This window comes from Taudactylus pleione, unplaced genomic scaffold (genome assembly GCF_031769625.1).
Source record: "Taudactylus pleione unplaced genomic scaffold, aTauple2 ptg000238l, whole genome shotgun sequence".
In the NCBI taxonomy this organism is placed as follows: Eukaryota; Metazoa; Chordata; class Amphibia; order Anura; family Myobatrachidae; genus Taudactylus; species Taudactylus pleione.
In genome coordinates this window covers 5,999,883-6,071,971 of record NW_028284640.1, presented here as the reverse complement: position 1 = coordinate 6,071,971, position 72,089 = coordinate 5,999,883, and positions in this window count along the sequence as shown.

Here is a 72,089-nt window from a genome sequence, read left to right as displayed (position 1 = left end):
TCAGTACGTGGGGCAGCAGTGCAGGGGTTCTGGCAGTGTCCTCAGTGCAGGGTACCGGCAGTGTCGGCAGAGCGGGGGTGCCAGTGGTGTCCTCAGTGTGAGGCTCTTGATGGTGTCAGCAGTGTATAGGTGCCGGTGGTGCCCTGAATGCAGGGTGCCAGCAGTGTCGGCAGCATGGGTGTTGGCAGTGGGGGATGCTGCCAGTGGGGGTCGGCAGCAGGGGTGCCAGCGGTGTCAGGCAGCGTGGGATGGACGGGCAGCATCTTCCTTACTTCCTCCTGTGCCCATATTCAATGGGCTAAAAGCTGATTGGCTGAGAGCCGTGACAGATGGCTCTCAGTGCAAAACCTCGCGATCCGACAGCGGGATGATCCCGTGGCTCGGATCGCCCTGGATCCCCGAAATTCGGGTTAGTCCGGTTCTCTGAGAACCGGACCCACTCATCTCTAAATAAAATGTGGGGAACAAGGAACTAGTCAATAGTAAAAAAAAAAACAAAACAAAAAAAACTTTGAAGGATACAGTAGGAATAACCGAATATTAAAAACATATGTGGCAGCGCAAGATAAGGGGGTTCCACAATTATTAATTGTAGACCCTGACAATATTGGCTGGATAGTAGCTCAATGGGATGTCAGGGCCGTAACTAGGGTGGCGCGACCAGTGCCATGGCACGGGGTACCGCAGGGCAGGGGGCGCTGTTTGGGTCTATCACTTTTCCTTTTTATTATCATTCTCACTTGTAGCTTCCTCTTCTCTCATCCCCAACATCTCCTGGCTGCCCTAGGAGTACCCCTATCTCTTCCCTGGCCCTTCCCCATGAGGTCATGGTCATATTTCAGGGGCACTATCTTATGTCCCTATTTAAAAAATGGGGGGAGTAGGCGCCAATGCTCTCTCTGGCACAGGGTAACAAAAAGTCTAGTTACGGCTCTGTGGGATGTAGTTAACTTTCCGGTATCCAGAATGCTGGCCGCAAGAATCCCGACGCTGAAAGCCCGATTTGGGATTAAAGATGGGCGTATAAAACCTGACGCCTATCTTTAGCCCGATGCTGAGATCCCGACAGCCGCCAGGTTAGGGTTAGGCACCGCCCGGAGAGGGTTAGGTTTAGGGTGTAGGAAGGAGGAGTTAGGGTTAGGCACCACCGGGAGGAGGTTAGGGTTAGGCACTAATAAGGTAGGGTTAGGGGGGGACAGGGGACGGTTAGGGTACTTACCAGCCTCAGTCGGGATGTAGAGCATTTGGGTTTCTGGCGTCAGTAGTTCATCCAGTGGCTAATCAGCTGCTGGCATTACATACCAATTCCAGCTCAACACCTACAGTATTTTATTCCCTACTACCATAAGTGGATTGACAACAGAGACGTTTTAAGACTGAAATGTGTAATGTCTGTTGGCCTCCTCCCAACTGAAAGAAAGATTCCGCTGGTATATGTGTGGTATAGTATACCACAAATACACTGGCACTGTGTCAGAATCTTCTAATATGCGCAATAATCCGCCATTTTCTTCACTGCCATATTTTTGATAATAAAAAAATATGGTAGCGGCGCCACATTTTGGAAGATATCAACGGAATAGCGACACAGGACGGTCAGGATTTTGAATGTGGTATCATATATTTTTGCAATGGTACTCATTTATCGGAATCGGTATGTTATACCACCGGACCCAAGCCATGCGGAGGAAATACTGACGCCGGAAGGCCGGCAGGTGAAGATCCCAACAAGGTATGTATTAAACCTATTCCTACCCCTCTCCCCCCCTAGCACTAGCCCTTCTTAGTGGTGCCTAACCCTAACCTCCCCTCCTAGTGCCTAAGCCTAACCTCCCCCGGGTGTGCCTCACGCTAACCCCACCTTCCCCTAGCCTAACCCTCCAGGTGGGTGCCTAACCCTAAGTCCCCCCGGAAGTCCCTAAACTGAACCCTCCCCCCCGCGGCTAACAGCTCCCGAAGCCTGGCTTACCTACGTTTGGTATGCCGGGCGTCGAGATTTCGGCGTGGGGCTAACGATAAGCGTCTGTATTTAGACGCCTATCATTAGTCCCATGCCGGGCTGTCACTGTCAGGAAGCCAGCGGTCGGCATTTCGACCACCGGCTTCCTGACTATATCCCATTTATCAAGCCAATTTTCCTGTAATTGTACCTGACACAGGTTCTCTTATATCAAGGCCACCATTCCTTTAACTTGAAAGGTTACTTCAAATCCAGATCAGAAAAGCCATAAAATATGTAGATAGTTAGATACACTTCATGTCTAGATTAGTGGTCACTTGGCAGAGCTGTTATCAGATGAAAGCTGCCCGGTCTCTGCAGACCTTGTGCTAGACATGTGGGAGTAAAGGTTGTTTATTGCAGAGAGATCACAGCTTATTATCCTCCACAGACTGGTACAGAGGAATCTCATGTGATTCAAGTAAAGGTCTGGGCTGAATCTGCTCAATTAATTATAGAATGTTCCTTTAAAATAAAAAGCAAAAAAACACACAAGTCAAATATGAAAGCATCCATCTAACTGTGTTCATTTAGCTTTATCTATTCCTGTAACCCTGATAGGAATGAGCGGTTACATTTACTTTGGTGAAAGCACTCTGGGGGGTAGAGGGTGAGTGTATGCTTTTTTAATTATTTACTTACAGTATACATTTTTTTTTAACCATTGGAAAGGCCACTGCTGTCATTGACAGGGTTGCAGGTTTTAGCACCCACCAGAGGTATACCTGCTGACAGGCGTATCTGGGTCAGTGTTCATCTCTAAATACTGTATATCATATTTATGTTAACAGGCCCTAACCTGCTGCGTTCCACCTTTCCAGACATAAGGGGATACAAAATAGGCAAAGGCAAAAGCCTTGAGACACTTTAAGTATAAAAAGTAGTGGAGAAGCCCTTGCTTAAAAGTATTTACTATACTATAGGGGTGGTTCCCATGTCAGGAAACAACGTCTTTTCTGCTGAATTATCAGACCTTGTTTGCTTCAATACAGAGACGTCAATATTGTAAATACTGAAATATTTGTAGAATTAGGGCAGTACCCTTTTTGAGTCCTGCTACATTAAGGTAACTGCACCTGCTACATTTATTCTGTGGTTCTGGGGTGCCCTCTTGTTTAAAAGGCTTTACTGTCGCAAGACTCAAAGGTAAATATCATTGCCTGTACTATACTACCTCACCCACCAAAGTGTCTGCCTTATAATACAGAGACCATTGGTGACCGTTATATAATACAGAGAGCATCAGTGACAGCCATATAATACAGAGGGCATCCGTGTCTGCCATAATACATAGCTCATGCCTGAATTAAGTGCTGTTCAAACAATGGCACACGTGCAGGAGAAACAAATTGACTAAATAATTGTTGTAGCCAGTAGGTCCCATATTAATCAACACTATCATGGCCCACTTCTATTCTAAGGTCAGAGTATTTCAGCTGACTCACAAGAAGTGAAGTCACTGACCGTGGGTTCCTGTAAGTGGAGGTGTCTGGGTGCAGGTGTAGTCTAGCACTTACCTCATTCTGCATTGAAATGATCAGACAGAGATGAAACACAGGCTGAATGACTTATCTTGCTGGGAAGAGAGACAGATTTTGGGACCAGGCAACTACAGGATGTTAAGACATTGACAACAAGGAGACAACAAAAAAGGAGGGCACCTCAGTTGCTGGATTGGGTAAGGTTATTACTGGCACAATGGCCTCAGACCTTGGTGTTCACCCATGCATACTTGCACACTAAGGTGTCACTATCCATGCATGCCTACCCCCTGCACCCCCGGTAGAGTAGGCACTTCTCCCGCATTCCTGCCCACTTCCTATTGAAATGGGCACAATGGGGAGAATTCTAAAGGAGATCGGGGGTCCCCATGTAGGGAGCAGGGCTTAATGACACGATTCTATAAGAATTGTGTCATTTGCCTCCATCCCCTATGTAAATATGCGCTATTAGTGGTAATTTACCATGAGGGTCGGGGCTTAATGACGTGAAATGTCAGGCTCTGCCCCCATTTCCGCCCACCTGCTTCTCTTCCCCAGGAGGAAAAATGAAAGGTAAGTATGCACTATGCCAGTACCTCCATCCTGGCAAGTATATGCCAGTACTGTGGACGCTCACTCATAGTCTGTCGTAGCACCCACTGGCATCCGACAAACTTCGCATATAGGGAGTAGACAAACTTGCCACCTGGCTTGCAGCATTGTCTTTCTCACACAGCCACAGTGGGGCAAACACAGCATCCCTCTCCACACTACTACCTGGCCCTGTGATAACATGGCAGTGTAACCACGCACAATAGCCTAGCTAAACAATCCAAGGCCCTAATAACTACAACAGCCTGGACCTACAGTACATGCATCTCTCTGCCAGACTATGTAAATTACACTATCCCTATACTGTCCCTACTTACCCACAACAATGTAACAAAGGGTAAGGAGACGGGACACAGAGAGAACAGATAACAAATCAATGCAAGCAAATCTGCAAACAAATGGCAAAGGAACACCACAGCCTACGTTTGATGGGGACCTGACTATCGAAATCCTGTTTACTGGGTCACAGGTTTACATGGACCCTAAGGGATGCTGCCTCATGCACAGTATACAGACACATGGTCACCTCCTATCAAGGCTGCAGAACATGGACACACCACTCCTGCAGGGCTGAGTGTAAACTCCAATGCCACACGGCAACGTCACTGATTACTCTTCATTCTAGGAACCTTCTACATGAACCATTTTTGCTGGGAAAGCAGGCATATACAAATACAGTATAATCCTGAGTGGATTGACACTTTTTTTTTTAAAGAAATTCACTGCATCATTACAAATAGAATAAAAATGAATATTAATAATTGTGTCATTTACGGTGTCCGGGAGTGGTAACCCTTGCCTCTCTGCTGTGGTGTGGGAAAAGGAAGGAAGTAACAGTGTGGCCAAGTGTGGAGTTCCAGAGAGAGTGAGAAGATCGTCACACAACCCACACTTTAACCAGGTAACACCAGAACTGTAAAAATTCTAAAAGAGACACACATTACCTTACTCTCAGTAATACATTAAAACATTTAATTTAATCAAGAAAAAAATATGCTTAAGCTGGCACAGACTGCATGATAGTTCATCCAACCAGCGGAGTTATGGGCTGACAATAGGAGCACCTCCACACACTGCACGGTGCATGGAAGCGATCCCCGATCACAGCCTGAAGTTGGCTGAATGATGGTCAGGTAGATTGGACAGGTTTAAAAAGCAAACGAACCAGAACTTTTTTCAGCTGTTTTCAGGCTGTGAACAATTATCATTCAGTACCATACACTGAACAAATCTTTCAAACCAGTTATGGTCAGCTAGGGTATGGGCAGCTTAAGCAAGATATCAGCAGCATTATAATGTAAAAGAAACAAGCGTTACAAGCTATACTAAACAAATCTAACGATAATGCAGGAAGGTTCTGGGGGGGGCAGGTGAAGTCTTGGAGAGATACATGCGGCCATAGAGTCACTTGTTGCCCATCACTGACTTAGATCATCATACAATCAAAATTTAGGCTACTGCAAAAGTCTGTTTGATTCAAATGTGTATTTTTCTAAATCTACGAATCCAACATTATTCATTAACAAACTTTATAACACAGGAAGTAAAATGCTTGTAAAAAAACTCATTGTTGTGTCAAGAAGAACTGCTTGCCTCTAGATGCTTCCCATGCACAATTAATTATTCTCCTGAGTCACTGATAGTAAAAAACATGAATGACTCATAACTCTCTACAGTACTTTGCCTGTTCCTCAATAGGCTTTGAAATGTACAGTACAGGCAGTGACCACCGGGGGGCACCAAATATCCATACCAAATATCCACATAAAATAAATTGCTGTGATGTGTTTTACATACAGTATGCAGCATATATTGTTTTCTATGTTATCAGAGCGGCAGCATTGCCCTTCCTCATCTCTATTTCCCCGATAATTACATTTCTCAGGTGTTTAGCATTTTCTCAAGCTTTTGTACAGTTTCCTTCGCCAGGCTGTTTTGTTTACTCTTCACGGACTAGATTGTAAATGTAGTCATGGCCTAAAACTGCTTATGTAACATTAAACTATACTGTTAAAAATGATAAAGTGGGTCACTACTCACTAGCTTTTGCAGTAAATTGTAAAAATTATAAAATATTAAAAGGAAGAATGTGATGTTCTTGCAATGCAGTTTTGAACTACTGTATACAACAGTATGGTGCACATCCACTTCACGATTAAAATGAACGATTGAACAATAACGACATTGTTATAGTTCAATCGTTCATTAATCGCACTGTAATTATGCCAGCAACAACCAGCGATGCGCGCTCTTGCTGGTCGTTGTCTGCATCTGTCATGGTCTGAACATGCAGGCCAGTCTGACGAGATCGCCAGGTTGTGCATGTTCGGGGATGAGGGAGGGTAGGCAAGCCTGGCCCGTACTTAATGACATATTGTTCAGTGTGGGCACATTATCCACTACACAGTATGATGAACGATTGAACGATGATGATGTTGTAATCGTACACTCGTTCTACACTCGTGTACTGGATATGCACCTTATGGGGCATATCCAATTGGGTACGAGAATATCAAAAATCCCACACCTGCAAGGTTTTTCCTGTAGGTGCAGGATTTTTGCTATTCAATTAAGTGCACCTCCAGAGCAAGTGTGATTTTTCCTAAAATCGTTAATTTTAGGTAAAATCAGTGGGACCTGCTCTGGGACCCCGGCGGTACCCCCCGTTTGGACTAATTAAGCAATTGGAAGTTTCCAATTAGCTTAATTAGTCCATAATTACTTACCTCCTGCAGCGCTGTCTTCTGCATCCAGCGTCGGGAGCCGGCTCTTCTGCAGCAGGGTGAGTATGTCAGTGTGTGTGGTGTTTGTAAGTGTATGAGTGAGTGTGTGTGACCCCTGATGTATGTCACCCCCCAGTGTTAGTGTGGCCCCCTGGAATGGGCGCTGGGAGAACTACATCTCCCAGCAGCCCTTGCCCCTCCCACCAGCCCCTGGAGCCTACCAGCAGCCCCCGGGACTTCCAGAAGCCCCCTCTCCAGTGAGAAGATAGAGGGGAGACCACCAGGAGCCGCGGAGACCCCTGGCCAGGTAAGTGAAGAATACTTTTTTTTTGCACGGCACAGGGTTTTCAGAGCTGAAAATCCTGCCACCACTATTTTGTTAATTGGATACTGTGGGTATCGGGAATGCACATACCTGCGGTAATACAAATTTGGGTGCAAGGGACGCAAGGTTTTTTCCTTGCTAAACCTCGTGCCCAATTGTAATGTATGCACATATCGTACTGGAAAGTCAGTTATAAAGTTGTGCTGCCTGTAAATCACTGCCTGCTAAAATATTTTAAGTGATTACTATATTAGCTATTACTGATGTCTGACGCTGCTGTGATAGTAGCTCAATAGACTACTATTAGCTCTCTTATTAATACGCAGGAATATTTTAAACTTCTGGGAAGAAGTCTAACCTGATGCTTCTAACAAGTTAAGACATAAATTTAAGCCAAGCTGCACAACTGCAACATATGGTCAAAGTTGGGGTAGACTAAGTCACAGGGGTACAGGGGAATCCCCTGTGCATTTGAACTATACATTATTCATATGTTACATTATACTGCACTGGACTATGGTGTAGTTTCTACAATGCATTGCTGTTATTAATCTGGTACATTATCATGCATGCACCAGCAGTATTTACTTTATACATTTTTAAGGGGCCAAGTCCATACACTCTATATGTATGTCGAGGCTGGCCACGCCCCTATCACTGCACTCCCCAAGTGAGCCCTTCATGCCCCAGTCTGACACTGGTCAGAGTAACATTTCTGTTCAAACATCCTTGTAATGTGCAGTTCTGTGCAGGGTCGAACTGGCCCACAGGGTTACAGGGGAAATGCTTGGTGGGCCCAACCCCCTCCCCTATTGTCAGGATCCAGACCGTGCACTTGATTTATACATTTATACAGTACTCTAGTAGAGGGTTAGTTACCTGGTAGAGCAGGAACATAAGATGAACATGGGTGATTGGTTTGTTTCCACAGAAACTACAACAAGATTCTGCCAATTAAATTTAGCAGTTGGGTTAGCAGATCAAGGGGTATATTTATCAAAGTTTGATTTAACATTCGATTTCATGTTCGATTTAGCTCAACTCAAATCGAATCAAATCGATTGTACAAATCCCTGTCAAAATCCCACATTTACAAAAATTTTATTTTTGAAGGCTTTTCTAAATCGAATTCAATTTAGTTCGATTTTGAACAGTGATTTGATGTTCGATATTGCATGCTCATGTGTAAATCGAACATCTACTCCCACTCAAAGTCGAACCTCAAATTCCTAATACACCAGCTTCATGCTTTTGTTTTAGCATGAGCAGGTATGAATGACACAGATGCATGCACAGATCAGTAAGATCCATGCATACATCTTTATGTAAAACGCTTGTAGAGTGTTAAATAAAATAAAATAAAAATTATGTGGGCCCCCCCTCTAAAAGCACAACCATCCCAGGACTTTTCATATCCAGTCCTGGTTGTGAAAGTACAAGGGACAAAAGACTCAGGGGTCCCCTGTATTTAGCACAACCAGCACTGGGCTAAGTGAGCCAGTCCTGGTTTTAGAAAAATAGGGGGCAAAATGAGTAGGGGTCCCCTGTATTTGCCTTTCCAGTAGAGTGGGGGGGTAATGCCACAGCAAGGGGAACCCTTTCACTGGGTCCCAGGCCAGGGATCCCTGGGGAGTTGGGGACCCCACCAATAAAGAGGTCCCCCTCTCAAGGGCACCCCAGGCCTGGGCTATCCTCGGCACCCCATGGCGATGAGAGCCGGGTTGATTGTGTAAAGTGTGTGTAAAAATAGAAGAGAAAACATTGTCTTCAACTGTAAAACTACAGGTCACAACAAGCCTCCCTTGTATGCTGGTACTTGGAGAACCATAAGTACCAGCATGTGGGGCATTAAGGGCCCGCTGGTACCTGTAGTTCACCTGTAAAATAAATGTTGAAATAAAGACAAGACACTCACACCGTGACAGTATAAGTTTATTACACACACACAACTCACCTACAATACTTGTACTGGTCCTCTTCTCCATGTAGGCATCCAGTGTCTTCTGAAAACAACAAAATGAAAAGTCCTGACCCACGATCTTACAGGTCAGCCATGGCATTTCCCTTAGAAGTACCGGGGTTGAGCGTTCATTGTCTGAGAGAGGTAACCCTCCGTCTCCCTCAGCCAATGAATGGCTCCCACCATTGATTTCAATGATAAGAACCGCTAGCTAACCTTTAGTAACCCAGCAGGTTTGTTCCTGTGGTCAGGCTGTAGGAGCTGAAGCTCCAGCCTGACTTGGAGCTGGTCTCTTAAGAGGCCAGGAATCTGCATCTGCTGACCAGGCACACCTGCAGCATGTCAATCATGCTGCGGCTTGGGGGAGTCTGAGAGTGTAATCGCAGGACCCATTCTGCACATGCACAGAATGGGCCCTGTGCAGGGGCAGAGCCGGAAACATCGGAGATGTACCTTTATTATCGGATGAACCTACATCACTGAATCAGGCCCTAGGGTCTGAGGTATCTGTTAGGGACAGGATTTAGAGAATCAGTTGGGGAAAGGAGTGGATGCTGTGAGCAGGCTCTCACTGCACATGTCAGAGACAGACATCTTACAGGATTATAGAAAAGATAGGGACAGTTCCAGGAGAAAAATAAATCAATGACAGCTCTTCAGAACCTGGGACTGTCTCTGGGATTTAGTGGCTGTTGGTAACTGTACAATATGCCTTGTCCCAAAATTCAGGGCCTGATTCGGAGGCGCTCGCTGTATGCGAGCGCCTGCTCTGAATCAGGGCGTTTTTTTTCTTTGTTTCGGCCTCCAGGCCGCTCGCAAAGCTGTGGGTGCCCGCCCACAGCTAGTGCGAGCGATCTGGCGATGGTCGCGATTATCGAGACCATCGTGCTTGCGTCGATACCCTGCGGGAGGGTCTCGGCTCCCACAAGCCCGAGTGGACTTCCTGCTCTAATAGAGCAGGAAGTCCACTACTGACATCACGAGTGATGTCAGTAGGGCCGCCCACAAACGGCAGGCGTTCCTAAGGGAATGCCTGCATTTGTGCAGCCACCCCCCCTCCTCGCCTACAAAACTAGGGGCCTGATTCAGAGCCGCTCGTAAGCGGCCGCTCGTTCGTTCCGAGCGATGTTAGCCCAACTGCGCATGCGTACGGATCGTTATACGCATGTGCAAGCCAGTCAGTGCGGCCGAAATTCATGTGCTCGCAAAATAGCGAATGCCTGCTATTTAGAGTGACAGAAAGAGGCGTATGTGGGTGGTAACAGGGGAAGGTGCTTGAAAATGGGGAGTGGAAGTCAGAACGCAGGCGTGCTTAAAGGTCAAAACGGGCATTTTATGGGTGTGCATATTTAAAACAGCAGCGTCATTGACCACGTCACTGGGTTATTTTATAGTCAGAACTGCTCGCAAAATTGTGGTAGCAAACACCAACCCCAAGAATAGCGAGCAGTTCATACCCTTGTCGATGTACTCGATTAATCTAATAAATAGCGGACATGACGTAGGATGCGAGCGGCCAGGGGGCGTATTTTTCCAAAAAGCAAACGCAAGTTTTGTTCGCTCGTTCAGACATAGAGGCGTGAACAGACCGCAAACAGCGAACGGTTCATTTGAATAGCCACCCCTTGTTTTAGAACGAACGACCGCAAATAGCGAGTGGCTCTGAATCAGGCCCTAGGTGAGTTGTCAATCAACATCGACAGCCGCCCCGTCTTGTAGTGAAACCCGGAGCAACGGAGCTGCCGTCGCTCGCAGGGGCTCGCGCATGTGCACGCCGGAGGCGGCGCATGCGCAGTGGGGGAGCATCGACCCGCTTGCGAGCACTGTGCACTTGCGAGCGGGTCTGAATTAGGCCCTCAGTCTTTAGTTCAATCATTTTTTTAATTTACTCTTCCTATATTTTTTTTCCACTTTTTCCTTTTCCTTTGGTACCTGATTCTTCGTTCTGTCAATGACATGCTATGCTAATGAAAGAGAGGCAAATTCAGGAAGCTATCTGATAGTTTAAAAAGTAACCTTGTTAATTTCACAACAGCTCTTGGAAGGGAAAGTTAATTACAAGTTGATTTTTAATTTTATCACTCAAAAAAAATCTTCATTAGATATTTTAGATAAGTGGATCTTATTTATTTGTTTGTGGTTATACCAATGAGACTACACACTAGCAAATAAACAAAAGACAAACTGATATATGACAGTGACATAAACATTTCTTCAATTATAATGTAATAGTAGAAAATGAAAGTTTCCATTTGTAGTACAAAATATGTACAATTACTACGCAATTTATATTGCAGGGCATTTTCCATTCTTGTGTAGCCACAGGGAGCCTAGACTTTCTGATTTGTAATGAATATTCAATACAGTCACACTTAGACTGCCAGGAAGTGTATTTGTGATACCCAGGACTAGGTGGCCTTTCCTTCCGACACAAATTCTTTTATTTTCCAGCTGAATAGTAAGAGGTCTACTTTAACTCAGAAAGTCACAATTGGACTTTACCATTGAGAACTCAACTTTATTGTCACAACACTACTTTGCAGGATATTTAAAGTTGTTTTGAAAGTCTCACAAAACACTTTCAGTTACAATAGCATAAAATTGCAAGGAAAAGCACCTTAGGTAATAAACTGTAAATGTAACACTTTAACAATGTTTATTCATTACCAGGTTCATACATATATACATTAAATCACATATATTGGCTAACACGGGTCCCCATAAAGATATACTGTATAACTCAGTTCAGCTGAATTGGCCACGATGGTGCACGTTATAAAGCTGAGAGCTTTTTGGGGTTAAATATCTGAATTATCAATCCAGAGTCATCAAAGTTTAAGAACTGGATAACTTTCACCGTTGCAGTAGTTAATGTTTTGCTCTCCTGAAAGGAAAGAATTGCAGCTCTGCCACACAAGTCTTTTATATCCCATAAGATGCTGAGGCTATGCTGTACTATATTGTGCTACAGGGTACTGGCAGAGACTGAGGAGAGCTGCTGTCAATGTCTAGCCGGCTGACTGAGGCTATACTGGGGGTGTGCCTACTCCTCGTCATTATCAATTATTAACTTCACTGTCTATGCTGGTAGTAAGATGGCTGGCTGCCTTATAATACTGTTTAAAAGAGTTCACTTCTGTATGCTGGTATACTAGTCCTCAAATCCTGCAATAAGAAGTCTGTAGCACAGTCTGTTGCTAATCGCTGGGGCTCTCACTGTTTGGTGATGCAGGAAGGTGTAGTCAGTTAACTTGGGCTTACTAACCTCCATCTAGGCGTTTGCGTTACAACCTGAGCTGGCAGGATCTGCCCAATGATCTGATGTTCCTCCCTCTGGTAGCCGATTATGTAGGAAGAAGTGCCCCTGCAATACTGTATATTGCTCACCAGCAGTTGTCCTGAAGAAGAGAGCACCTCCATGCCTGCCTCCACTGGGAGGGAAGAAGCTGCTTACTTGGCCAGAAGATGTCACTGGGACCAGCTTCACTCAGGACCCGCTGCTACTAATTGCCACTGCTGTCCAAGAGCCGCTCTGATGATCTCTGGTCACCGGGAACACCTCTATGAGGGGTATTCAATATGAAATGTTAACTTCCCTGGTGAAGTTAACGTTTCATATCGGAGTTTTTTTCTACGTTAAGGTATGGTGCGCGTTCCCGCTTATCCCCGTATTCAAAATAAAATTAACGAAAACGGGAAACTCCGAAGTTGGATTTGCGTAAAGTTACGAATTTTTCCTTAAAATAATTGTAAGACCCCCCCTAAAGTTGTAAAAACATGGGGGAACACTATGGGTACCCCCGTTTTAGCCTTTAATTGAAAGTCGGGGATTTAAATAGCCGCAGCAGGTGTTTTTTTTCCGACATTGAAGAAGTGATGCAGAAGAGCACTTAAGTTATTTTTTTTCATTTTTTTAAGTGGTCCCATCAAATTTGGGGTACATGAAAATGGGTACTAGCATATTTTTAAGTCCCTAAAGTCAGTTTTTAAAATTTCTGCATTTGTGCACCTGCCGCTATAATTCTATTCTAGAAAACATCTGCCGCATACATGCAGACTAGCCCTGAACCTATTTCCCTATTGTTTAACAATTTTTTCCCATTTTTTTTTTGCACCCCAATTTTTAAATTAATTTTTTGGGGTGTCCCTATTTTTTTTAAAAACTTTTTTTGACACAGTTCTTTTTTAAATGTCAATCTCAGGGGTGCAGGCTATTTTTTTTAAGCCTGCACCCCTAAACCCCAATTCTGCACTGTTTTTCGGCACCTATTGAATGGTGAAAAGTTATCACCGTTTTTTATCAAAGACTTTTCAAAACTGCGATAAGTCTTTGAAATTGAATACGGTGTAAAACTAAAACCAGTGATATCAACGCAAAAAAGTTAAAAAGTGCGATATTAACGCAAAAAACGATGTTATCGCACCCATATTGAATGCCCCTATATGTTTCAGGAACGTGTGCTGCATCTCCCCACTCTCCTCACGCCTCAGTCAGCACTACAGTCAGGGAGTCTGTGGCAGTATAAATGTCCTCTCTGCTGCACATGCCGGCTCCTGCCCACCTGACCTATGCGCAGAATGCCAGGCATCCTGAAATTTCTGGCACTGCAAACCGCATCCTATAAAGAGTCTTTAGGTGCTGGCCACTGAAGTGGGGTGGCAATACATTGTCCATTACCCCCAAATAGTTAGCATTAGTGCAGAGTCCAATATTTCACCTTAAATGCAAACAGCCCCCTTTCATACAATAAATTAATGCTTATTATATAGTATGGGCAGCCTAAGTCTACCCAACAGAATAGTGGGGTACCACATATTTATTATAAACTTTGTCCTATGCAATCTATTAAAAATTGAATCTTAAGTCTAAACACTGTTTGCCATTCTTACAGTCATTTTGAAAGATTGACTCATTTAATTGTTAGATTTACATCTGCTGTGTGATTCATTTAAAAAGGGAAAACATAATGTAGCCATATGAATTTATGGCTAAAACAAATACATGAATATAGGCCAGTGGTACAGGACACACACAAGTGTTAATATATAAATTATCTGAATGTTTAATAGGTTTATACTATAATCATTATAGAGAAATGAATGTAAATAATATAAATGTATGTAATTACATTTCCGTATTGTGAACATATAGGTCTGGGGTATTAGCCAGTTTAGAAAGTGCCAGAAATGGCATGAGCTCTGACCAGTGGCAGTTAGGTGGCCAGTGGCAGTTAGGTGCGGTAGGGATGCTCGTGCTGCGGGGGATATAGGGATGCTGGCGCAGCACAGAGTCCAGTCTGCAGTTCCCCCAAAAGTGCACATGCTGGGAGTCTCTCTGGCGCTACTTTAAGAGTGAGCGCTAGTATCGGCAGCGGCCGGGAGCTCCAGCACTGAAGCCAGAGTGAGCATTACCTTTGTGTTTGCCGGAGACAGAGCTGTGTGTTGTGGCTTTGGCTCCGCCGGTAAGCGGCAACAGGAAGCCACATCATCGGAAGGGGCATCCCCTGATCTGAGGTCACGCAGGAGGCGGAGAGAAGGAGAGGCAGAGCCTGATGTGTGAGCAGGAGCTGGAGATACGCTGACAGCCTGAGAGCTACAGAGTGTAGCCAGCGCTTCAGCCGTTGATACAGTGTAACCCTTTCAGTCCCTGACAGCTATCCAGAGTGGTTGTGAGTACTATAAAGCCCCACACCACACTTACAAGCATCATTAGTAAAGCAGACTGGCATAATTTATAAGTATACAGCAGGGGATATATCAGAGAGAATCCCTTTCTTGTCAGCAAGGCACTATGAATTAAGAGATATAATACTGCTATATGCACCTGTATAGCCAAAGCAGGAGAAAAGTATCAAATAGAAGAAGGATACAATTGTAGCAACACTTTACACGTCTATAGTACAGTGTGAATTCTCATCTCAAGTTTGGAATTCAGAGTAGGAGTATTGCAGTAGATAAAGCACTGGCTACTACACTCTAGAGACTTATATGTATATCTTTATGTAAGTTACAGAGTCAGAGGATTTTCGTACATATATATAAGCCCTAAAAGGATGCATAAACTTGGATAAATCTGGGGCTCATCCTATTAACTTATTCTTTTGCCTAGGATAATCCTGGATTCTACTCTTTAGGACTAAGACATTTTAGTTGAAGAGACAGGACTCTTGATATAGACATCTTCATTTATTCTCTTCACAGAATTGACTATTATATATTTTAACTGTGAATGTTATTTACAGAAATCCATCAGTATAGTTTCATTACAGTATAGCAGATTTATTGCATGGGGAGGGAATGTTCATGGGAATTGTATTGTGATATTACCTGTATATTTATGCGTATACTTTGTGAGGCCTGATATATGATGACAATAATATGTATAAAAACAATAACCGTGTATAGAACTACTTACCTTAAGGTATCTGATGGAAGCTGTGAAGGAAGAAAGGAGACAGGTGTTGATTTAAGTGCAATGTATAAATGTCGATTTATAAGTACTGTGTAAATATTTGAATCCAAACAAAACATTTCATTATACAAATTATATGTTAGGGCAATCCTAGGATAGCCCTTATAAAATATCCTAGGTGGAGGCACACAATATAAGGACAAAATATATACATATATAGCTACCATCCTTAGAATTGGTGGGGCTACAATAACAATAAAGCCTAATAGAATAACTCTTTCATTGCTGTGGACCAGTGGGTGGGTCTTATGCTGCCAAAAAATTAATGGTCACATATTGGACTTTTAGGGATCTGTTTATAGAGATTGGGTGAAATGGCATATCGGAAAAGCAATTTGCCATATATAAGCAGTTTTAGTCCCGGTAGAGACCAAGTGGAATCAGTCAATCCCAGTGAAATGAAAGGAGACATCTTTCCGGCAGCACCAGGTTCCCCAGCTTTCCACCTCTGCCAGTTCTCCACCTCCCTACAGCCTAAATATATACAGTGCCCGAAGTGATGCTGGCAAATAACGGTATGGAATACCGGCACATCAAGCAAGGAGCCTCCCGGTGCTCAGCCGGGCTAGACAGGAGGTGCCGCTGCCTTCACCATATGCCGGACGCCCGCTGAGATTTTGTTACCAGTGGGTGCCCGGCAGCTCACTAACTGCAGCCGGAGGATAGAGCTCACTCCTGTGCTCCCCCTTCTGGCTCTAGTAGTGGGTGTTGGAAGAGATGTCATGACGTCTCTCCCACAATACTGAGCGTGAGGAGCGGTTGGGCAGCGGTGGCAGGCACAGGAGCGGGGCTTCAGGTAAGTATGTTTCTGTGTCTGACTGTGTGTGTGTCTTATGTGTAAGGAGCACTACTACATGGGGCACTGCTACTGTGGGCAATGTATAGGGCACTACTTCAAGGGGCACTGCTACTGTGGGCAATGAATAGGGGCACTACTTCAAGGGGCACTGCTACTGTGGGCAATGTATAGGGGCACTACTACAAGGGGTAATGCTACTGTGGGCAATGCATAAGGGCACTACTACAAGGGGCACTGTTACTGTGGGGAATGTATAGGGACATTACTACATGGGGCACTACTACTGTGGGCATTGTATAGGGGGCATTACTACAAGGGGCACCTGATGATTTTTTCAATGCACTAAGGAGTGTACTGTATTTACCGATAAATTAGGAAACCTCTCCTTCCTTTTGCTTAAACCCATCGTTACTCCTCACAATCTAACTGTGTCCTTAAAAGAGAGTAATGAGATGATATCGCCTTTCATTTAGGAACAGGTTGCAACAGAATCTTATCCAAATTGTTGTTAACCCATACCTTCTCACTAAATACCTGTACCACCCTACTTGTATAATATTGAAAATAAAAATATTGTGGTCGCTCACATATATAAAAGGGAAAAAAGATGATAGCTATTAGGTAGCATTAAATATTTTCGCATGAGAGTTTGGGCGTGGGGCCCCCTGAGTTGCTCTGGCTGGGCCTTTTTCAGGGCATCACCACTTAATTCACATAGATACTTTTTCATCACCTTTTCATTTGTTTATTATTTGTCATTTTAATTATCTTTTCTTATATTAACACTAATTGATTATCTTTATACATCTATACTTTACACTTCACTATCACCTTTTTTCCCTTTTTCGTGTGATGCCCTGGGGATGGTCCTTGGCTGGATTGTTTTGGGGTGCCCTGCATCTCAGATGTGAACCCCTGAATGTTAGGGACGTCGGTATAGTGGAGCCTTGACGCTGGCCCAGAGCTTAATCATATATTTGCAAATGTATGTAACGAATACCTCTGAATTTCTATTATCATGTAGGATTCAAGTATTTTTTCTGATATTATTGCAGTGTGCTGGAGGGAATATCCTTTTTTTCTATGGTTCAGAGTAAACCCCGCCCTTTACAAGCACCTGTGCAATATCATTAAGCTGATGTGAGCGACCACTGTACTTTTTATTTGCAGTCTGAGAGGCATGAAGGGAGCCAGCATTGGGAGGATGTGCTGGTCCGTATGGTGCCATTTGGAAGTTTTTGGGGTACCTCCTAGGTGAGTCAGCTCTCGGCTTATATATAAGTGCTGTTATTATGCAGTACATTCATTTGTAATTATATGGCCCAGAGTGGGTGCTACTATTAGGTAGCATTAATTATTTTGGGGTGAGCGTTTGGGCGTGGGGCCACTTAATTCACATAGATACTTTTCATCACCTTTTTATTTGTTTGTTTATGTCATTTTAATTCTCTCTTATTATATTAACACTAATTGATTATCTTTACACATCTATACTTTACACTTCACTATCACCTTTTTTCCCTTTTTTGTGTGATACCCTGGGGATGGTCCTTGGTTGGATTCTTTTGGGGTGCCCTGCACCTCAGACGTGAACCCCTGAATGTTAGGGACACCAGTATAGAAGAGTCTTGACGCTGGCCTGGCACTTAATCATATATTCGGGCAGCACAGACGGTGTAATGGTTAGCATTACTGCCTCCAGGCCCACTGGGAGCCCTGGCAGGCCCGAGTAATAGGGGGTGTGGCCTAATTGCTGGAGGCATGGCCACGCCCCCTTCCCAAAAAAAAAAAGATTTGCAGCACCGCAAAGTGGCTCTGTGCGCTGGGGAGGGGGGCACTCTGGGCCCCCTCAGCCCTGCTCAAAGCCAGGGGGGGCGTGATCAGTGTGATCACTCCCCCCCACAGGCATAGGAGACTGTTGTGGCTGCTGCTCAGCAGCCACGAGCAGTCTCCACTGCAGCTCAGCACACGCTGTGTGCTGGGCTGCTGTGAGGGAGGGGGAGCAACGCTGGACCCGGGCCCCCGCCGGGCCCCTCAGGAAACCTGGGCCCCAGTAACCTGTACCCGCTCCCCCCCCCTCTCGGCGCCCCTGACTGCCTCACAGCACTGAGGTCATGGGTTTGATTCCCACTAGGGCCCTACCTGTGCGGAGTTTGCATATTCTCAGTGTGCTTGCGTGGGTTTCCTCCGGGTACTCCGGTTTCCCCCTACACTCCAAAAATATACTGGTAGGTTAATTGGCTCCCAACACAAATTAACCCTTGTGCGCATGTGATAGGGAATATAGATTGTAAGCTCCACTGGGGCAGGGACTAATGTGAATGGCCAAATATTCTCTGTAAAGCGCTGTGGAATATGTGTGCGCTATATAAATAACTGGAAATAAATAAAAATAAAATAAATATTTGCAAATGTATGTAACCAATACCTCTGAATATCTATTATCATGTCGGATTCAAGTATTTTTTCTTCTATTATTTCAGTGTGCTGGAGGGAATATCCTTTTTTTTGTATAGTATTGAACCTAAATGAACGCTAAATCATACGTGTTTATACCTTCAAATTTCTCTCTTTCCTGCATCATGGTCATAGGTATTCTTGTCTGAAAATTAATCGATTGCCCCACCTTTGTCAAACCCAACCTTTTCCATGATATAAAGGGATATGATGCTTCCCCATCTTGAAAATTAGATCGATACATAAATTAAGGACTTCAAATCTACAATGTTAAATATGCCATGCTCTCCTTTGGACATTAATCATGGATTCCTTGCTGTTGCTGGTACCATATCAGCATCCAGCGAATTAAGGAATACTAACAAACCCATTTTTTTAAGAAATGTACGTTCCAGAGATGTGTGGGCATAGTTATCTGTCTCTTGTATCCAGTCTCTAATATAACGCAAAAGTGCCGATAAATTATATAATTCTAGATCAGGTAAATTTACACCTCCATTCTATCTAGATTGCTGTATTATTGCTAGGCTAATCCCAGCCTTTTTCCATTCCCATATGATATTACAAAATATTCTATTTATCTCCCACGCATCACCAGGGGTGCCGAGAGGGGAGGGGAGCGGGCACAAATTACCTGGGCCCGAGCTTCCTGAGGGGCTCGGCGGGGGCCCGGGTCCGACGCTGCCCCCCTCCCTCACAGCAGCCCAGCATACAGCGTGTGCTGAGCTGCAGTGGGAGACTGCTCGTGGCTGCTGAGCAGCAGTCTCCTATGCCTGTGGGGGGGAGACATTACACTGATCGTGCCCCCCTGGCTTTGTGCCAGGCTGAGGGGGCTCAGAGCGCCCCCCTCGCCAATGTGCAGCACTGAAAATCGTTTTTTCCCCCAGAAGGAGGCGTGGCCATGCCTCCCACGATTAGGCCATGCCCCCTGTTACCCGGGCCCGCTGTGGCTCTTGGCAGGGCCTGCGCATCACTATGAGTTATAACTATCGGAAGTGATTGCAACGGATAAAGTAATCTAGGGAAGCATATCATTTTTATCAGGTTAATTCTCCCCAACAGCGAGATAAGTAGATGCTTCCATCCCAGCAGTTCTCCTTCACATTTTTTTTAAGGCAATAGTCTTTTTAGGAGTTTTACCCTAGATATGTTGTAACCCCCCTTTACTCTCTAACAGGAACACCAGGTTACTAACTTCTCCACTAAATATTGAAAATCCTTTAGTTATATCAGTGCCTCCACCCAAGTATTGGTTGTATGGATGGTCCTGCTTGGGAAAACCCATAGCTATGTTATTCAGGCTTGCTTGGGTAAGCCAATCAATGCAATTAGGTAACCTGATGGAATTATATATGCAGTATAATAATTACACTTTTAAAAAATAAAATACCTTTCTTCTCTCCTCGTTTACGTCCAGGTCCTTTCAATAATTGTTTACCGAGTGGAACATTCACAAGTAATTGTTCATTTATTCCAATTAAGAAACATAACAATTATTTGGACAATACAATATGCCCCACAACCTAGAATATATCAATATACCTTCTATACATATACTTCTGCATGCCATACAACAAAATAAGTATAATATGGAGAAACAACTAACCCTGTAACACCTAGGTATTATTGGTCCCTTGTACACACTGCAGTACATTGATGCACGCTGGGGCCCTTATAGCTGATCAATTGTAAAAGTCTATGAATTGGCTAGTTGACTAAGGCTCCTGTATCCTTTGTTAAAAAAGGTGGTTATCAGTACTTCTATAGTGCCATCTGTAGAGTCTATTGCTGATAGATTAGAACATCCTTAGCTTAGTTTTCTTAATCCTGCTGCACTAGAGAGATGATTTGTATCCTTTAGATATATTTCTTTTCTCCTTTCCGCTACAAATATTGGATAAGATGCAATATGCTCAGATACTGTCCTTTCTTTAGTGATACTGTATCCACTAGAGCTCAGACACTTAAGGGGCCTAGCCATTAGAAGAGACCAGAGACCAAAGACTTTTCCTGCCAACAAAAATTCTTTCATGCAAATAGTCTTTTTACAAACATTATAGATTTTGTGAACAATATCTTTATAGACCAAGGACCAAGGATTGTCGCTGAAGAGACAAGGGAGTGACATTTTTTAATGAGTGCGGTGAATATTCATTAAAGAAGTCATTTGCAGTTCACCGTTGGCCGTTCACTGCATATCCACTGAACGACTTTCTAAAGTTGTTCAGCAATATGCAGAAATTGACCATTGAATTGTTAGAACGACAAATGTCTTCAAAAGACATCCACGGGAGTGCGCATTGCTGGACGTTTGCAGCCTATTCGTTACACGACTTTATGAACAATGCGACCAAAACCTCCTGGTTTTGGTCGGATTGTTCACAACGTCGTGTAATGGATAAGCCCCTTAACAGTATCTCTCTCAGCAGCAGTACTGCAGTACTTTGTAGGACTGGCATAAAGTTAGAGGGTTTCAATGGTAGCATTATAGTCTCTGGGCAGCTTAGTGTGAAAGTTTAAATAATGTCTGTATAAATGCCACTGCTAATCCCAATATAGTAATGCTTGTCCTAATCAACTGATCAATTTCCTCCTTTCAGCCCTCTTATAAATAAGTGATGCTGTTCTAGATATAGGAGGGGTTCTGCCTCTGTGACTCCTTATTTCATATAGACATATGTGAAGCCGTATGCTGCATAATAAGGTCTTTATACTGGGATAGACATATGTGTTGTACAGCTAGATAATTGTGAGAAGGCTCGTCACACATTCATATCCTGCCTTCTAGTGCTGGCCGATCAATGTATGCTGATGCTTACTGCCAGCTGCCCGCTGCTGCTTACTCACCCAAGAGAAAGCTTCTACAAACTGATGCCACTAACTTCTTGCCTGGGAGATGCTGACCGCTTGTCAGCCACAGTTGCTGTCACACAGCTCCCGCTGTGACAGGCTTCCTCTTTGGTTCTAACCCCCTGTGCCTGGCCAGGGCCGTAGAGAGCGCCGCCGGGCCCAGGTAAAGAGGGGGCATGACCTAATTGCAGGAGGCGTGGTCATGCCCCCTTGAGAAAAAACAAAACATTTTTACAGCTGCGTGCTGGGGAGGGGGTGCTGTGAGCCCCTCAGCCCGGCGCAAAGCCAGGGGGGTGGGGGCGCTATCAGTGTGATCGCCTATCCCCCTCAGGCATAAGAGATTGCTGTGGCTGCTGCTTAGCAGCCGCGAGCAATCTCCCACTGCATCCCAGCACACGCTGTGCCTGGCAGACACAGGGGGGTTAAGCACCCAAGGAAGGGAACACCAGACTAACTGCCAGCTGCTGCTAACAGCTGTTATATACCCCTCTCCAACTGGCCCCTCTTTTCCTGACAGGAACCAAATCACTCCCAGCCATATCACTCTGCCCCTTCTTCTACAGTGCATGTGTATCCCATACACTGGGACACACTTTTACCTCAGAGAAAAGAGTACTACATAAACTATCATATAAATACATGAAACATATATGCTTTTTTTTCATAAATTGTATATACATATCCTTTACTAAAGGCTATTTCTTAAAGAATGAATAAATTAGGCATGTTTTACCTCAATATACACCTATACATATATGTCATATATAAAATTTGTCAACCCATTTACACATATTACCGAAGAATATGTGTTTATTAATACTGTATCTCTTTTAAACCTTAACCAGGGTTACATATGTTATAAAATTCTTCACCCATCTAAATCCCATGCCCATGCTAGTTTCCTATAGCCTATTTTAAGATACATCACCACTGATTTATCAAGATTCATTGAAAACCCAGACAATTTTCCAAAATCTATTAATTTTTGCATTAGTGGTATTAGTGAGGACCTCGGGTTTGTTACGTACAGTAACAAATCAACAGCAAAGGCTATTATCTTTAGCTCCCGGGATTCCTCTCCAATACCTCTCATTACTGACCAACTTTGCAAATATCATAACATTGGGTTCGGCACCAGATTAAACAAGAGAGGAGAGAGATAGGGCACCTGCCTGGTATCTCTGCTCATCTTCACCTTTTTGCTAATATTGCCATTAATAAATAACGACGTATAAGGCAACTCATGTAAAAACTGTATAAACTTAATAAAATTTTCCCTGAAATCCCTCTCGGATAATACTGCATATAAAAATTACCATGATATAGTGTCAAAGGTTTTTTATCGTATAGACCAGGCATGTCAAACTCAAAATACCAACCGGGCCGAATATTCAAGGTCTAAGAGTGTGTGGGCCACAAGAAAAAAAAAAGTCTTATATTCAATTTTGAAAGGGTTATTATTAATAAAAAGCAATGTGTGCCCCCTGTAGTAGAGCACCTTATGCAATGCCACTGTAATTGTCCCCATTGTGCAATGCCCCACGTATAAGAGCCCCTTGTGCAATGCCCCCTTTATAAGAGCCCCTTATGCAATGCCCCCTGTTTTAGAGCCCCTTACACAGTGCCCCCAGTATTATCCATTATGCAGTGCCCCCAGTAGTGCCCCTTATGCAGTGCCCCCAGTAATGCCTTATGCAGTGCCCCCAGTAATGCCTTATGCAGTGCCCCCAGTAGCGCCCCTTATGCAATGCCCCCTGTATTAGAGCCACTTATGCCGTGCCCCCAGTAGTGTCTATTATGCAGTGCCCCCAGTAGTGCCCCTTATGCAGTGCCCCAGTAATGCCCCTTATGCAGTGCCCCAGTAATGCCCCTTATGCAGTACCACCATTAGTGCCCCTTATGCAATGCTCCCTGTATTAGAGCCCCTTACACAGTGCCCCCAGTAGCGCCCATTATGCAGTGACCCCTATGCAGTGCCCACAGTAATACCCCTCATGCACTGCCCCTTATGCAGTGCCCCAAGTAATTCCCCTTATGCTGTGCCCCCTCCCATTAGAGAACAGGTCCCACTTCCCTGTGCAGTACTTACCTCTCTCTTACTTACCTCTCTTCATGCTGGCCGCCGGGCACCGCTCCCACGTAGACTCTGACTGGATCTAACTAGATCCAGCAGGGCAGGCTCCTCTCATCGCAGGTGAGTCAGGCGATGTTATGACATCACCCGCGAACTGCATCACTGGGAAAGCTGACCTCTGAAGTGATCAGAGGTCTCTGATCGCTTCAGAGACCAGCGTTCCAAGTTTTAAATAGAGTAAACACAAATATTATGCCGCCCAGTCACTCCTGCTGCGATCGGAGCTGACTGGGCCGTGCCAGGGGTGACTGGGCCACATAATATATGTATTTGGGCCCACACTGTTGGGCCGCATAAAATGTCTATCTGGGCCGCGAGTTTGACATGCCTGGTCTAAACTAAGTAGTAAACTAGGAGTGCCTGATGACTGATACGATTGTGCAATGGCCGCTATGGACGTTCTTATCCCTTTGACAGATTAATGGCCTGATACAAACCCCAATTGATGGTCTGTCAGTATTTCTTCATATATTAATTGTAGTCTATTAACCATAATCTTGGACAGCAGTTTACAGTCCAGATTCAATAGTGTTATAAGCCTGCAAGAGAACTCCAATCAGGGATCCTTTCCGGCCTTAAATAATAATATTGTAGAAGCCGAATTCAGGACTACTTTTATGTATATGTTGGAATAAATCAAACTATATAGGGATAATCTCTTGCTGAAGTATTTTATAATAATTTGGCAATAACCCATCCGGGCCAGGGGCCTTTCTTTGCTTCAACGTGGATAATGCCTCTTGTATCTCCTCTATCGATATGTCAGAATTAAAGCAAATCTTTATGTCCTTGAGATAATTTAGGGAGGTGCGAATTTGATATTCATAAAGGAATCCTTCTGAGGACTAGCTGTATACAGTTTAGAGTATAATTTATGAAATAAATCCATTATTTCTTCATTTTTAATTGCAGACCTCTTAATCTCTGAGTCACATATCTCCTTCGTGTACAGTAATTTCCACGTGGGAACTGTCAGTTGCCAGAGCCAATCAGCGGCCGCTCTACAGTTAGCGGCCGCTGATTGGCTGGCGGCTCCTGACTGTTCTCACTGTTCAGTCGGTAGCCGGTTAGCGCTGTATGTGGTAAGTAGATGGTGCGGGTGACTTCCCTTCATGCTGCGGAGACCAGCGCCAGATGAATGTGAGTATAGAAACTTAAATTCCTTATGGATTCTACATGGGACAAGTGGACAGATCACCTGGCAGCAGGTAAGTATGTGCAGAGGAGTAGCGTGGAACCATGATGCTTGTAGAAAGTGCACGTCATAGCACCCCCCTCCCCATCCCTGTACTGAACTGTCCCAGTGGGGTAAGGCAAGCCTGCGGGGGAGTACTGAAGTGAAGAGAAAAACAGCAAACAGTGGCAGTACCATGCTGGGTATGGAGGTCCCGTTGGGGGAATGGAATGCCTCTGACATTCAGGGGTAGCTTCTTTGGCACTGCTTTATTTATGTACAGCACCTAGGATCTGACTATTATCTCCTTTGAATCATTGTTATTAGTCATTAGAGGAGATTGCATTATATATTCTGATCATTTAGCTTAAATTGACAGAGTACATGTGCAAGAGTGAGATTCCACAGGGTGCACAGCTTATTACTGCAGTTACTGCCCCAAGCAGCTATCACTGGAGTGGGAACACCTATAGGAAGCTCCCTTCTCAGCTATGCTCCTACTTCACAAATATACATTGCACCTATATTAATGTGAGTACTACTAATCATGTCATTTTCTGTCTACCACCATTATTATTATTTCAGGTCACCTAATATTTTTTAAAAGTGATTTCAAATAACACATGCCTGGGAGCACCTCCATTATTTTAAATAGCAAATCAGTGACTTTTTTTAAACTCATACCTTATAATTGCAGTTTAGGATTTTACCTCAGATGTGTCACTTTTAAGTCCATTGAAGTCCATGAATGCATGATGAGAGATGCAGGGAGAGGATCAAAGAGGAGAGGGGAGAGGAAAGTGCCGATCAGAGAGGGGAGGTGACAGAAGCCAATAAGAAAGGACGGAAGAGCAAAACTAATCAGAGATGGCCAGTGACCTAAGCTAATAAGAAAATGAGAGAAGAGGGGTGGTGACAGAAGCCAATAAGAAGGGAGAGGAGAAGGCCAAAGCCAATCAGAGAGGGGCAGTGACAGAAGCTAATAAGAAAAGAAGAGGAAAGGGGTGGTGACAGAAACCAATAAAAAAGGAGACGGGAGGGGCAAAGAGTCGATCAGAGAGGGGTGGTGACAGAAGCCAGAAAGAAAGGAGTGGACAGGGGCAAGGAGCCGATCACAGGGTAGAGAGGGGAGGGAATTAAAGAGGTAAGAAGTGAATGTAATCAATCTGGCAGGAAAGGGGAGGTGACAGAAGATGATCACAGAGGAGGGAGGGCCGGAGGGGAGGCAATCTGAGCAGCTTGAGCGAGCATGGAATGTAGAAACGGATCTCAGATCTGTAACTTATTTAGGATATAGAGAAAACAAACTAATTGCTAATCCCCTGAGTATGAGTGAATGTGTAGGTGTATGGAATGAAGTTTTACTAGGCACAGTGTGTGTGTGTGTGTGGTGTCTTTATTTAACTATTTATTTTACAGTGGGGGTACAGGTGCCGGCCTTCTGCTGGCACTTGTAGTTCCACAAGTACCAAAGGGCAGGCATGCTGGCACCTGTAGTTCCACTGTACAATAACAAAAGTTTTCTTAATATTCTTCACTTTATTACCCCAATACCCACAGCTCAGGGGTGCAGGGAAGAGCCTCGGGCCCACTTTTTGGGGTGTCTCCACTTCCCCTGAGATCCCTGGCATTACACCCCGGTCGTTTTGGGTCCAGTGCTGGTTTTAATTATATGGGGACCCCTATGCATTTTTCCCCCTTATAATTAAAACCAGGACTGGCCCTGCAGCTTGGTGCTGATACCTAAATTACAGTGGAATCCTACTCATTTTGCTCCCTGTAATTTTATGAACCAGGACTGGCTGGCAAGTCCGAGGCTGGTTAGGCTTTTGGGGGGGGGGGACCCTATGTAATTTTATTTTAATAATAATAACAACACTTTATATTAGGTATACATGCAGAAACATACACAAATCACACTGATCTGTGTATGTTTCTGCCAAACTCGCAGCTCAGGAGGTGAGTGTTTGAAACTTCAATTTCACAGTGAGTTTGCTACACGAGATTGGAAACTCGATTCTTAGTAAATTTGTGAGTTGTATCTTTTTCATGTAAAGTACTTCCTAATTTGGCCGATGGTGAGTTTTTCTAGTTTGCAATCTCACATGAGTTTTAATAGTGAAAAGAGAGAACTCACTTCCAAACTCACTGGAGTTTGTCTTTAATAAATTTGTGAGATGAAAAACATGCCTAAACTCACGTAAGTTTGCAAACTCACACAAACTCACCCAAACTCGATTCTTAGTAAAATTACCCCTAAGACTCTGGGCCTGATTCAGAGCCGCTCGTAAGCGGCTACTCGTTCGCTCTGAGCGATGTTTGCCCAACTGCGCATGCGTACGGATCGTAATACGCATGCGCGAACCAGTCAGTCCGGCCGAAAATCGTTTGTTCGCTAAATAGCGAATGCCTGCTGACAGAATGAGGCGTATGTGGGTGGTAACAGGGGAAGGTGCTTGAAAACGGGGAGTGGAGATCCGAACGCAGGCGTGCTTAAAGGTCAAAACGGCCGTTTTAAGGTTGTGCATAATTAATACAGCAGGGTCATTGCCCACGTCACTGGGTTATTTTATAGCCAGTACTGCTCGCAAGATTGTGGTAGCAAAAACCAACCACAAGAATAGCGAGCAGTTCATACGTTGGTCGATGTACTCGATTAATCTAATAAATAGCGGACATGACGTAGGATGCGAGCGGCCAGGGGGCGTATTTTTTCAAAAAACGACCGCAAGTTTTGTTTACTCGTTCAAACATAGAGGCGTGAACAGACCGCAAAGAGAGAACGGTTCATTTGAATAGCCACCCCTATTTTCTGGACGAACGACCGCAAATAGCGTCCGGCTCTGAATCAGGCCCTCTGTCCCAAATATAACTAGGGTCTGAAGGAGGTGACTTGATACCAAAGGGCAAATTTACTTGCAATAGTCACTTTTTCTTGGTGTGTTTAACCTGGAAATGGAAAACAGCGGTTTTTGCTTTTCTTATCATTGCTTTTTCACATTTCAACTGCAGGCTGCTGCTTAGTAAATGTTGCTTTAGGTATGAGTGAGTAGGCTGGTTGACTGCATTAATGAAAGGGTAGAGAAGTGAGATTAGTGTGTTAATTATGTTGTCAAGTAGATGATTAAGGTAACTATGTGAAAGTGCTGGAGTGTGAAGTTAGATTGCACAGTGCTGTAACTAAAGTCCTTCTACATTTATTTTCAACACGTCACTGAACCCCACATTTTCTACTCTGCATTACATGAATTTGTTGTTATTAAAACTGCACGTGCCAGACTTAGGAGACAGTGACTGAGATAGAACCTGGTTTAATAGTGTTCTAGAGGTACAGTCATTGGAACAATGCACCTGCAGCAAGGAAGGATCTACAAATGATTGTGATGAAAAGACACACTTTTGAAATAGAAAACTAGAATTCCACTATGGAATAAACAATCCTCAGTTCTGGAATATCTACTCTTTCCTCTACCTCCTCTTTCTTCCACTTCATCTTTCCACCACCTCCTCTTTCCTCCATATTCTCTTTCCTCCATCTCCTCTTTCCTCCACCTCTTCTTTCCTCCATCTGCTCTTTCCTCCACTTCCTCTTTCCACCACTTCCTCTTTCTTCCATATTCTCTATGGGCAACATCACTTTTAAAACTCACTTTTAAAAACTCTCACTTTAGTAAATTTACCCTACAGTATTAAATATCCTCGATTTGCTGATTCCAACCATTCTTGAGTCGAGATCGGTTAATTGAGATTGTTCAACATGTTGGATATCCCAAATTCTGACCCCAGCAGAACGGGGCAATCAGTCGTAGCAATCAGTCGTAGATGTACTGTATGTGCCTCTTTAAACTATGCTGTAAGTAGATTTACAATCACTTTTGTTTGATTTTGTGGTCTGATGGCTAATTGCAGAGTGTCTAGAATGGAATGAGAGAAGATATAGCAATCTCGGTGTATGATAGCTCTTACACAAGTTGATCAACCAGTTTAGAGGCAAAGTGGATGAAACCAAAAAGACTCACTATCCTACAGCTTATCTACACCTCAGATAAGTCTATAAATAAACCTCAAAACCATTTGTCTTATATGTTGCATACGTAACAAGCTGCATCTCAGCCCTGTCACCCCCTAAGCAGGGGCCTACTGTGTGTCACAGCCAGTGGTTTGTGGTACCTATTCACAGTGTGTCACAGCCAACGGTGTGTCGTAGCTAATCACTGTGTGTCACAGCCAGCAGTGTGTCATAGCTAATCACTGTGTGTCCCAGCCAGTGGTTTGTGGTACCTATTCACAGTGTGTCACAGCCAACGGTGTGTCGTAGCTAATCACTGTGTGTCACAGCCAGCAGTGTGTCATAGCTAATCACTGTGTGTCACAGCCAGTGGTTTATGGTACCTATTCACAGTGTGTCACAGCCAGTGGTGTTGCGTAGCTAATCACTGTGTGTCACAACCAGCGGTATGGTATAGCTAATCGCAGTGTGTCACAGCCAGTGGTTTGTGGTACCTATTCACAGTGTGTTACAGCCAGCGGTGTGTCATAGTTAATCACAGTGTGTCACAGCCAGCAGGGTGTCATAGCTAATCACAGTGTGTCACAGCCAATGGTGTGTCATAGCTAATCACAGTGTGTCACACCCAGCGGTGTGTCATAGCTAATCACAGTGTGTCACACCCAGTAGTGTGTCATAGCTAATCACAGTGTGTCACAGCCAACGGTGTGTCATAGCTAATCACAGTGTGTCACAGCCAGCGGTGTGTCATAGCTAATCACAGTGTGTCACACCCAGCAGTGTGTCATAGCTAATCACAGTATGTCACAGCCAGCGGTGTGTCATAGCTAATCACAGTGTATCACAGCCAACGGTGTGTCATAGCTAATCACAGTGTGTCACACCCAGCGGTGTGTCATAGCTAATCACAATGTGTCACACCCAGTAGTGTGCCATAGCTAATCACACTGTGTCACAGCCAGCGGTGTGTCATAGCTAATCACAGTGTGTCACACCCAGTAGTGTGTCATAGCTAATCACACTGTGTCACAGCCAGCGGTGTGTCATAGCTAATCACAGTGTGTCACACCCAGCAGTGTGTCATAGCTAATCACAGTATGTCACAGCCAGCGGTGTGTCATAGCTGATCACAATGTGTCACACCCAGCGGTGTGTCATAGCTAATCACAGTGTGTCACACCCAGCGGTGTGTCATAGCTAATCACAGTGTGTCACACCCAGCGGTGTGTCATAGCTAATCACAGTGTGTCACACCCAGTAGTGTGTCATAGCTAATCACAGTATGTCACAGCCAACAGTATATCATAGCTAATCACAGTATGTCACAGCCAGCGGTTTGTCATAGCTGATCACAGTGTGTTACAGCCAGGGGCGGATTGGGCTACCCGGACAGTAGGAATGTTCCTGCTGGGCCATACTTACCTACTCTCCAGATTTGGCCGGGAGTCTCCCGAAAATCGGGTGCCGCTCCCAGCCCTCCGGAAAGGTAGGTAAGCTTCCCGGCCGGCAGCCGACCCCCCCAGCAATTTCCCCAAAAACCCCCACAGCAGGGGGGACCGATGACGCGATTTGCACTGAATTGCATCATCATGATCCCGCCCCCTGCTTCACAATGCCGAAAATCTTGACATTGTGTAGCAGGGGCGTGGCCAAAATTACACGATTCAGTGACCACACCCCCTATGACCGCACACGCCCCCTATACAGCACCACTCCCTCCCTGCTTGACCGAACTGGTTGCCTCCCGGAGAGAGCTGCCAGAATGTCGGAAAGTCTGCGCTGGGCCGGTCCCATATTCCCCTCTTCTGGGCCAGCTGGCTCACATAAGCCAGCAGGACCATTTCACATCAGCCGGCTGCCATGCTCTCGGAATTTGATTGCCACTGTAGAACGCAAACTGGAAGTTCTCATTTGCTCTGGCTAGCAGGCACTTCCAAGTGCCGCTAGCAGAGAGCAGCAGCTGCAGGTGATGGACAAATGATCTTCAACTAAATTATTATTATTATTATTATTATTATTATTATCATCATCATCATTCATAAAATGTTAATTATATACTTTTTTAAATCAGTAAAGTCACCACAGAGCAGGGGTGAAGTTAGCATCCAGCCAGCCGGATTTGCTGTTTGTTTTAGTACTCACTGTGGGTGAATCAATTGTTTTTTATGTTGTGGTAATTAAAGCGTGCCCAATGTTGTAATTCAAATGTTGTGGTCGCCCATTAATTATCTCCCTCTTCATGGGTATTTAGACTAGGTTAGGGCACCCAAACTTCTGTTAATCGCACTAACCAGGATTAACTGCACATTTTTCGCTCACCTCCTCAGGAGGGGGCAAGCAGAAATGTAGGTGCTGGCAACAGCAATAGAATCGCCCCCCAAAGAGATGGTGATGAGGGGCTAGGGAAGGTGATGAGGGGCTGCAGGCTGAGGGTGGTGATGAGGGGCTGAGAATGGTGAAGAGGCCTAGGATGGGGCTGAGGAAGGTGATGAGGGGTTGAGAATGGTGAAGAGGCCTAGGATGGGGCTGGGGGCTGAGGAAGGTGATGAGGAGCTGAGAATGGTGATGAGGGGCTCAGGATGGTGCTGAAGGGCAGACGATGGTGATGAGGTGATGAGAGGAATCCTGTGCCGAGGGTTGAGGATGGTGATGAGGTGACGAGGGCCCGGCTGAGTGAGGGAGCGCGACCAACCCACTGGTCTAGTCTGGACTACCTAGTGGGAGACACTCACTGGTCTGGACTTTCTAGAGCGACTGGAGGCACTTACTGGTCTGGAAGCTGGTCTCCTGCATATGGCTCCGCAACTATCTGTGACAGCCCAGCAGATGAGGTCACTCAGTTTTCTGGGGGGGAATCAATGCTTGTTTTATTTATTTATTTTTCCTGTGGAGACAATCATTGAATGTGTGTGCTTTTTGTCTGTTGGGGCTATTGTGCATATTTTTTCCTGTTGGGGCCAATGTTTTTTTTTCCTGTCGGGGGCCAATGTGTTTTATTTTTCCTGTCGGGGACTAAGGGCCAAATGTAATATGGTGAGAGTTTAGTAGGCACACTCGCATGTTTTTCAGACTCAAAAATCTCTCAAGATTTAAACTCTCATCCAGGTACTTCCTGTTCTGAAAACACAACTCATTCAATGTAGTAAAGTGAGAGTTTTACTGCTAAACTCTCACATTTTGTAAACTCTCACCCTATTACATTTGACCCAATGTGTTTTTTTTTTTTCCTGTAGGGGCCAATTTGTTTGTTTCCTGTAGGGGCCAATTTGTTATTTATTTTCTGTGGGGGGGGACACAAAGTTTTATGTTTTCTTGTGTGATGTTTTTCGTGTGTGTAGGCGCCCCGATGGTATTTGTACAGAGTTGCAGTAGAGATTCAGACACACGCACCAAGTAGTGTAGTGTATTATAAATGTGTTGGGTGTTCTTAGGTGGTTGGCTAATCAGACACAAATGTAACTTAGTAGTATGGGTGTAATATTGGAGTGACATGGGTGTAATGCTGAAATTGGTTGTGTACAGAGATGCTGAATCGCTCACCTTGGATGCCATACTAAGACGGATGATCTGCATCTAGCATAGGACTGGAGAAAGTTTCAATGGTCCGACCGATGGAAGCATCTAAAGAAGCACAGAGCATGATTGCCATGTATGTAGACACTGAGAGTGGGCTCTCAGTCTTTGTATATTCGGAAGCACAGATGCACACCAGGGAAGGGCATTGTAGTGGCATTGCGAATACAATAGAGGAGAGCTGCGAAGATGCTGGAGTCCGGTACACAAGAGAATGCGGATGGCATGGGCAACGCTACTACTGTTAACAGGTATGCTGCATATGAGAATTTCAGATTTATCGGCATAGTGTGTCCGACCGCAGCGTTAGGTCAATAGTGCATCCAGCCCACAGCCTGTAAGATGACAGTTAGGAGCTGATTGGTTGGTGCTTTATCTCTCTCCACTTCATCTTTCTCCAAGCTCTTATAATTCTCGCCCGTAGTTCCTTAAAAAATGCTTATTAGGACAAAATTCAGCCAAAATGCTGACTATCATTAGAGATGTCTCCTTGTGAAAGGGGACAGTTAAGTGATTTACACAAAATATGAGAATTAATCACTACATTTAACTATCCATTATTATAATTCAGGGTTAAAGATAAAAATATAACTGATTTCTCTGATCACTTCATAAAAAGGAATAAGCTGCAATTTTATTTCACAGTCATTTTCAATTAGAGAATCAGCCAGTTCTGCTAGATAGAGATAGAAGATATCACGGCTTCTGATACACGGATGCAGCGGCTCATAGTTCAACTATGAATCAAACTCCGCTTGGCATTTTCCTTTGTAGCTGTGACAAAACATCTAGAATTGCTCCTTTAGATGATATTTTAAATAAATATATTTAACTAAAAATGAAACAAGGTATGGCACATCATAGCCTGGACGAAGTGGAGAAATAATTAAGAATTAAACTTTAATAAAAGGATTGTTTGATGTCTTATGTGAACAGATATAAGATATGTACTACTGTGTAATCATGCTAGATGCAAATAATAATTAAATTAAATTAAACCTTGCGCCGGTAAAAGAGGAATTTTACGCATTCCAATAGTGTGATATAATGACTTGGGTTCTGTTGCATTAGAAAAGCATATAGCTTTTCCTCATAGGGTACTTTTTTCTGGCTCATGTAATACAGTAAAATCCCTTTAAACACTGTGGGAGAAGAAAGTAAAGGTCACTTTTCACGTCACATGCTTTGCTAGAGCTAGACAGGTCTATTGTATTAAGGGCCTGATTCATGACGTATCGCAATTGCGATCGCAGCTCCGTACTCAGACGCAGTCTCACTGCAAAAATCTGCTAATGATTGCAATCACAATGCCGTCGTACAGAGGCATTTCTAGAGCGGAGGGGGTCCGTGTGCAGTCTCCGTCACGGGCACCCTCCTCTCCGTCCGGCGGCCGGCAGTGCAGTGAGCGGTGCGAGGCCAGCGCCGCACTTATAGACTATGGGCACTAGGGGTGGTCGGGGAAATGCATTTGCATTACGTTCGCAATGGATTAGCATATTATTAATTCAGTTGAACTGCATGCATACGCAATATTGCGATCCGTAGTGAATCGGGCCCTAAGTCTGCTCACACTGTGCTGCGCTAACAGAGAGAGGGCCTGATTCACAGAGAGAGTGAATCCATATTCATGAAAATCTCAGATTTGAGATGATCTGCGCATGTGCAGGAGCCGCACTGTACAGATCTGCGGATGCGATGTCGCTCGTAGCGCCCCAAAAGCCACAGCACGATACACAGCAGCGGATCACAGAAGCCTTTGTCTGGACCTTTGTCAAGACATCACATCCAATGTACAGAATCTCCAAGTGAACACTTGGAGATTCTGTACATTGGATGTGATGTCTTGACAAAGATCCAGATGGGACTAAGGACCTCATTCAGAGCCGCTTGCAAAAAGCGAGCGCTCGCTCTGAATGAGGGCGGCCACATTTTTTTTTTAGCCGGCCTCCTGGCTGCTTGCTAAGCTGTGGGTGACCACCCACTGCTTATGCCTGCGGCCAGGTGATGGTCGCGACCATCGCGACCATAGGGCTTGCGACGAGACCCTTGTGGTAGGGTCTCGTCTGCCGCAAGCCCCAGTGAGCTTTCGGCTCTAATACAGCCGGAAGCTCACTACTGACATCACTGGTGACATCACTGGTCCAGCCACCCCCCCACCCTGCCTACAAAACGGGGCGAGCTGTCGATCAACATCGACAGCCGCCCTGTTTGTAGCGAGCCCCGGAGCGAGTGAATTTCTCACTCGCACAACCAACGACCCGCTTGCGAGCGCATAGCGCTTGCAAGCGGGTCAGAATCAGGCCGAAAAACAGTGACTTTACCTGTGATGTATTCGTGAGTTACTGTTAAATAATTACCTGCTGAAAGATTTATAGGTGAGTGCCTGTTTTCTGGATTACTATATTTTAGGGCTATTTGCCCTTTATGGAGCACCGCTCTGCAGGAGGATTTAGCTTGGAGTGTGGACATTGCGAACATATATATATATATATATATATATATACAGTACAGATATTATTGTGACTTTGGCTTCAGTGACTGTATATATTTATCCCTAATACATTTGTTGGGACCTCAATAAACCGTGGTGCGAATGTTTTAGAACTTTTGATGGTTTATGTAATTTTGTGCCATTCATAGGACTAGGACTAGGTTACTGTTTTAGGGAATTACTCTGTAAATCATTTTTTTAAAATTAGCTATTTTGGAATTATAATAAGAATACATTTACCCAACCTAGAATTTTCAGTATTATTCATGTCCATTCTGTAGAATGGGAATGCTCTATAATATTTAATTGTATATTGCTTCTTTTTTTAAAATTTAATTTCTGAAAACTTTTAAAGTTATTATCTTCTTTTAACAGCAAATGGTAGCTGTACTATGATTGGTTGGTAGGGGAATGTGTAGCCATAGTAATTGTTAAGGCACAAAAAAAAAATAATAATACAGTAATTCTTGAATTCTATAAGGGCTATAACAAGGGAATGTCAAATTGTGGAGACATATGAAACTCCCTGTAGGGATATCATCGATCAAAATGCAAATGTTCAAAGTCAATAAGACAGATGGGGAAAAGCCAGAAATCTGACAATTATTTGCTAGCCATAACATTATGCTAAAACTTTTTAATAATGTAAAATGTTGAAGGCACATTGGACCACCTAGTCTGCCTTTTTCACTCACCCATGGTTTTATTGTCAGTGTCACTATAGATCTGTATTTATACTGTATCAGCCAGGTTCACATTCCTTACATTTCCAACATTTGCTTGTTATTATAGTTTGACTGCTTGACGTGTGCTCCAAGCATTTGTAACGCTTTCAATAAAATAAAAACTTCAAATATGACTTCTTTTAATTTGAGACTGTACGGAGCATTTCAAAAAGTGCACAAATATTTACCCATGACGGCAGCATCCTTTTCAGTGTAAGTAAGGGCAGCATCCTTCTCAGTGTAAGTAAGGCCATCTTCATTCTCAGTGTAAGTAAGGGCATCATCATTCTCAGTGTAAGTAAGGGCATCATCATTCTCAGTGTAAGTAAGGGCATCATCATTCTCAGTGTAAGTAAGGGCAGCATCATTCTCAGTGTAATTAACGGCAGCATCATTCTCAGTGTAAGTAAGGCCATCTTCATTCTCAGTGTAAGTAAGGGCATCATCATTCTCAGTGTAAGTAAGGGCATCATCATTCTCACTGTAAGTAAGGGCATCATCATTCTCAGTGTAAGTAAGGGCATCATCATTTTCACTGTAAGTAAGGGCATCATCATTCTCACTGTAAGTAAGGGCACCATCATTCTCACTGTAAGTAAGGGCATCATCATTCTCAGTGTAAGTAAGGGCATCATCATTCTCAGTGTAGGTAAGGGCAGCATTATTCTCACTGTAGGTAAGGGCAGCATCCTTCTCAGTGTAGGTAAGGGCATCATCATTCTCAATGTAAGAAAGGGCATCATCATTCTCAGTGTATGTAAGGGCAGCATTCTTCTCAGTGTAAGTAAGAGCAGCATTCTTTTCAGTGTAGGTAAGGCCAGCATTATTCTGAGTGCAGGTAAGGGCAGCATCCTTCTCAGTGTAGGTGAGGGCATCATCATACTCAATGTAAGAAAGGGCATCATCATTCTCAGTGTAGGTAAGGGCAGCATTCTTCTCAGTGTAAGTAAGAGCAGCATTCTTTTCAGTGTAGGTAAGGCCAGCATTATTCTGAGTGTAGGTAAGGCCAGCATCCTTCTCAGTGTAGGTAAGGGCATCATCATTCTCAGTGTAGGTAAGGGCATCATCATCATTCTCAGTGTAGGTAAGGGCAGCATTCTTCTCAGTGTAAGTAAGAGCAGCATTTTTCTCAGTGTAGGTAAGGGAAGCATTATTCTGAGTGTAGGTAAGGGAAGCCTCCTTTTTAGTGTAGGTAAGGGCAGAATTCTTCACAGTGTAGGTAAGAGCAGCCTTCTTTTCAGTGTAGGTAAGGGCAGCATTCTTCTCAGTGTAGGTAAGGGCAGCATTCTTCTCAGTGTAGGTAAGGGCAGCATTCATCTCAGTGTAGGTAAGAATAGCATTCTTCTCAGTGTAGGTAAGGGCAGCATTCTTCTCAGTGTAGGTAAGAGCAGCATCATTCTCAGTGTAGGTAAGGGCAGCATCATTCTCAGTGTAATTAACGGCAGCATCATTCTCAGTGTAAGAAAGGCCATCTTCATTCTCAGTGTAATTAAGGGCATCATCATTCTCAGTGTAAGTAAGGGCATCATCATTCTCACTGTAAGTAAGGGCATCATCATTCTCACTGTAAGTAAGGGCATCATCATTTTCACTGTAAGTAAGGGCATCATCATTCTCACTGTAAGTAAGGGCACCATCATTCTCACTGTAAGTAAGGGCATCATCATTCTCAGTGTAAGTAAGGGCATCATCATTCTCAGTGTAGGTAAGGGCAGCATTATTCTCACTGTAGGTAAGGGCAGCATCCTTCTCAGTGTAGGTAAGGGCATCATCATTCTCAATGTAAGAAAGGGCATCATCATTCTCAGTGTATGTAAGGGCAGCATTCTTCTCAGTGTAAGTAAGAGCAGCATTCTTTTCAGTGTAGGTAAGGCCAGCATTATTCTGAGTGTAGGTAAGGGCAGCATCCTTCTCAGTGTAGGTGAGGGCATCATCATACTCAATGTAAGAAAGGGCATCATCATTCTCAGTGTATGTAAGGGCAGCATTCTTCTCAGTGTAAGTAAGAGCAGCATTCTTTTCAGTGTAGGTAAGGCCAGCATTATTCTGAGTGTAGGTAAGGGCAGCATCCTTCTCAGTGTAGGTAAGGGCATCATCATTCTCAGTGTAGGTAAGGGCATCATCATTCTCAGTGTAGGTAAGGGCAGCATTATTCTCACTGTAAGTAAGAGCAGCATTCTTCTCAGTGTAGGTAAGGGAAGCATTATTCTGAGTGTAGGTAAGGGAAGCCTCCTTTTTAGTGTAGGTAAGGGCAGAATTCTTCACAGTGTAGGTAAGAGCAGCATTCTTTTCAGTGTAGGTAAGGGCAGCATTCTTCTCAGTGTAGGTAAGGGCAGCATTCTTCTCAGTGTAGGTAAGGGCAGCATTCATCTCAGTGTAGGTAAGAATAGCATTCTTCTCAGTGTAGGTAAGGGCAGCATTCTTCTCAGTGTAGGTAAGAGCAGCATCATTCTCAGTGTAGGTAAGGGCAGCATCATTCTCAGTGTAATTAACGGCAGCATCATTCTCAGTGTAAGTAAGGCCATCTTCATTCTCAGTGTAAGTAAGGGCATCATCATTCTCAGTGTAAGTAAGGGCATCATCATTCTCACTGTAAGTAAGGGCATCATCATTCTCAGTGTAAGTAAGGGCATCATCATTTTCACTGTAAGTAAGGGCATCATCATTCTCACTGTAAGTAAGGGCACCATCATTCTCACTGTAAGTAAGGGCATCATCATTCTCAGTGTAAGTAAGGGCATCATCATTCTCAGTGTAGGTAAGGGCAGCATTATTCTCACTGTAGGTAAGGGCAGCATCCTTCTCAGTGTAGGTAAGGGCATCATCATTCTCAATGTAAGAAAGGGCATCATCATTCTCAGTGTATGTAAGGGCAGCATTCTTCTCAGTGTAAGTAAGAGCAGCATTCTTTTCAGTGTAGGTAAGGCCAGCATTATTCTGAGTGTAGGTAAGGGCAGCATCCTTCTCAGTGTAGGTGAGGGCATCATCATACTCAATGTAAGAAAGGGCATCATCATTCTCAGTGTATGTAAGGGCAGCATTCTTCTCAGTGTAAGTAAGAGCAGCATTCTTTTCAGTGTAGGTAAGGCCAGCATTATTCTGAGTGTAGGTAAGGGCAGCATCCTTCTCAGTGTAGGTAAGGGCATCATCATTCTCAGTGTAGGTAAGGGCATCATCATCATTCTCAGTGTAGGTAAGGGCAGCATTCTTCTCAGTGTAAGTAAGAGCAGCATTCTTCTCAGTGTAGGTAAGGGAAGCATTATTCTGAGTGTAGGTAAGGGAAGCCTCCTTTTTAGTGTAGGTAAGGGCAGAATTCTTCACAGTGTAGGTAAGAGCAGCATTCTTTTCAGTGTAGGTAAGGGCAGAATTCTTCACAGTGTAGGTAAGAGCAGCATTCTTTTCAGTGTAGGTAAGGGCAGCATTCTTCTCAGTGTAGGTAAGAGCAGCATTATTCTCAGTGTAGGTAAGGGCAGCCTCCTTCTCAGAGTAGGTAAGGGCAGCCTCCTTCTCAGTGTAGGTAAGGGCAGCCTCCTTCTCAGTGTAAGTAAGGGCAGCATCATTCTCAGTGTAGGTAAGGGCAGCATTCTTTTCAGTGTACGTAAGGGCGTCATTCTTCTCAGTGTAGGTAAGGACAGAATTCTTCTCAGTGTAGGTAAGGGCAGCATTCATCTCAGTGTAGGTAAGAACAGCATTCATCTCAGTGTAGGTAAGAACAGCATTCTTCTCAGTGTAGGTAAGGGCAGCATCTTTCTCAGTGTAGGTAAGGGCAGCATCATTCTCAGTGTAAGTAAGGGCATCATCATTCTCACTGTAAGTAAGGGCATCATCATTCTCAGTGTAAGTAAGGGCATCATCATTCTCACTGTAAGTAAGGGCATCATCATTCTCAGTGTAAGTAAGGGCATCATCATTCTCAGTGTAAGTAAGGGCATCATCATTCTCACTGTAAGTAAGGGCATCATCATTTTCACTGTAAGTAAGGGCATCATCATTCTCACTGTAAGTAAGGGCATCATCATTCTCAGTGTAGGTAAGGGCAGCATTATTCTCACTGTAGGTAAGGGCAGCATCCTTCTCAGTGTAGGTAAGGGCATCATCATTCTCAATGTAAGAAAGGGCATCATCATTCTCAGTGTATGTAAGGGCAGCATTCTTCTCAGTGTAAGTAAGAGCAGCATTCTTTTCAGTGTAGGTAAGGCCAGCATTATTCTGAGTGTAGGTAAGGGCGGCATCCTTCTCAGTGTAGGTGAGGGCATCATCATTCTCAATGTAAGAAAGGGCATCATCATTCTCAGTGTAGGTAAGGGCATCATCATCATTCTCAGTGTAGGTAAGGGCAGCATTCTTCTCAGTGTAAGTAAGAGCAGCATTCTTCTCAGTGTAGGTAAGGGCAGAATTATTCTGAGTGTAGGTAAGGGCAGCCTCATTTTTAGTGTAGGTAAGGGCAGAATTCTTCTCAGTGTAGGTAAGAGCGGCCTTCTTTTCAGTGTAGGTAAGGGCAGCATTCTTCTCAGTGTAGGTAAGGGCAGAATTCTTCTCAGTGTAGGTAAGGGCAGCATTCTTCTCAGTGTAGGTAAGGGCTGCATTCATCTCAGTGTAGGTAAGAATAGCATTCTTCTCAGTGTAGGTAAGGGCAGCATTCTTCTCAGTGCAGGCAAGAGCTGCATTATTCCCAGTGTAGGTAAGGACAGCCTCCTTCTCAGTATAGGTAAGGGCAGCCTCCTTCTCAGTGTAGGTAAGGGCAGCCTCCTTCTCAGTGTAAGTAAGGGCAGCATCATTCTCAGTGTAAGTAAGGGCAGCATTCTTTTCAGTGTAGGTAATGGCGTCATTCTTCTCAGTGTAGGTAAGGACAGCATTCTTCTCAGTGTAGGTAAGGGCAGCATTCATCTCAGTGTAGGTAAGAACAGCATTCTTCTCAGTGTAGGTAAGGGCAGCATTCTTCTCAGTGTAGGTAAGGGCAGCCTCCTTCTCAGTGTAGGTAAGGGCAGCCTCCTTCTCAGTGTAAGTAAGGGCAGCATCATTCTCAGTGTAAGTAAGGGCAGCATTCTTTTCAGTGTAGGTAATGGCGTCATTCTTCTCAGTGTAGGTAAGGACAGCATTCTTCTCAGTGTAGGTAAGGGCAGCATTCATCTCAGTGTAGGTAAGAACAGCATGCTTCTCAGTGTAGGTAAGGGCAGCATTCTTCTCAGTGTAGGTAAGGGCAGCATCTTTCTCAGTGTAGGTAAGGGTAGCATCATTCTCAGTGTAAGTAAGGGCATCATCATTCTCACTGTAAGAAAGGGCATCATCATTCTCAGTGTAAGTAAGGGCATCATCATTCTCAGTGTAGGTAAGGGCAGCATTATTCTCAGTGTAGGAAAGGGCAGCGTCCTTCTCAGTGTAGGTAAGGGCATCGTCATTCTCAATGTAAGAAAGGGCATCATCATTCTCAGTGTATGTAAGGGCAGCATTCTTCTCAGTGTAAGTAAGAGCAGCATTCTTTTCAGTGTAGGTAAGGCCAGCATTATTCTGAGTGTAGGTAAGGCAGCATCCTTCTCAGTGTAGGTGAGGGCATCATCATTCTCAATGTAAGAAAGGGCATAATCATTCTCAGTGTAGGTAAGGGCATCATCATTCTCAGTGTAGGTAAGGGCAGCATTCTTCTCAGTGTAAGTAAGAGCAGCATTCTTCTCAGTGTAGGTAAGGACAGCATTATTCTGAGTGTAGGTAAGGGCAGCCTCCATTTTAGTGTAGGTAAGGGCAGAATTCTTCTCAGTGTAGGTAAGAGCAGCCTTCTTTTCAGTGTAGGTAAGGGCAGCATTCTTCTCAGTGTAGGTAAGGGCAGCATTCATCTCAGTGTAGGTAAGAATAGCATTCTTCTCAGTGTAGGTAAGGGCAGCATTCTTCTCAGTGTAGGTAAGAGCAGCATTATTCTCAGTGTAGGTAAGGGCAGCCTTTTTCTCAGTGTAGGTAAGGGCAGCCTCCTTCTCAGTGTAGGTAAGGGCAGCCTCCTTCTCAGTGTAAGTAAGGGCAGCATCATTCTCAGTTTAGGTAAGGGCAGCATTCTTTTCAGTGTAGGTAAGGGCGTCATTCTTCTCAGTGTAGGTTAGGGCAGCATTCTTCTCAGTGTAGGTAAGGGCAGCATTCATCTCAGTGTAGGTAAGAACAGCATTCTTCTCAGTGTAGGTAAGGGCAGCATTCTTCTCAGTGTAGGTAAGGGCAGCATCTTTCTCAGTGTAGGTAAGGGCAGCATCATTCTCACTGTAAGTAAGGGCATCATCATTCTCAGTGTAAGTAAGGGCATCTTCATTCTCAGTGTAGGTAAGGGCAGCATCATTCTCACTGTAGGTAAGGGCAGCATCCTTCTCAGTGTAGGTAAGGGCATCGTCATTCTCAATGTAAGAAAGGGCATCATCATTCTCAGTGTATGTAAGGGCAGCATTCTTCTCAGTGTAAGTAAGAGCAGCATTCTTTTCAGTGTAGGTAAGGCCAGCATTATTCTGAGTGTAGGTAAGGGCAGCATCCTTCTCAGTGTAGGTGAGGGCGTAATCATTCTCAATGTAAGAAAGGGCATAATCATTCTCAGTGTAGGTAAGGGCATCATCATCATTCTCAATGTATGTAAGGGCAGCATTCTTCTCAGTGTAAGTAAGAGCAGCATTCTTCTCAGTGTAGGTAAGGGCAGCATTATTCTGAGTGTAGGTAAGGGCAGCCTCCATTTTAGTGTAGGTAAGGGCAGAATTATTCTCAGTGTAGGTAAGAGCAGCCTTCTTCTCAGTGTAGGTAAGGTCAGCATTCTTCTCAGTGTAGGTAAGGGTAGCATTCATCTCAGTGTAGGTAAGAATAGCATTCTTCTCAGTGTAGGTAAGGGCAGCATTCTTCTCAGTGTAGTTAAGAGCAGCATTATTCTCAGTGTAAGTAAGGGCAGCCTCCTTCTCAGTGTAGGTAAGGGCAGCCTCCTTCTCAGTGTAGGTAAGGGCAGCCTCCTTCTCAGTGTAAGTAAGGGCAGCATCATTCTCAGTTTAGGTAAGGGCAGCATTCTTCTCAGTGTAAGTAAGGGCAGCCTCCTTCTCAGTGTAGGTAAGGGCAGCCTCCTTCTCAGTGTAGGTAAGGGCAGCCTCCTTCTCAGTCTAAGTAAGGGCAGCATCATTCTCAGTGTAGGTAAGGGCAGCCTCCTTCTCAGTGTAAGTAAGGGCAGCATCATTCTCAGTTTTGGTAAGGGCAGCATTCTTTTCAGTGTAGGTAAGGGAATCATTCTTCTCAGTGTAGGTAAGGGCAGCATTCTTCTCAGTGTAGGTAAGGACAGCATTCATCTCAGTGTAGGTAAGAACAGCATTCTTCTCAGTGTAGGTAAGGGCAGCATTCTTCTCAGTGTAGGTAAGAGCACCATTATTCTCAGTGTAGGTAAGGGCAGCCTCCTTCTCAGTGTAGGTTAGGGCAGCATCTTTCTCAGTGTAGGTAAGGGCAGCCTCCTTCTCAGTGTAAGTAAGGGCAGCATCATTCTCAGTTTAGGTAAGGGCAGCATTCTTTTCAGTGTAGGTAAGGGCATCATTCTTCTCAGTGTAGGTAAGGGCAGCATTATTCTGAGTGTAGGTAAGGGTAGCATCCGCAGTGTAGGTAAGGTCAGCCTCCTTCTCAGTGTAGGGAAGGGCAGCCTCCTTCTCAGTGTAGGTAAGGGCATCATCATTCTCAGTATAAGTAAGGGCAGCATCATTCTCAGTGTAGGTAAGTGCAGCATTCTTCTCAGTTTAGGTAAGGGCATCATCATTCTCAGTGTAAGTAAGGGCAGCCTCCTTCTCAGTGTAGGTAAGGGCAGCCTCCAATTCTGGACATCTTCTAAAGCTGACACTGCATCAGGTCTGTCTGCGGTAAGGTGTACTGTCTCACTACATATAATACAACTAATGATGGATTGGCTAACTGACACTCTGCAGCCACTTACACTTATTGCTAAACAACGTATGGGCACTAGGTCTGTGCACTAGTTGAAGTACTCTAATTGTGGACTATGCAAATTGCCAATCAGTGATCCAGTGTACAATGTGCAGCTTCCAATGAGAGGAATTAGGCTTTAATGGACTAAGGGCTTGATACAGACCCAGTCACTAGATGCATTCGGTTGTTCCCAGCGTATGCAAATTCGGCTAAGTGACGGCATGGCAGGTGAACGCATGGCAAGGCATAAGTACGCCCACTATGTCTGGCCGTGCTATCGCATTGTGTATGCAGATGCCCACCAGCCTGTCTTAAGATGCCCACTAGTGCACATCATCTCCAGGAAGTGTATGCAACCACCGGTACATCGGGTACCATCGGAAGCGAACGTAGCACTTGAGGTAGACTATACCCTACCTCAAGCACTGCGATCACTTCAGTGTGAAATACAACCAGGTGACATGTACTATGCCGTTGCCTCTTAATTATGCATGCCTCTGAAATGGCTTTATTTTAGTCAGGCACGCCTGCGTTCACATCTACACTCCCCCCGTTTCTAGTGGCCTGCCCATGTTACCACCACAAACAGCTTCTCCTGTCATTCACTCTGCTGTGCTGTCTATGCTGGGCGAGCGTACGCTACCCGATCGCTCGGACTAATTCACGCATGCGCATTGCGATGCATACACATGCGCACAATATGAAAATCGGCCAGCTAAGAGCGAATGCTTCTTAGCGTCTGGGTCTGAATCGGGCCTTAAATTCTCAGACTATCAGCTACACTTTTTCTCCATAAAGATTTCAGTAGAGGCATCCTTCTCTCTCCCATTGTTACCAATGTTGATTTGTTATCACAGGACTCTATTTGCACAGGATAATTGTACCACCCCTAGTTCTACATGGATTGCTCTGAGAGGTGACTATGTTGATAGTGACTGTGGGGTCTATGTACTAAGCCTTGGAGAGAGAAAATGGACGGACATAAGTAACAAGCAATCAGCTCCTGTCATTTTTCAAACACAGGCTGTAACATGACAGTTAGGAGCTGATTGGTTGGTACTTTATCTCTGTCCACTTTATCTCTTGCCAAGGCTTAGTACATAACCTCTTTGTCTTTGTCTTTGTCTTTGTCTTTGTCTTTGTCTTTGTCCTAATATTGCTGCCACTTCAACAGATCTATTACCCAAATATTTACAAAAAATTACTGAGAAGAGGGACACCTACTGTAGGCTTGATCCCAATCAATATATTGATTATACAGTATGTGGGTATATTTTATATAGGCTTGGGATCGTTATTTATATTTATGTGCATTTTTATATAATCATTTGTGAAACTCATTATTGGCTCAGGCTCTTTTTGTGTAGTTTATGTGTAATAGCATTTGCCCGCAGCTTTGCTTGCATGGATGTGTTATTGCTCAGCAAAACTAATTGTACAAAGATAGAAGTGGCATCTAATATTGTGATGTATATTTTATATTGTATACATTAATCACAAAACAATATTTGCATTTTTTCCTTCAGGGATTAACAGAAAAATATGCTTGGGGCTACTAATTCGTGAGCAAGCCACATAAAGCTGCCCATTGGTGCACCATCTACTGGATTGACATGTATACTGCAACTCCATGAGTCAAGATAAGCTGCCTGATTAGTGCTTAATATACAGTCAGATTTTCTGGAGAAATATATCTTGAGATATATATATCTATGGATTTCCATATGCATACATATATAACTGTTTGCGTTTGAGCTGTGCAAAATACACTATGTAGATAAAAGTGATTGGACACTGACAGCAAATAGATCAATGAGATTTTATTGACGTCAGTACATTGTAGGTCCACCACATGCAGTGATTACTGCAGACACGCTTCTTGTCAAACCATCCACAAGTTCCGGGACAACAGCAGATGGTATGTTTTGCCATTCCGCCTTAAGTATAGTGACGAACTGTGACACTGAAGAAGTTCGAATCGGCTTAGAACCACCTGTCACTCCAATTCGTCCCAGAGGTTCTCAATGGCGGTAAGATTTGGACTCTCAGCTGGCCAGTCTATCCGGGTTACCTAATTTTCTGTATACCAGTCCAGCGTCGACCTGGAAACATGACAGGTTGCATTGTCGTCCTGATAAAAACATTAATTGTTTCTGTAGAACTGCAAGTACATGGGCCTCCCTACGAAGTGTTCTTTTTGAAACTGCCACATTTGGAAGTCGTGTGCAATGGTATGCATGGTACTGTATGCATTTAGCTTGCGCGGGGGTGTCCAATCACTTTTGTCTACATAGTGTATGTACTGTATATAGAGTATGTATATATTGTGTCATGACCAGTGTTTTGCGGTGTGGAGGTTTGCGGTCCTTACCGGTTAGGGTGCTGTGGCGCGGTCCTTCTGTCGAGGGAGCTGGCATGTGGAGACTGGCATTGGCTGTACACAGAGGTCCTGGCAAGGGTAAGTCTAGCGGCATCTCTGTGTCATCACAGGTGTCTGGGCGCCGCCATGTTGTCTTTGGCCATGTAACATAGCAGGCTAATCGTCTGTAGGTCACCTGTTCTCTCTGGCCTATCACGTTCTGCTACTGGGTACTTAAGGGTGTTTGGAGCTCCCTGTAGTTGTCAGTGCAACATGTTCACAGCGTAGCTGTGAGAGAGACTTCTCTACGCTCCTGAGACCTAGACTTGTGTTCCAGTGCTAACTCCAGCTCCTTGTCGGCCTCTGGCTCCCTGCACAGCCTGCACCACTCTGCCTTGCTTCCTGCTGAGATCAGCCCTGCACCTTCCACCAGACCCTCTCCTGCCTGAACCTGTCTCCACAGTTAACCGACTCCTGCCTGAACCTGTTTCCTCAGTCAACCCATCAAAGCATTTCCGGATTTCCATTTCAGCCTGCATCACCTCAGTACTGGATATCCCCTTCAGCCACTATTCAGCAAACCAGGAATCCCACTTCACTCTCACAGTTTATCTGGATTCATCTCCGTCACTGATCTGGGCATTAGTTACTCCCATTTACTACAGCTCCCTTCAGCCACATATATCAATTTGCTTATTACTGGACTTTAGTTAATCATTATTCATGTCTTCTAACAGTCACATTAAACAACCCACCTTTCAGTTTAAACCTGTGTCTGCTCCTGCTTCCACCCCGGGTCCACAACAAATACAGACTCTGACATATTGTATATATATATATTTATATACATATAGTCATTTTGGACTTGAGGCGCCTGTGCAAATTCCGATAAAAATTGTTTTGTTTCCATAGTTCACAAACAGTTCCCAAAAAATTATATTTATTTACATCTAGTCATTTTTGGCTTGAAGAGCCTGCACACTGCACGTACCGAGTGTCAAGTGTCTGTTTACATACCTCAGTTTCTTTCTAGATGACTAAGCCATTCCATATCCATCCCGTAGTTTTTGTACGATGCTGGAGCGAACAGACAGACAAAAATTCTGAAATTTTTTTTTTGTCTCAGTAGTTCATACACAGTCCCATGGAGTACATTTTCTCAAAAAAATGTACAACTTTATTATAAGTACAGTATAGATATATATGTTTATGCTTGCAAATATTTTAAGATCTTTAGATAAATAATCCCATAATAATTGGTATTCTATTATCCCACTTGCATGTGGCATTTTGTTAACCTGTTTTTGCAGAAATGCAAAAAGGTGTTCCTGATGTATTTTTACCATTTCATCTTGGATGTTGTCATGTCACCTTAAACTCAATCTTTCAAAATCAATATTCCCACCACCCCTCAAGCCCACTGCCTGGTTGCTATAATTTACCTTCAGTTTGTCATTTCTAATTCATTATGATAAATGTTTGGGTTCCTTCTATTTATTTTTATTTATTAACACAGCAAGATGTGAAAATGCCCAAGAGTAGTGAGTACCTTTTATACCCCCTAATGTCAGAAATGATAGGCCCTCTTTAAACAGGTACTATCTAAAAAAATCTATTCGTCTTGGTGCTTATCTAACATACCTGATATTGGCCCTCATTCAGAGCCGTACGCTCTGAGCAGAGCGCACGCTCTGAATGAGGGCCGGGCTCCATTTTCATGGAGCGTCCTCCTGGACGCTCGTATAGCTGTGGGTCACCACCCACAGGCTATACGAGCGTGCATTTTGATGGCCGCGATGGTCGTGACCATCGCGACCATCGAAATTGCGAGCCGGAGCCTGCGGTTGAGGTTTTCAACCGCAAGCTCCGGAGTGATTTTGGCTCTATCAGAGCCAAAATCACTCCCACTGACATCACTAGTGATGTCAGTGGGCCGGCTTCTGACGGGAGGCGTTCCCGTGGGAACGCCCCCGTCAGGGAGGCACGCCCCCGGCATGCCCACCAAAGGGGGCGTGCTGTCAATCAACATTGACAGCACGCCCCCTTTGATCGGACACAACGAGCGAAGGAAAGTCCTTCGCTCGTCGTGTCTGGCGCATGCGCACGACGGAGCTCCCTCCGTCGTGCGCATGCTCAGTGCAGACCATCGACCCACTTGCGAGCGTACAGCCGCTCGCGAGTGGGTCTGAATCAGGCCCATTGTTCTATAATACCAATGCATAATTAATTGGTTTATTCCATATATTAGATTGCAGCTGCATGTCCTAAATTTGGGGATTCGTGTATACCCATTGAACGCACTTAGGGCCTGATTCAGACCCACTCGCGAGCGGCTGTCCGCTCGCAAGTGGGTCGATGTTCTGGACTAAGCATGCGCACGACGGAGGGAGCTCCGTCGTGCGCATGCGCCAGACGCGACGAGCGAAGGAAAGTCCTTCGCTCGTTGTGTCTGATCAAAGGGGGCGTGCTGTCGATGTTGATTGACAGCACGCCCCCTTTGGTAGGCGTGCCGGGGGCGTGCCTCCCTGACGGGGGCGTTCCCACGGGAACGCCTCCCGTCAGAAGCCAGCCCACTGACATCACTAGTGATGTCAGTGGGAGTGATTTTGGCTTTGATAGAGCCAAAATCACTCCGGAGCTTGCGGTTGAAAACCTCAACCGCAGGCTCCGGCTCGCAGTTTCGATGGTCGCGATGGTCAAGACCATCGCGGCCATCAAACTGCACGCTCGTATAGCCTGTGGGTGGTGACCCACAGCTATACAAGCGTCCAGGAGGACGCTCCATTTTCATGGAGGCCGGCCCTCATTCAGAGCGTGCGCTCTGCTCAGAGCGTACGGCTCTGAATGAGGGCCTTAGACAGAAATATATTGAAAGGGCTGAGCTAATAAAAATCTTTCATTTGTGAAATGGCAGAAAATTAGATATAGCAATCACAGCTCCGTTAATCGTAAGGTAAATTATTTTATTTTACTCACAATTAGTTAACACATAGATCTCTCGCTATATGCAAATATACAATCAATACACAATAAAAAAAGATGCATAATAAGAAATAAATAATGAAAATACTGCAAACAGTAAAGCATAATGATAATAATAATAAGTCTCTTGTGTGTGCACTCATCACTTTTGTTGCAATATTGCGTTTGGTATAATATTGCTATAATTATGGTACTTGGTCCAGTTTAAAAATTCCACAATGATGTCCAATTGGACTGGTAAGTGAATTGACAAGCGGAATTGTCACAAGGAAATAACTCCAAAGTACCTACGGTTGATCTGTGGAGCGAGCAGGGGCGGAACTAGCAGCGGTGCAGCCGGTGCATTGCACCGGAGCCCGGTGTGGTGCAGGGGCCCTTAGCCGCTCCTGCACCACCGCTAGTCCTCCGGGCCCCACAAGTGTAGGGCAGACCGCAGTGAGACCAGTCTGCCCTACACAGTTTACAAACACACAGCTGCCAGCGGCAGCTGTGTGTTTGTAAAAACAGCCGATGAGAGTCAGACAAACTCTCATTGGCTGCTATGTCGCCCACGACGGAGGGAGCCGGCTGGAGCTCAATCATAAGCTCTGTATTACGGCTCCCTCTGCAGCGGGTGAAGGGAGTCATGACGTCTCTCTCAACCCATGGTGCAGACTACAGAGCGAGAGGGGGCCGGGAGGAGTGTCCGGACAGCGGTGGTTGTCGGCAGGAGCGGGTATCAGGTAAGTTGTGTGCTTTTTTTGTTTGTTTGTGTAATGGGGCACTGGCTAGGCATATGGGGGGGCACTACTATGGGGGCACTGGCACAGCATATGAGCTACTGGGGGCACTTTATAGGGAGGCTGGGCGCTACTATGGCCACTGTATAGGGGGGGGCACTATATGGGGGGTCTGGCCACTACTGAGGTCACTGTATAGGGGGGACTACTACTGGGGGCACTGTATAAGGGGGGTTACAACTGGGGGGACTACTACTCGGGGCACTGAATAGGGGGGACCACTACTGGGGGCACTGCATAAGGGGGACCACTTCTGGGGGCACTGCATAGGGGGACCACTTCTGGGGGCACTGCATAGGGGGGGCACTACTGGGGGCACTGCATAGGGGGGCCCAAAGCATATTCTTGCACCTGGGCCCACCACTCTCTAGGTCCGCCACTGGGAGCGAGTGTCCTTGAACCCTAATGTAGCAAGTGGTGGATCTGGCTTCTCGTGTCTCCAAGGCAGCCGCCGGAGCTGGGCTGACACTGCACGAGCAAATCCTCCGTCTCCCATGCTCACCAGCTGGGCATGCCGTGCTGTTCAAACTGGAGCTTAGTGAAGATACAACAAGCTAATAAGAGTGCTTGCATCTATAATCCGCTTGGTATAATTGTATTACTTCAAAAGAGCTTGTCACAAACAGGGGTACTGGCAACCAGGGGGTCCTCTGACGCGTTTCACCCCTATAGAATGGGGGCTTTATCAAAGATAACTCTTATTAGCTTGTTGGTTTAGAGTCAGTACCCGGCCACTCCCCCCACTGTGTGCAGGCTTTCAGCTCCCTCCCGGAAGGAGGGAGCTGAATGTCGGCAACTATGGTGAAAAGTGTGGAGAAGTGAACCAGTGGAGAAGTTGCCCATAGCAACCAATAAGCTTTCAAGTACCATTTATCAAGTAGTCTATAAAATAATAGGTAGGAGCTGATTGGTTGCTATGGAAAACTGGTTCACTTCTCTACACTTTTCACTGCTTGATAAATAGACCCCCTTTTCACATTATTTTAATATCACATAAATGCATCAGAGGGCTTTTGGAGCAGTTTTAGTGAAAACCTTTAAATTTGCATATTTTTATTTTTAGTAAGCAGACCGCAATTGTCGAACTTGTAATGGGAAATGCGATCTGAATTAAATTTACCAAAGTTCAAATGTTAAAAAATACCAGGGGAAGCCCTGTGATAATAACTCCACCTGGAGATGGGGCAGCCAGCGGTGGTGCATGCGCAGAACTTCTTAGGGTATTTTTTTTGCGAAAAATACCCTGATAAGTGTCGGGAGAGGATCTGCAGGGACAGAGCTTTCTCACAAGCTCTGTGCCTGCATGTGATATCTGATATATCCTTGCGATGTATTCATATATCGCATCTCGACTCCTGGTGAATCTATCTCATCACATCCACATCTGACGTGCGGATTGTGATAAATAGGCCCCTAAGAGAGCTGCTCCTAAGTAAGTACAAAGTGAACAAATATGTGCAATTGTACATAATTAAATGTGATTTGTGACCACATATTCTGCAGTGTGTAAATTACCCTTGCTAAGGTTTACTTCTGGTTATCCCCGCAAAAGGAGTTATCCCCATGGGATCCATTTAAGAATGAGCCATAACCCCCTTAGCACTTGCTAAAGAGTATATGACCTATGTTCTGCATTTAGCAAACAGTGGTGAACGGGGAAGGGGGGGAGGGAAGGGGGTTCGGTGCAGCTCGTCCCCACCCCTATCTCTGAGAGACGCCAGTCACTGTAATGGGTCGAGGTTCAGTGCTGTAACGAGGGTGTGGCAAGTGGAGGTGGGGGCACCAGAACCAGAGCTGCATCACCTTTACATTGTGGCCAGTTTTATTGTGTTTTATGTGGTCGCTTATGGGTGACCTTCATGGCTGAATCACTCAGTAACTAAAATACCAGTCAGTTGGGGTTGTGGATTCTGTATAGGTGCATCTTCCCTCTGCACCTTCTGACTTGTCTTCAGCTGCCCACCCTAGCGCTGCCTGTAATGACCTAAAATGACCTCCCTCACTGACTTCCAGAGCCGGAAGTGCTCATTTAGTGCTGCTGTCAGCACAGGAACCTCAACACTCATGACTGGACCTGCCCTCAGCGTGAGATGCTGCTAGGCGGAAGACCCAGTTTGGCAGCGGAGGTCAGGGAGAGAAGACATCGCGGCAGTGACCGCAGAAGATACTGCCTTAGGAAGGAAGATCGGCGGCACAGGCTGGAGGTGGAAAAGAAGAGGCGGTGCCGGTGGCCAGGACGGGCTAGCAGCAGAAGAATGTGGTTGAGAACCGGAGATGACTGGATGGGGTTTGAAAGAGCTAATGAAACTCCCCTCCACAGCCTCTACCACTGTACAGGTAGACCCTCCATGAGCCCTTTCATTAACCCTCCCTAGACCATCAGGGCAGTCAGGCACTAGGCCCGTGAGGCACAGTCAGGCATTAGGCCTGGGGGCGATTAGGTGGCCACTAGGCCCAGGCTCCATAGAGGGCATTAGGCCCTATAGATTGTAATTGTCCCTATTAGCTGTGAGTGGCCTGGGCATTAGGCCCCAGTCACTAAGGTGTGCTACTAATAGGTGGGCAGTAGGCTCGTGCTACTGATAAGGTGACCTTGGCACTAGGCCCAGGTTACTTTTGGTGCCCCAAAGTAGGCAGGCCCAGGAGCAAGAGCCCCATTAAGACTGGGAGCCTGGGCATTAGGCCCAGGTTTCCCTTTTCGTGCCCTCCAGTAGGCAGGCCAGTGGCCTGACTTTAAGTATATTTAGGCAGGCCAAAGGGCCTGAGCTCCATGGTAAGTGGCCCTGGGCAGTAGGCCCAGGCTACTAAAATTACAATTAAATAGGTGGCCCCTATATATATGTATATATATATATATATATATATATATATATATATGAAAGAAGTGACGGTTGCTGCACCAGATAGTTGATATATCTATGATGTGGTATGTATCTTTAAACGTGAAAAAGTATAAATACACCCCCTGTATATTATTTAAGGTGGCAGCTTTTATCCAAGAGATATATGGCTGTGGTTGGCCAGCCCTCAGCAAGAGGTGTAACGTTGTACTTGGATGTTAGTGCCTATTGGTGTAGAAACATGTGTGTGAAATTTACTTTAGTGTGAAAAATCCAGAACGTGTTAGGTGTAATGATGCCTTGTATACAACAATGGATATTTCTAAAAAACAGTGTTAAAGTTCTCAAAGTGCAAAGTATTTTGTATATAAAGATAAAGTCAAATATATTCAATGTACTATATATAAAGTGTCAAGTGAAAAAAATGCATTCAATATAAATATAATGTGCCAGGTATCAAAAATTATTCTAAAAAATACAATCATTTTATATAAATACTAATTGCATCATAAACATAAAAAAAATAAAAATAAAAATAAATGAAACACAGGGGTATAAATAATATAAGATAATAAAGAGTAAAAGAAAGAATTCAATATTAATATTACTGCTGGGTCCTGCTAGCAGTAAGCCACGTGTGAACTCGTATGCGCAACACAGGAAAGCGGACATAGGAAGTGGTGCGGACGTGACGTCACGACCGGATGCCTACTCCCTTAAAACATGAGCCAGTTAACTACGGTGTGAAAGTGGAGGGGCACACAAAGATGGCGCACATGCAAGCGCACTACAGAGGAATGGACGATAACTGGAAGTGTTTGCGAACTCCGGTCCCCAGGGCTGTCTATTAAGATATACACATGACAAATCAAATAAAATGTGAACATATCATTAATAATAAAGGAGCTAAGGAAGCATCTAAATATAAGGCCGAATGATTATTTCATTAAGTAAAGAATGTTGTGATCAGAACAGGAAGAGACATGATGATTGGTTTCTAATTAGTTCTGACATGCTTGTTTATAAAATCCGACCTGTCCCATAGAATACCATCCCCTTTATGAAGTCCAGAGTGTGACGAAATGCATTGGGAGTTAACCTTGCCTGCCTAGGATGAACTTGCTGAGACTAAGATAAGAGAATTTTTTTACATTGTTTATTTATTGCACAGAAAAAATAAAAAATAAAATAAAAAAAATATATATATATATATTTTTTAGAGAACATTTTAAATTCATTCTCTAAATACTCATGGTACCAAATATATACTGTTTTACTTAATATTGAATTTTTTCTTTTATTCTTTATTATCTTATATTATTTATACCCCTGCATTTCATTTATTTTTTATTTTTTTGTTTATGATGCATTTAGTATTTATATGAAATGATTGTAATAAATGTGGTTTTTTAAAAGAAATTATTTTTTTAGAATAATTTTTGATACCTGGCCCTTTATATTTATTATATTGAATGCATTTTTTTCACTAGACACTTTATGTATAGTACATTGAATATATTGGACTTTATCTTTATATACAAAATAGTTTGCACTTTGAGCACTTTAACACTGTTTTTTAGAAATATCCATTGTTGTATACAAGGCATCATTACACCTAACACGTTCTGGATTTTTCACACTAAAGTACATGTTTGATGCATTAATGAAAGTTTCACACACATATTTCAACACCAATAGGCGCTAACATACAAGTACATTGTTACACACACACACACACACACACACACACACACACACACACATATATATATATATATATATATATAATATATATATTGAGGTGTGACATAGCCATGTAGCACCCACCCTCTGGTTACCCCTCACGTTGAGAGCTGTCAGGCTCCCAATTACATAGCGTGTCCTTCCCCATCAGTTAGAAGAGGAGCTGGCCAGCTCTAGTCAGGCAGATAAATAACATTTAAAGGGACAGTGCTTTTGTCTTGTGTCAATATCATCTGTCATTGTGGTTGTTGTTCCATGCAGGGCAAATTTGTTAGAACTGTTTTATGTTAAACGTTGTGCCACACTACACACACAGTAGGTTGAGGGCAATGTTGTTGTAGCAAGTGTAGTGGTGTGACACACTTAAGTTAGGTTTAGGCCCTGCATGGCTTTGGCATTTAGTTGTCTCCTTAGAGGGACGGACGAAGGCGTGTGGGCGGATGAAGAACAAGAGTGGACATGGTGAGAAACATTTGTGTGTTTACTGTCTGTTTGTCGCTACCTGTCTTTCTTTCCTTCTGGGCGGTCAGTGGGCCTTGCTTGCAGTGGATCTTCACCTGGTGCGAGAGAACCAATAGGTGAAACTGAGGCCAAAAGTGCCAGTGATGATCTTCACTTAAAACCCGAATCCCTGTGTCGAGTGGTTCTCGGTCTGGTAGGGCGTATCGGTCTGCTTTGAGGAAGGATGGCTCTCACATCATCTCCTTCCTCTTAGGTCATTGTGTCCATGTCCAGTTTGGCATACCAGGACTGTCTATTACCCATAGTACGTCCTGAAGGGGAGAGGGTGCGATGCCAGGTAAGCTATGAGAGTACACCGGCACGGCAGCAGGCACCACACTGCACCCCTCTTACAGTGCATATGTAGAAGTGAAGAATGGGGGCTTCCTGGGCCAGAAATGTTGGGGCCACCTTAAAAATTGCTACGCTTCCTGGCAACTAAATATTACACCATGGCTAACTGATCATAAAAACTTGGATGAAAAGCATAGAAGGGTGATAGAAAGATAAAGCAATGTGTTTAGTAGAGCATGTAAGTTAAAGTTGTCTGACAGTGGGAAAACCATTTATTGACATCTCCAGACTACTCAATATAAATGTAAGTAAGGAACAAGCACTCACTGTGTGTGTGTGTGTGTGTGTGTGTGTGTGTGTGTGTGTGTGTGTGTGTGTGTGTGTGTGTGTGTGTGTGTGTGTGTGTGTGTGTAGAGTATATCTTTATACACGCACACATACTTATATTTATTTATAGATGTATAATCATATATTTTTTTTTTAAACTACAATCTGAGGACTTCTGAAGGTCATTCTCTGTGTCTTCTCTTTGTCACAGCATGAATTATAAACTCTAGAATACCCTAATGCGATTTTCATTAAAAAGCATTGTGTTATGGAATAGCAGAAAATGGAAAACATTTAGGTACAGTCAGTACAAATTTAATATGTTCTCATTTTAATTAATTCATGTTTAAATCTGTTTTGAAAACAGTTCCACATGAGATACATTGTAACATTGTAACCATATATAAGTTGTATAATTACTTAATAGCATTGTAGACACGAGCCACAAAGAACAATGCTAGATAACATAATACTAAAGAATGTATGTCATATTTTTTATCCGTCATTTTAAGAATTCCAAATAGCATGTGATTTATGGTTTTAATCCGTTATCTCCATTATGTCCTCTACATCTTTTCCTCCTGCTGGTTGGATTTAGTAATATGGCAACTTATCCACATCTTACTTCTCTATTGTTATAAAGCCGTGCACTTCCAGTAATACATGGTATAATGCACTCAGTACTGAATGTTCCTCACTGAGTTTTATGGCCTTTTGACTTCATCAAGGTCGCAAGATACTCTTCTGAGAACCTGTTCAGTTAGGACATTTGCAACAAATATCTGATTTTGCTATTTATTTTACAGGACAATGGACCTGATCCAGCATGGACCGCTATTCTGCTAATACACACGCAAAGCAGTTTCTAATATCAGCGGGGATATGCAAATAATTGCATTCACATTGCGATTGCAGCCTAACATAAAGACGCCCACTTCTCCTTACTCACATCCGTATACTTTGCCAACATAGCATTTCAACCGGTAACATCGAGTAACATTGGACACATACACACAGTTAAGGCAGGTCAGACCTCACTCAGGAACTGCTATCTTCAGCGCACACTATGAGGCCTCAGGCTGCGTATGGTATCACAGTGGTTAATTTATGCACGCCCCTGCAACGCCGTTGAAACACATTGGCACATCTGCATTCGCAGTCCTTAACATTGAAACCGTGGACGGCAGCTTGTTCATTTCAGTGGATTTTTCCGGCTGTAAGTATCGTGTCCGTGCCATCTGAAAGGACCCATCCATTTACATGCTTAATCAAGTTTTATATGCAGCAAAAAAACCGCCCTGTTTTTTGCGGGCCAATGAAAACCGGCGTGTGTGAAATAGCCCTTAGCAATAACCCTTAGAATAAGGTTTTTATGGGTAACCTCACTTTTCTTCTTTTCTACAGTTTTTATAAATGCCCTTCAGTTTGTTTAACACAGAGCAGATTCTACCTCCCTACAATCCCCATAAAATGATGCTTACTTATTATTTTAATGCTTTTCTTTGGGAGATACCGGAGGGCAGATCCATCTTGGATGTGCGGGGTTTGTAAATACAAATTTCACTGCGCTCTAATATTTATGCTGGGACACAGGCAATAGTATGTAATATATAAATATTTTATTCCACCTTGAACATATATATAAAATATAGGAAAATGGATTATAAATAGATAAAGGAGTTGATCAGGCTCCTGATCTTTAAATAGCCAAATAGTTAGATACAAATGTAATAACAGTATTAAAACTGGATACAGTTCAATGCAAATATAAATGATAAACAATGTTGCATAAAAGAGTAACACAATTTGCCTACAGGCAAGTAGGAAGAAAAAGTCAGAAATTGGAATTAAAATTTGTAATATAAGGATATAATCCACAAAAATGATAATCGAGATCCGGTAAAGTCCCTGCATATAATTTCAATCCTGTAGATGAAAAATAAATGGGCAAAGTACCTTTAATGGGTTCAGGGGAACCGGAGAGTGTAGAACTCACAGTGAGTTTTGCAAATAAACAGGACTCCTGTCTCCGTTTCAACCGCTAAATGTATGACAGTGGTCGAGCTTGTCAGACCGCAAACAAGACGGCTCCACGTGTGGGCTGAGTTTCGTGTTGGTGTATCAGACGAAGTAGCTGGGAAACTCACCGATGAACGTCTCCTGTCTCCGGCTTGTTGACACCTGGATCAGGACGCAGCCAGGTGGTTAGCCAGTGGAAGGAGGAAACCCCCGTATGCCGGCTCTATATTGGAGCCCGTCTCTGTCACCACAACAGCCTCTTCAAGTGGAATCTCACGCCAAGAATAAGGGTCAGCTGGTGCATGTGTAGGCAAATATGCAGATGATAAAGGATGGTAAAATAATATCCAGAGAATGATCCAAGAGAACAGCAACGCGTTTCGGCTACACTGTAACCTCTTTCAAACTAAAATGTTCTCCCATTATAAACTCGCTGTATAAATAGCAGTAGGTTTCTAATCATTGGATAATTGCTTAATTAATTTTAGCCATTTTTTTAACTCCTTACAGGATGATCCCATATATAACAAAGGGATCATATGGTAATTATCAATGCAATTATACCATAAAAACAAAAAGAACAAAACATCAAATATCATTAATATCTAAATATTAGTACTCATTAATACAGCATTAGTACATATAAACTACTTATTTAATTTTTAATTTTTCTCTTGGTGCGGAGTTTGTGGTGCAAAAAGTGTCATTAAGCAGCAGTAGGGCGTGGCATTATCATTTCATTCCTACAGTGTAGCCCTACTACTAAACTCCCCAATAGGCAATCATTAACGTCCCCGACCAAATGCACCCGGATACTAACCTCCCCGACAGCATAGCCTAAATGTAAAGTATTTTTGGAAGCCGAATTGTACTCCAAAACCCACGCACTACCAGCAGTCTCACCAAATCTCACCCATACTACAGAAGACAAATTCCCTTGGTTCCATCCCACCACTTCTGGTCTATATTTATATTCTCTCTTGTAAATAAAACTGAGCAGCTCTCACTGGGATGGGTGGGAGCAATAGGCGCCCCCATGCAGAGACTGCAGTGCTGCTCACTGTTTTGTGTGTAAGCAGCAGTTATTGTTACACTGCATTTTACTAGTCCAGAGTTGGGCTGGGCCACGCAACCTTCACAACTCAAAATTAGGTTGTCCACATTGCCCCCTTCCCACCACAAAAAATAAAATAGCACAGTTCTGGGCGGGGCACATTAGTCACCTAGGCCCTTAACTTATTAGCAGAGTTTGGCAGAGTATGTCGAAGGGCTAGATGTGCAGGGGTGGCCCACAACGCACACACCCTACACCTGTCCGTAGTCTCCAGTAGTGCTGCTCTGCAGTGCTGGACCATCGATGCAGTGCATAAAAAGTCACTGGGAAAATGGTGGCGGACATTTTCCCGGTGACTTGCGCATGCGTAGTACTGCTGTCTCCGGGAAAACAACATGGGCTTAGTTCCGAGGAGCAACCTGTCGGATGGGGCGGGGCTTAAGGTAAGTATTGTGTTTTTTTTCATGTAAGCGGCTTTACTACTGGGGGCATTACTACAAGGGGCACTACTACAGGGGCACTGCTACTTGTACATTACTACTGGGGGCATTACTACAGGGGGCACTACTATTGGGGGCACTACTACTGGGGGCACTGCATAAAGGGCACCACTACTGTGGGCTCTGCTTAAGAGGCACTACCACTGTGGGCACTGCCACTACTGGGGGCACTGCATAATGGGCACTACTACTACTGGGGACACTGCATAAGGGGCACCACTACTGCATAATGGGCACTACCACTACTTTGGGCACTGCACAAGGGGCATCACTTCTGGGGGCATTGCATAAGGGGCACTACTGGTTTGGGCATTGTATAAGAGGCACTACTACTGTGGGCATTATGTCTATTAGGGGCACTACTACTGTGGGGATTGTATATAAGGGGCACTACTGTGAGCATTGTGTAAAAGGGGCACTACTGTGTGTTATAACATGAATAAGGGACACTGCTATGTGGTGTAATGTGAATCAGGGGCACTATGTGCTGTGTAATGTGGATAAAATTGCGCAACTGGTGAGTAATATTTCATGTGGGTGCCTATACTGTATGTGTGTTTTTTTGCTTCCTGTGGGTGTATAGTGTGTTTTTTCATGTGTGTGTTTGTGTTGTATTTTCATGTGTAGCCCAATGGGCCCCATTTCACAATGAGACATACCCCTTTAGCACTCGCTAAAGGGGTTACATCCTCCTGTCAGTATTTAACAAACAGCGCTAAGCTAACATCGCTTTTTTGTCAATGTACCGCTTACGAGCGATATAGTCCCCACTGCGCATACCCCTATTTTGTCCATATTTAATAGGGGCTCCCATATGTTTGTTGCCCAGGGGCCCCAACAGACCTTAATCGGGCCTCGCACATACATCTCTTCAGTGTCTGAGTGTCCGTGCTCAGTCAGGTTGTTATTTTGCCAAGGCCAGGACTCTCCTGTAGAAGAGGAGATAGGTGAATATTTTTTTTTTTAGGGAAAGCCTTGGATAACTACTGGAGAAGGGGACCGATCACCAGGGAGAAGGTAAGTATGTGTGAGTGTGTATAATCAAATTTTACTATCCACCCGATGTGTGTGTACTGTGGCTTTTTTACAGTATTTTTACAGTGGGGGCACAGGTGCCGGCCATCTGCTGGCATGTGTAGTTCCACAAGTGCCAAAGGGCAGGCACGCTGGCACCTGTAGTCCCACTGTAAAAAAAATAGTATATATCTATTATTCCCTCTATTACCCCTGCACCCAGTGGCCAGGAATGCAGGGAAGAACCCTGGGCTTCAGCCTAGGCCTGGGGTGCTTAGGAGAGGGAGAACCCTTTTATTGGGGGGGTTCCCCACCTCCCCTGAGATCCCCGGCCTGGGCTGACTAGCTTGGGGTGTTAATGCTTTGGCTGCAGTGACCACTTGCTGCAGCATTACTCCCCAGCTAGTTTGAGTCCGGTGCTGGTTTTAACAATACGGGGACCCCCACGCCATTTTTTTCATCGTATTTATAAAACCAAGACTGACTCACAAAGCCCAGTGCTGGTTCATAAAATACGGGGGAACCTTACATGTTTTGTCCCCCATATTTTTAGAACCAGGACTGGCTCAGGAGCCCGGGACTGGTTATGCTTTTTGGGGGGGAACCCCACGCCATTTTTTTTCTATAGTTTAACAATTTTTAATACATACTATGCAGCCTATCTCACTGATATATGCAGGCTGCATGTTCGGGTGTGTTTGGCTGCAGTCAGCCACAGGGGACTTGGGGAGAAACTCAATTTCATTCACCATCGATAAACTTATTCAGGCAAAATTCGAATCTTAGTAAATTTGCGTTTTTCTTTTTACAAATCTCTCATGAGTCCATGTGTTTTTTCTCCAGCAAACTCGGGGCATACACTATTCTTAGTAAATTTACTCCTTTGTCTTCAATCACTTACCTAAAGGCTGCAACATACTGTACTGTATCACTCAGTATGATCCCCCTATTTTTAATTGTTAGTGAATAATAAATGTTAAAACTCAATAAACTTTTTCAACATACCAAAAAAGATCAATGTTTTGGTTTTAAAACATAAATAAATATCCATAATATATTCTAATAAATTAAGTAGAGCTGTACTAAATAGAGACTCATGTTAAAAACCTAATGAATAGAAGGCAATTTCCAAAAAGCACGTATTCATACTTTGGTAGCTTTTACACTAATAGTAACCAGCTGGAAAATGGAAATTTGCCATTGAAAACACTACTGTCAAGCAGGTTGTATTTGAGTAAGGACTTGCTCCATTATTTGGGCGTTAGTCAAAAATCAATTGATTCTATTACCCTTTAAAAGATTTCACATGTTTCCTCTGGGAATCACAAGGACGTCTTCTACGAACAGCAGAGAACGTAATTGAATTTTGAGAAGCAGCGTCTTTCTTGCCCATACAATGCTGAATTTCCATTCCAACAATAGGGGATGAGAGACAAATCATATGAAATAAATTAATTTGTTAAATCTATGTAAAACATAACTTTTGTTCAGTATGTGATAGAATCAGAACTGATTGCATTCTGCCATAGCTTGTTGCTATGAGCCACCTGAAAGATTGCCTCTTTTCATTCAATTTTATTTTCTCTTGGGTCTTCAGCATTTTCGCTAATGGAAATATACTGGTGCCTCCGTTCCAATTGTCAATATGAAATTCTTATTCAGAGGCTTGGATCGAGTGCTTGTTCTTATCTTTGAGAAAGTTCATCTTCCACTGGAAGAGTAGAAATATAAAATCAAAACAACAGAAATACAAATATACTATAATATCAACATAACAAAAATACAAATATACTATAAAGTAAAACACCAATACTTATCACATGCAAAATGTTTGAATTAAAATAAGTACATACATACATACATTTGCATAGCTTTCAACAACTTTATTAGGTTGAAGATATTTGAGATAAGGACATTCTTTCTGCTGTAGAGCTTCCCTTTAATGCACATTTCATTTCCTGTGTGTTAGCAGATTTAATATAACAGCAAGTAATCTCTTGCTAGCCTCAAATATGCAATTTCAGATGACCATAATTTACACTCTGCTAGATAACAGAGGCATATTGAAATACAGGAATGTACAATAAGTTGCCTGATTGAGAGTTGTACGCTATTGTAATTTGTAACTGCGATCGCGCTCGCAATTTATGTGGCACAATATGCTAATGCCTGACAAAACTCCCCACCTGATAGTGTGCGACGTACTGTGCAAATGTTGCTGCACTCACTTCCCCTATTTGCATTGTCTGCAGATCCACAGAGGGTTGAGATCACACCACGCAACATCTGACGCACATCGACTCCTCGGGTATGTTCTGGGCTGCGCAGATTCCATGCCAACTCTCTCTCTAACAAAATGGCCTCTAAGACTGTGGTTCTGCGACAAGAAATGCAGCCATGATCGCATACACACCCTTGGAACCCCAATAACACGCCCATAGACCGGCCTCCTTTTGCTAACACTTTGGCCACCTCCCTGACACCACCCAGAACGCCCATGGATTGCAGTGATCTGCGTCAGTGATCGCAGATTTCCTGGCCTCGTAAGCTGCCAGGACCTGGTCAGGCTGCTGTAAACTTCACCCACTGCAGCCTGGCCATAGGGGCAACCAATGACGTCGTGATGGTAATCCCAGGCTGCGACCTAAGTCTCAATGATTGGATTGCAGATGCAGCTGTGAGGTGTCTGTTTCCTACAGACACCTCCTGCTGCATTTGCATTTTCCATGGACGGAATTGCACAGCTGTTTGTATGTGGCGCTGCAGTTCTGTCCATCTGTGAATCAGACCCTTGGCAAGAAGACCTGAGTCTAGACTCTGAACCCCAAAGTTCGGGTGTGTTCGGTTTTCAGCAAAATTGAACTGCTCATCTCTAACAAAGATAATATCAGTAACAGGGCCGTAATTAGGGTAGTGTGGCCTGTGCCTTGGTACAGGGCACTACAGGGCAGGGGGCGCTGTTTGGGCCTGTCAATTTTTTGTTTATTATCATTCTCACTTGTAGCTTCCTCTTCTTTTATCCCCAGCATCTCCTGGCCTCCCCTATCTCTTCCCTGGCCCTTCCCCATGAGGCCATGGCCCTTTTTCAGGCCTTATGTCCCTATTTGAAAAACAGCGGGGGCGCCAATGCTCTTTCTGGCACAGGGCACCAAAAAGTCTACTTACGGCTCTGATCAGTAATAATGTAACTGATATAATTGTGGCCAGGTACAGCAAGGAATACACTATCAGTTTCTAGTTAAGGGAAAAATAGCAGCCATATACCAAGGAGATTTAGGGCATAACATTTTCAATCAGTTTTTATGTATCACACTTTGGGATCATGCATACATTTATATAAAAAAGCAGACTAGATGGGCTAAATGGTTATTATCTGCCATCAAATTCTATGTTTCTATATATTGCCAGTGATACCGTTGAGCATACTGTATAGCCAGCTCTAGCTTCAAGCCAATGCTGTTTGTCTTAGTATGTACCAGTCAAGGAAGCCCCATATTGCCAACCCTATGGAGGTGCAGAATATCTGTCTGAACATCAGTTCAACTATGGAAAAAGACTGCGACCCACCTGCACCAGGCTAACCACCTCCTATTACCACCCAGGAACGCCCAATGAAATTGACTCTCTCTGCATCCAAATTTGTTCAGCATCCATTGGCGGTCACCATCGGGAAGCATGTGCAGCCTGAAATATAACAGCGTCCAGCTCTGAATCCAAATGCGTAGAAATGTTTCATATCCTAGGAGGATTTGATCACTCCAGAAAGAATCATCTCAATGATCAAATAACAGGTGGCCTATAATTTGTCTGATTACAGAGGGGTAAAATTACAAGACATTAACCCGTAATAAGACGAAGCAGTACACAGCTGTCATTATTCTTTTTTACAAACAAAATTGCTGCATGATTCAAATGATTAACGACCAATGTTTATGCTTCTCTGTTGATGAATGTCTGATAGTGGGGGAGATGTACAAAGCCTTGGAGAGTGATAAAGTGGAGAGAGGTTTATTCATTAGCGATGTGCGCTGACCATTTTTGCTGGATTTGCATTTGGCTTTGATTTGTCGTCCGGCTTTGGATTTGGAATTGCCAAACTGCTGTGACTGGTTTTGGATTTGGATTTTTTCCAAAAATTTACAAAAAAAGCTGAAATCACACAATTTGGGCCTTTTTTGGTGACTAGAGTATTATTAACCTCAATAACATTAATTTCCAGTCATTTACATTCAATTTAGACCACCTCACAGCTCACAATATTGTTTTCACCATTATTGGCCAAAGGCTGCAGTGAGCTGGATGGTTACTAAGCGAAAGAGCAGCAGCACAGACACTGCAGTTTAAAGCACATTTATGAAACCTTGCCACACAGCAGTGGCAGAAATGAATGGTAGTGCAAGATGGAATTGTTCTTGGGATCTCTCATATTGGATGTTGGATATTAAAAAGGACATGCACACTTTAACAAACCAAGCACTTCAGCGAAAGGGACTGCCACTATTGTGGTGCTTGATTTGTTTGGGCCCCCACAAAGCAAGCTACCAATCAGCTTAAGGCAACAGCTCTACAGTGTCACCATCATTGCCATCCTCACCCTCATCAGTGTGTACATCATCCTCACACAATATTAATTCATCCCCGCTGGAATCCACCATTACAGAAGTCTCTGTACTGTGACGTAATTGCCGGGAAAGGTCTTCCTTGTGGAATTTCCAGTTAATTTTGATGAACATCATCACATTTTGAGTAACACCGTTCGTTCACAAGGTTCCTGGCTGTGCTGAAATCTCTCTACAAGTACACACTGTAGGGTGGGCAGCTTAAGTAATGCCAACCCAGTTTGCACAAGGGCCTTCAAATTGCCTTTTTTTCCTTCCAGTACTTGAAAGGACTCTGTGACATGTCTATTTGTATGGTGTCATGAAAATAATCCTCCACCATTCATTGGATGGTGATCATATCAGATGGAGTTACGGTAGAGGTGTCACTAATGTTGGAAACTTATTTTAGACTCAACCAGATGTCAAAATGTTGGGTTGACTTATCTGCATCACCACTGGGTCTTTTGGGAAAGCTGATTTTTTTTGTCATAGTGCCATGTGTCCTCCTTCAATTACTCCAGCTGATTTTCCAAAAGCCTAATTAGGGGAATCATCTTACTCAAGCTAGCAGTGTCAGCACTCACTTCACATGTGGCTACTTCAAATGGTTTGAGCACCTTGAACAAGACAGAAAGTACTCTCCAGTGTGCTGGGCTAAAGTACATTACTCCTCCTCTCCCAATGTCATTGCTTGTTGTACAGAATAGCTATGGATGGCTTTTTGCTGTTCCAACATCCTCTGAAGCATATAAAGGGTGGAGTTCCACCTTGTTACCACCTCTTGCTTCAGTTGACGGCAGGGCAAATTAAACTGTTCTTGCAGGTGCTGCAATCTCCTGCATGCTGTTGCTGAATGCTGAAAATGTCCTGAATTTTTTTGGGCCACAGACAACATCTCCTGCACCTACAGTATCATATTAAAAAAAAACCTGTACCACTTGTTGATCGTGAGAGCAAAACAGGGGACGTGTTGAAATTCACCCAGCTGTAATGCTTTCACAATATTTGTGGTGATATCAGAATTCACAAATCCAGAGGAGAGTACAAGTGGGGTATGTCATATTTCTATGACATCTCTTACTTTTTCTAAGAGTTTGTCAGAGGTATGCCTCTTATTGAATCCAGTGATACACAGAGTAGCCTGCCTCTGAATGAGTTGGCTTTGTTTGTTAGAAATTGCTTCTGCTGAAGGTGATTCACCCACCCAGTGAGCTGTCACAGTCATGTAATCTTTAGTTTGCCCTCTACCGCTTGTCCACATATCTGTGTTTAAGTGGACAGTGGGTACAATGACATTTTGTAGGTCAATAATTAGCTTTTTTTAACATCCTGGTACAGCCAAGGAATGGCTTTTTGGGTAAAATGAAACCGAGATGGAATTTGGTACCGGGGACACAGGACCTCAATTAACTGTTTAAAACCCACTGCATTAAGCATGGATATTGGATGCAGATCTAATACTAGCATAGCCGTCATGGCATCAGTGATCCACTGTGCGACTGGGTGAGAGCTGTCCTACTTGCTTCCCCGTGCAAAGAATTTTTTAACAGTCATTTGTTCTGTTAAACTACTACTAGTAGTCTTCTTGGTCCACTTCTCGGATGAAGACCCACACCCAGCAGCAGAAGGCCTAGTGCTCAAATATTTTTTTGAGCAATAACAGATTGGATGCCAGACTACCTCTGATCATTGCTGAGGATATTGAGGATGAAGGTGTTGGCAGAGAAGATTGCAGGTGCTGGGATCTAGTAGAGAGAAGGGAGCTAACTGATGCTGGACTGCTTGTTGTTATTGTTTTAGCACCAGGTTTTGTTGTTATCAAATACTTGTCATGAGCTTGCTGCAGATGACGTAATAGTGTAGAGGTTCCCAGATGCTTAATGTCTCTACCTCTACTTACTCTGGTTCCACAAAGGCTACAGATGGTTTGACAAATGTCAGGGTTTGGGTAAAACTAATTCCACACATAAGAGGTGGATTTGTTGGTTCTATGCCCAGGCATGACAATGACCTTCTTCTCATCATGGCCAAGAGCTGCTTCCACTGGTGCCTGACTTATACAAACAACATCCTCATCCTCAACTTCCCATTAGTCCCAGCATCAGATAAACAAATATCCTCCTCATCCTTTTCAAATTCCATGGTGGCATCCTCAATTTCTATGTCATCAGCAATACTTATGCTGCTCATCCCCACAAATACAGAGGGAGCAGAAACTGGAAGACAGCTTCTCTGAAATGTCAGGCTCACACATAGCACTTGTGGACACACTTAGGCTCTCCTCAGGGATTTGTGACATTTGTATTTCTGAAAGCACAGCCTTATCTACTGCCTTTAGTATTCAGTTTTTTTACACTAAAAACAGAGTCACAGTACTTGTAAACACAGTGGGCTACAGCCCAAGGAGTCACAGTGCTTGTATACACAGTGGGGTATGCCTCAAGTAGTCACATTGCTTGTATACACAGTGGGGTATGGCCAGCAGAGTGTACTTGTATACACAGTGGGGTACGGCCCAAGGAGTTACAGTATTTGTTTGCACAGTGGGCTATGGCCCAAGGAGTTACAGTGCTTGTATACACAGTTGGGTTATGGCCCAAGGAGTCACAGTGCTTGTATATACAGTGGGGTACAGCCAACAGAGTCACAGTACTTGTATACACAGTGGGCTACTGCCCAAGGAGTCACAGTGTTTGTATACACAGTGGGGTATGGCCCAAGGAGTCATAGTGCTTGTATACTCAGTGGGGTACGGACAACAGAGTCACAGTGCTTGTATACACAGTGGGTTACAGCCAACAGAGTTACAGTACTTGTATACACACTGGGCTACAGCCCAAGGAGTCACAGTGCTTGTATACACAGTGAGGTATGGCCCAATGAGTCACAGTGCTTATATACACAGTGGGATTTGGCCAGCAGAATCACAGTACTTGTTTACACAGTTGATTACAGTCCAAGGAGTCACAGTGCTTGTATACACAGTGGGGTACGGCCAACAGATTCACAGTACTTCTATACACAGTTGGTTATGGCCCAAGGAGTCATAGTGCTTGTATATTCAGTGGGGTACGGCCAACAGAGTCACAGTGCTTGTATACACAGTGGGTTACAGCCAACAGAGTTACAGTACTTGTATACACACTGGGCTACAGCCCAAGGAGTCACAGTGCTTGTATACACAGTGGTATTTGGCCAGCAGAATCACAGTACTTGTTTACACAGTTGGTTACTGCCCAATGAGTCACAGTGCTTGTATACACAGTGGGGTACGGCCAACAGAGTCACAGTGCTTGTATACACAGTTTGGTATGGCCAATAGAGTCACTGTAATTGTATACACAGTGAAGTACGGCCCAAGGCTTAGTACATAGTACATGGGCAGCACAGACGGTGTAATGGTTAGTATTGCTGCCTCACAGCACTGAGGTTGTGAGTTCAATTCCCACTACGGCCCTAACTGTATGGAGTTTGAATATTCTCCCTGTGCTTGCGTGGGTTTCCTCCCACACACCAAAAATATACAGGAAGGTTAATTGGCTCCCCAAAAAAATTAACCATAGTGTGTATGTGTATGGGTGTATGTGGTAGGAAATATAGGGCCTGATTTAGACCCGCTCACAAGCGCTAAGCGCTCGCAAGTGGGTCGATTGTTAGGCAGTGCGTACTGCGCATGCTCAAGCCCCGGAGCGAGAGAGAAATTCTCTCGCTCCGGGGCTCACTACTAACGGGGTGGCTGTCGATGTTGATCAACAGCTCGCCCCATTTTGTAGGCAGGGAAGGGGGTGGCTACACAAACGGAGGCATTCCCGAAGGAACACCTGCCGTTTGTGGGAGGCATCACTGACATCACCAGTGATGTCAGTTGAGAGCTTCCTGCTCTGTTAGAGCAGGAAGCTCTCTGGGGCTTGCGACGGATGAGACCCTACCACAAGGGTCTCGTCGCAAGCCCTGATGGTCGCGATGGTCGCAACCATCGTGACCATCACCTAGCCACTCGCAAAAGCTGTGGGTGGTCACCCACAGCTTAGCGAGCGGCCAAGAGGCCGGTGTAAAAAAAACACCGGCCTGCCCTGATTCAGAGTGAGCGCTCGCTTTTTGCGAGCGCCTCTGAATCAGGCCCATAGATTGTAAGCTCTACTGGGGCAGGGACTGATACGAATGGCCAAATATTCTCTGTAAAGTGCTGCGGTACATGTGTGCGCTATATAAATAACTGGTAATAAATAAATAATAAATAGACCCCAAAGTCACTAACATCTCTACTGTACAAGTTTCCATTTCCCAGGCAGTGACACAGCAGTAGGTGGGAAGCTCATGTTTGTACCAAGTGACATAATACAATGTTTTTGAGTGGTGTTTATGTTCCTACAAATAGCGGTTACCTCATTATACTCCGCAACTGCACTGACACTGACATCCATCATCCATCTTTTTAGGAGCATTGCTGAGTTTACACTAAAAGCAGTTGAGGTAATTAAAGTGCCTCGTAATTTATCCTGTAACCTGGTCCACATATAGAGCTAATCAATATATTGACTGTAAAATGGAGTCCAGTTATGTTATTTGATCGTGTTACTGCACTCACACAGCCATGACCATGTCCTTTCCTGTTAATTGCATGTAGAATGTTGTACTCTAAGGCAGTAAAATGTGATGTTTATTTAAGCATGCAGGTTCTATGGGCAGGAGATAATGAAAGTCATAGTTTTCATTTTAAGGCTATTCAAAGTCACCATGATGTAACATACACTGTAGTGACACCATGTCAGAAGAAAATGTTTTATTGTTTGAATGATTTAACAGTATTCCTGATGCTGGACATAGTGGTAGTTACGTTTACACAGAATATTGCACGTTTCATTAGCGGAATTTCACCTTAAAGTGTTGCAGTTCATATCCCAACTATACAACAGAGAAGGAGAAAATACTTTACTGTGAAAACTGTGAAAATACTGTATGAAGAATGGCATTCTGCAGAATGATGAATTAAGGTTGGAACCAGGGATTTGTATTCCCAAAACCTAAACCTATAGGGAATGGCCAAACATTTTACTGCAACTTTAATTATCTAATTATATTTATTTAGAGACATTATTAATATAAGGGCTTCCCAATTATAACTTTCACTCAAAGACATAGGGCCTGATTCAATACGGATCGCAACTGTGATTGCTTTAGCAATTACGCACGCAGTCCCACTGCGATAGTATGTTAATCCACTGTGAGAGGAAGAGACCAGGAAATCTCCATCAGCTGACGGAGATCCTGGCCTCTTCTCTCCTCCCCAATGGCGGCGACACGCCTCTGTTTCAGGAAACGGAGGGCATGGCCGCCCCCTCCCCGCCCACAAATGGCAGCAGACTGTCTATCACTGACAGTCTCCTCCCAGTCTGCGAGCAGGATCGCATACCATTCTGCACATGCACAGAACATTGGGAATCAGTGTTCAGCAGGCGCTATGAGTCCTCAGGTTGCATACGGCATCACAGTGAATAATTTATGCGCGCCCATGCAATGGCATTCAAATGCACTGGCACGCCTGCATTTCGCCAAATTCCCCCATCACCTCCCACAAACGTCACTTCCTATCAATCACTCTGCGATGGGTCTGCATAGTCACTGCGATCGCAGTCCCGATTACAGTGGCCAGTTTGCGCACGCACACCATGATGCATAAGCGTGCACAGAATGCAACAATAGGTCGATTGCGTGCGTTATCGCAGTTGCGATCAGTAATGAGTCAGGCACATAGTAGATTGTTACACTATCATCTGGCAGGTTATCTGAAGTCACTGCAGCTAGCATGAGACTTGTAATAATGTTACTGACCTGCCAATAACACACTTTGCTCTCACTGCACTGGAGTGTACTGTACTCCCGTCTTCATAGTAAAAGGGACATTCTGGGACATTCCCACTATTCCTCAGGACCATTTAGCTACAAAGGAAATTGAATTAATACTAAACAAAGTAGGCAGAGCACACGGCAAATCTATTTCCTTGGCAAAACTTTTGGTTCATGGAGTCAGAAGCCAATGCATGAAATAGTAATTTTATACCAAAACATTTGTAGCTGGTGACCATTTAATTGATGATCAATATTTGAAGAAATATAACATAACTACAATGTCTACAATATCACATAGTAGTTTAATGCCATTTTACATTAGTTAATAACGATATATACTTGTATTCAACACCCTTCTTTTCTGCTCCCATAAGTGTGTGCAATGAATTTGATCAATACTGTGTACTTTGCAGAAGACATGGCCCAGCACATAATACGAGGTAACAGATATACTGTAAGATAGCATGTTACATCTTATAATAGCTGGGCATAGGTCAGTTTGAAAATTCTTGCTAGATATTTGTTACCGTCCCCTGTTGTGAGCCTCTAGAACCTGTCCTGCTAGCTCTTTATTGAGAGGAACCAGGATGCTCCTGATCACCCTACCGGCAATGGGGACAAATAAATCAATGGGAAATGAGAAACTGAACTCAGTCGCTGATCCTACTTCAATATCTAGATGCCCCTATTGTTTATTTCTACCATGGGCTCCATTTTGTTGTTTCATCAGGTCAAACTTTGAATCTCATTGCAGTCCTTGTTTAGCAAGTACAAAAAAATCCTCTATTCCGCCTAGGGTTAAATGACAGGCATCTAAAATCTAGACGCCTGTCATTTTTCCGACGCCGGGAAACAGGCTCCCGACATTCTTACCTTAAGGACGATCGGGATTTCCAGCGCTGTTGGGCTTCCGCTGCCGGGCTCTGCTCTTTTGTCGGACTGCTGCAGCCGGGAATCGAACTGCCAGTCATGCGGCAGCCGGCTTTTCATACCAAATGCCTACACGGGTTGGGTATGAAATATCGGCGTCTGAATCCCAACAGCAGCATCCCGATGGATGAAGATCCTGACAGGGGTGGTTAGTATGCTATCCCTACCCCTCTTCCCCCTAACCCTAACCCTCCCTTAGTGGTACCTAACCCTAACCTTCTCTCCAAGTGCCTAACCCTAACCCTCCCTACCCCTAGCCTAACCCTAATCCTCCCAGGGGGGTGCCTAACCCTAAGTCCCCCCCGGGTGCCCTAAACCTAACCCTCTCCCCCCACAGCTGTCCACTTGTGGCACCCGGCATTCCTTCGATTGGGATGCCGGGCGCCTGTCTCCCGGCATCGGGGAAATGACAAGCGTCTAGATATACACACCCGGCATTTCACCCTCGCCGGGATATGACAGTCGGGAAGACGGCTGCCGATATTAAGGCAGCCGGCTTCCCGATTGTATCCCGTATAATGTACTCAGGGCCTGATTCAGACCTGTTCGCTATATGCGTGCACTCGCAAGCGGCCCGATGTTCTGTGTACACGCATGC